General features: G+C 35.6%; 3 protein-coding genes and 1 pseudogene across 6 annotated transcripts; 2 read left to right on the top strand and 2 right to left on the bottom strand.

Moving 5' to 3' along the window:
• Positions 1-10,914: 10,914 nt before the first annotated feature.
• On the top strand, positions 10,915-13,884 carry LOC107631960 (uncharacterized). 4 transcript variants are annotated; one of them, XM_021120040.2, is made up of 5 exons: positions 10,915-11,117; positions 11,195-11,575; positions 12,032-12,292; positions 12,389-12,456; positions 12,846-13,884. In XM_021120040.2, the coding sequence occupies exons 2-4, from the start codon at positions 11,251-11,253 to the stop codon at positions 12,415-12,417; spliced, it is 615 nt and encodes a 204-aa protein (XP_020975699.1). In that variant the 5' UTR covers positions 10,915-11,117; positions 11,195-11,250; the 3' UTR covers positions 12,418-12,456; positions 12,846-13,884. The 4 variants fall into 4 exon arrangements, with proteins under 4 accessions (XP_020975699.1, XP_020975696.1, XP_020975698.1 ...); XM_021120037.2 differs by having other exon boundaries at positions 10,922-11,575; XM_021120039.2 differs by having other exon boundaries at positions 10,922-11,575; positions 12,813-13,884.
• A 7,848-nt stretch (positions 13,885-21,732) lies between these two features.
• On the bottom strand, positions 21,733-27,572 carry LOC107631962 (vacuolar-sorting protein BRO1-like). Its single transcript, XM_088508586.1, has 5 exons — positions 26,098-27,572; positions 24,963-25,358; positions 24,708-24,758; positions 22,370-23,883; positions 21,733-22,293 (listed from the first exon to the last, which is right to left on the bottom strand). The coding sequence occupies exons 4-5, from the start codon at positions 23,036-23,038 to the stop codon at positions 21,877-21,879; spliced, it is 1,086 nt and encodes a 361-aa protein (XP_088364712.1). The 5' UTR covers positions 23,039-23,883; positions 24,708-24,758; positions 24,963-25,358; positions 26,098-27,572; the 3' UTR covers positions 21,733-21,876.
• A 3,378-nt stretch (positions 27,573-30,950) lies between these two features.
• LOC107633998 (vacuolar protein sorting-associated protein 41 homolog) lies at positions 30,951-39,789 on the bottom strand. Its single transcript, XM_088506571.1, has 17 exons — positions 39,260-39,789; positions 38,793-39,062; positions 38,499-38,678; positions 38,162-38,321; positions 36,218-36,339; positions 36,015-36,147; positions 35,834-35,924; positions 35,131-35,233; positions 34,766-34,869; positions 34,580-34,673; positions 34,308-34,463; positions 33,852-33,914; positions 33,671-33,736; positions 32,585-32,785; positions 31,647-31,804; positions 31,332-31,542; positions 30,951-31,246 (listed from the first exon to the last, which is right to left on the bottom strand). Exons 1-17 carry the CDS (start codon positions 39,539-39,541, stop codon positions 31,091-31,093), a joined length of 2,550 nt encoding a protein of 849 aa, XP_088362697.1. The 5' UTR covers positions 39,542-39,789; the 3' UTR covers positions 30,951-31,090.
• A 3,901-nt stretch (positions 39,790-43,690) lies between these two features.
• LOC148572740 (uncharacterized) lies at positions 43,691-44,577 on the top strand (annotated as a pseudogene).
• The last annotated feature ends 10,627 nt before the right edge of the window (positions 44,578-55,204 follow it).

The raw sequence follows: 55,204 nt of genomic DNA, 5'->3' as shown, positions 1-55,204 counted from the left end.
TGTTACTTTTACGAACTTTGGGTGTATTTTCTGTATTGATTTGGTTGTATTTTTTACGTTCCATTGGGTGTAAGTTTAGTATTTCATTTCTTGTTTCGCAATTCTTGCAGTGCATGGCACTTTCGGATCACCCAAACGGGGAATTCGTATCACCGAAAACGAAAAAGGAATTCAGGGTGGAAGCCTACCCGAGTTTCATTCCCTTCATAGATAGAAAAAAATTAACTTCCCATCCATATGTAAGTTTTCGTTTTCTAAATTTGTTAGTACGGTTATTTACTTATATGCCAAATAAAATAACGCACTGTTGAAATGTGGGAATCCTTCAGATTTTTGCTCCTGTTTGCCACATGGGACATTGGTGGTTATGGCTAATAAATACAACAAAGCGGAAATGTCATATACTTGACCTGCTATACAAAAGAGCTCCAAGCGATGAGAGAAAGCAGGTTAATAAATTCACTGTAAGTTGCCTCTGTCTTCTTTACTTTAATATTTAGGTCTATTTCGTTAGTTGTGTTGGGTGTATATTGTCCATTCAGTTGGGTGTATCTTGTTCATTTATTCGGGTGTATTACTGATTTGTTTTGCTATTTAAGGGATATGTATTTTCAAGATTGATAACATATGCCGGCGGGGAACCTCTGCAGAAAGGGGAGAACGAGAAGAAAATTAAATCATCATATGTTAAAATATCAGGCCAAAAAACAAGGTATAAATTTGTGAGTCTGAACATTAAACTTTCGTAAATGAGATTTGTAATTTATTTTCTTCGTTTTCAGCTATGACTGCGCTATCTATGTTATGAAGTGGATGGAGTTAATTGAGCCGGAAAACTTCAAAAAGGGGAAGTATGAATGGGATAATTTGCCACAGGTAACTGTCTTTAGAACTATATAACTCTGTATTACTTTACTGAATTAATATTGCTGTTTAAACAGAATATCCTTTTTAATTGTAGGAGGAGGTGGACCACTATAGAGTGGAGTATGCTTCCCGGATACTATTCAGTGAGATGAATACAGAAAGAGATCGGGCAATTAGGGAGAGTAGTGCTATAAGGCTGTCGAAGCCATCCTCTGTATTATTGAGTCCGTTTTGTCAGATTGATTCTGCTGATATAGAAACTGCGTAATCCAACTGCTGGGTAGTTTGTAAATTGAACAAATGATGTAAATATTTGCCATTTATCAACAACTTCTATTCCATGTATATTTTTTCCCATAGTTAAACTATCTGTGTTGGTAAACTGTCTGTGATGTATTCAAAAGCTGTATTACAGGTGGTAAAATATGAAGGAAAAAACCAAGGCATATATAAACACAAATTATAAACTGTTACACCCAACGCAGGGCTAATAATACACCCAACATTGCATAAAATATACACCCAAACTGTCTGTGCTGTATTCAAAATGTATGAATTACATTTACTAAAATATGAAGAAAAACATCAAATCAAATATTCACCCATAACCTGCGAATTTTTAGAGCTTTTGTTCTATATGAATCTATATATGTGTCTATATGTAAATTGTCAATGAACAAAAATACACCCAAAAGAACGGTGCTTTTACACCCATATTCTATAAAACTATACACCCAAAGAGTTATCCCCTGCTGCTGGTACCCTGAACTGATAATTCATAACGTGTCCTTGATATTGGCTAGAATTTGAATGTGCCGCTGATGCGGCATCAAACAGGTTTATCTGAATATAACACTCACACATTAGCTAACCTATTAACGAGAAAAATAAACTCAATCGCCACAAATTTAAAGAACATTACTTTTACCTCGCTTAAAACTTTCGTCTTCTTCTTCTTTGTGCCATTTGCGATCTGTTTCTCCAGCTTTGAACCTAGCCTGTTTTTTGGACGTCCTCTTGTTTGAATCCTTGGCGGGCTTTAAAGCTCGTTAACGGATTCCAAGTTGGCGTCTTCGTGGGATAAAGAAGATGTCCCCTTCCTTTTGGCTTTTAATGCTTCCATCTCGGCCATGACGTTATCGTACGCACGGTGCAGAATTGCAGTCAGCTCCTCCGATTCGGAGGCAAATTCGCAAATATTTTGCGAACGAAAAACCAATTGGTCGAACCTCTTGCTTCTTGGCTCCATTAGTGGCTCGTCGTGGCTGCTCTTGATGTGTGTGTGACGCCTCTTTACCTTCTTGCTCCATCGTTCCAGTATGTATCTAGGTGACACTTGGCTTGCTTGTTCGAAGCTTAACACGCTTAGTGCGTGACGGCACAGTATCCCTCTCGACTCGAATAATAAGCATTCGCATTTTACCTCGGCTGCAACTGAGTCGTAAGTAACCACGAACTTGTTGAATATTGAGCTAGAAACTTGTTCTCCGACTTCGTATACTGAATAGCCTAGAGCAGAATTCTTTAATCTGGTGATGCAATTCGCCTTTCCTCTGAATTGCGCTTGGACTTCCCTAAACTTTGCGTGAGTGTACGCATCTTGAAACTGAGCTTCAATGAAGGATTTGGTTGCACACGGTATGACCGTATGAAAATCTGCAGCATCTAATTCTCTCTCTGCTTGCTCCCTGCTTCCGAGGCAATTATCGTATTGTTTGACGAACTGAATAAGCGAGCTGTTCCGGGTGATATACTTGTTAAAAAATGAATGCATGCTCTCGCTCCTTTGTGTGCTTCTCATCCCTGCCCAGAAGTGGTGATCCAGATAGATAGGAACCCATATGTGACGGTCTTCGTACAGATCTGCATAATACACCCAAACACAGACTCTAAATACACCCGAAGGAACATGCAATTTACACCTCTGCTGCAGATTTTAAAAATACATTACCTGAAAGCCACTTGTTGTCCGCAAGACCAAAATTCAGCAGAAAATCGTTCCAATTCCTATCGAATGAGTCTTTGCTGTGAGAGTTCCAAACAACTTGGCTCATTTCTTGTTCGATATCGGCATGTCCCTTGTACCCGTTTAATTTGCTTGGAATCTTCTTCATGATGTGCCAAATACACCAACGGTGAATTGTCGTTGGCATACAGGCCTCTAAAGCCCTTTTCATTGATGCGCACTGATCGGTGAGAAACCCTTTCGGAGCATTTCCTCCCATGCAACGAAGCCAGCATTGAAATAACCATTTGAATGATTCAATTTCTTCGTTCTTCATCAAAGAGCATCCGAGAAGTGTTGACTGACCGTGGTGATTCACCCCGACAAAAGAACCACAGACCAAATTATACCTGAAACAAATTACCATGGTCCAGAATGCAAAATCATTAGTTACACCTTAACAAATGCTTCGCATACACCCAATGAAACAACCAATATACACCTCTGATGCGGATTCGTAAAAATAAAATAATTTAGCATCATAAACAGGGGCAGTTTGTTTACCTGTTTGTATTGTAGGTGGTGTCGAATGAAATGACGTCTCCGAAATACTCAAAGGCGGCTCTGCTTCTTGCATCGGCCCAAAAAGCGAGCTTAATCGATTGATCCTCTTCGAGTTGGAGCTCAAAAAAGAAATTCGGATTCTTCTCTTTCATTCTTAACAAATATTTTCCGAATTCCTTTGCATCTTCTTGTTCGGAAACATTCCGCACTTCCCTCGTAATGTAATTCTTCACGTCCTTTTCGATAGAATTTAACTCGCGATGACCCCCGGCAGCCGCAACAAATGATTGGTAGGTTTTGCTTGGTCTGATACCGGCCTCCTCGTTATTCTCTATTGTACGACGAATGGACATGCTTAGTTCCCTGTGCTGTTTGAGCATCTCTGCTTTGCTTGGACAGCAGGGGTGTGAATGATCGAGCACAACCTTTGAAATAATCCAAGCACCGACATCCTTCAATGTGTGTATATAAATTCTTGCAGGACAGTTTAGACTGGCTGTAGGATTGGTCTTCTCGGTCGGAGATATTTTAGATTTCTATTTTTTCTCTCTGCTACATGTAATCAGTTGATTTTTAATCTCGTTTCCCTTCCTATTTGTGCACCGAACTCTTGTAGAGAAACCTGCAGCCTTGGCGTAGTTCCTGTAAAATTTTCCAGCATCTTCAAGGGTGGTAAAGGTCATTCCAACCTTCGGAACAAGCTCGTCATCAACAACCGAGAGAGGCTGCACAATACACCGTGTCAGAAACTGTAAATACACCCATAGATATGATTCAAATACACCCAATCATGCCTAATATGATACACCCGAGCCGCAACAACTCAACTACACAATGACCTTTAAAGCCATAAGCTGTAAATACACAGGCTGCAGAATACACCATGTCAAAAACTAAAAACACACCCAATCATGTCTGATATAATACATCTGAACAACAACAACTCAATTAAAATAACAAAAAACCAGTAAAGTGTAAATACACCCACACTTCTAGCAAAAATACACCCAAAAAAAGACCTGATCTACACCCGAACGTCTGCTATAAATTCCAGGTAATTAATCACAACTAATACATTGAATCGGCAGATTCATGTTAACGTGTTAGTTTCACCGTCAATGTTCAGCAATTTTTCAACTACACAATGCTATACAAATTACTGAAAGAAAATTCATTATGTAAATCAAACCTCAGAAACTTCGTTAGATTCAAATTCATAATCCACTTCGCTTGGATTCAGCTGAGAATCTGAGGTGGAATGATCCATTATCTTCAAAACGAGTTCAAACTTTGATTTCAGAAAACAACAAATCAAAATAGAAAATGAAGATCGAGTTGCAGAGAGAGAAAAAAGTAACGTAAACGAAGAACATACCAGTGAGAAAGCGAGAGGAAAAGAACGATGGAGAAGAACGAGGGAAGACGCGCGAGAAGAAGATCAACCAAATCTCAAAATAACGAAAACGAAGAAGGAAACAAATATTTTAAATTTAGTAGTTAGATATACACGGGATCTTATATAGCGCGTGTAATCAACGTACGTAGAGTAGCGCGTATTTTGATTTTATTGTTTAATGAGCTTGTAAAGCATACAAGCCCTAATGGCTTGTATGCAGAGCTTTTCCGTAATATATATATATATATATATATATATATTTAAAGTTATGAGAAGACTTGAACTCGAGATTTTTAGACAAAAATAAAAAAATTATGTCATTTAAATTTTTAGATCAGAAAAAATAATTTAATATTATATATTTATATCATATATTTAATATAATTTTTTTTTGTCACTATCTATATTTAATATATTTATTTTTAGAGAGGCTGTTAGCTGAAAATATGGGAATTAAAATAATTATATACTCTTAACATGATTTTTATGTGCCCAATAAGGAATAAAATAGTCGACTCATTTTTTTTATTTTGAAACTATTACAGAATATTCAGATTTACGGTAAAAAAAATTAAAATTTATTTTATTTAATATTTATTAATTATTATTAATATTAATAAATATTAAATAAAGTAAATTATAGCTGATCAGAGCTGATGTTATCATTACACAAGTCACTTTATTATGTATCATGACAATTTGCATAAAAAAAAAATTTCATTTTAAAGTTATTATTTAAAATATTAAATAACAAAAAATTGTTACGTAGACGTCAAAAATTAATTATTAAACTAGTCATTATATATTCTTAGACATACTAATTTACATATTTTTTTAATTAAATAATCAACCATTAAATAATCAAATCTGTAAAAGACGAGTAAATTAAACTTATTTACAATTAACATAATAAACTTTTTATAATATATTAAATATATATTTTTATAAGCAATGTCTAATTGGTAGTTAAAATATTAAAACTTATGATTGGATGATAGGATACTACAAATTAATTTGGTCTCTTAGATTAAAAGTTTGTTTGGGCGCCATTTAAAAAAAAATTTTAAATGATATTTTTTATAAATTTTTTTATAAAAATAAAAATAATTTTATATTTGAACATTATATGTAAAAAAAATTTTTATCTATCAATTATATTTTAGATAAAATAAGATAAAAATATTTTTTATTTATTTATATGTGAAAAATATTTTTTTAAAAAAAAACTTAAAAAAAAAATGTAAATTGTAACTTCTAAAAAAAAATATATTTTTTATTTTTTTAGTATTTTTATTTTTATTATTAAAAATTTGCTAAACATACTAAAAAATAAAAAAATATATTTTATATTAAAAAATATTTTTTTTATTAATTTAATGGCGTCAAAAAACGTAATATTAAAATAAAATACTACTATATAATCAAGTTATTTTATTAATCAAATTTAATTAAGTTAGTCTAATAACTTATTATCATAATAAATATCAATCGAAAAAAATACGCATTAAATATATTAATTAAACTTAGGATAAACTATCAAAAAATATATTTAAATTATTTATCGTAAATAAAAATGTCTCTAAATTTTATTATTAATAAAAATATTTTTACATTATTTAAAAATTTGACAATAATATATATTTGTGAACTAAAACCTTCTATGTTAATAAAAAAATGGTAATGTGACAACAGAACCTCTTATGTGATAAATTAGATTTTAACATTGACATGTGAACTATATCACATTTTTTCATTAAGGGAGCAGGTTTTTGTGAAGAACAAAATTCTTTTTTAAATTATATGCGCCAAAATGTTTTCTTGACTAAGAAAATCCATTCTTATCCGATAATGAATTATGAATTTGCATTACGTCTCACGAGGCCGGTGCCTTTAAAAGAAATATCATCACGTTTATGGCATACTTTTTGTGAACAGTACAATATTTGAAACAGAAAGAACAATTGTCAATGCAATTACTTAGTAGTATTTGGAATTAAATTAGACATAAATTTGTTTATTAATGTTAGGTTAGTTACACGCCATCCACCCTCTAATATGAATTAACTTTATATATAGTTTATTCTCTATATATATTCTTCCTTCACTTAAAAGGTTTTATGTAATATATAATTATATATTTATTTAACATTTAAGAACACCTGTTTTGAGACAAATAATTGAAATATATATTGTCACAATTGACAGCTTAAGATCATCGTGATCCTAAGTCATCAAATTTAAGATTAATTTATCAAATTGATCTTATCATGTTACTATTTGAAGTAAGACAAGATGTTCACAAACGAGAAACTTAGCCACGCAGCCTTCCGTTTATGCCTATACTTTTTCTTCGGGATAAAAAACCCAAATAAACCAAGTTGAAAAGTTTATTACCCAAATCAGCCAAAATAAAAATTATTTCAGTAATCCACCAATGGCCATTTATATATAATTCGAATCAATATGATTCGAACTACAAATACATGTAATTCGAAACAACTTCGAATGAATATGCATGTAATTCGAATCAAGTAGATTCAAATTAGAGAAGGGTAAATCGAATTGACTCGATTCAAATTATTCAATGTTGGTGACACTAGGTAGTTCGAATTAAGTTGATTCGAATTACTAGTAGTTGGATATATATCAATTTTTTTTTTCACATTCTTACTTGGATGGTTGGATATATATCTTATAGTTGATACAAAAGATATTTACTGTATAATTTTATTTTTCTAAAAATATTATATATATATATATATATATATATATATATATATATATATTTTGATGATTACACAATTTTAGAAATATTTAAAAAGTATTATTAAAATTAAAATTATATTTTTTATTATTTGACAATAAAATTAAAAATAAAAAATTAGGGATTAAAATTAAAAATTAAAATATTTATGAGCTATCAATTCGAATTCCATACAATACTCTTCTGCCCATTCTTAATAGCACATGAATATTTTTTAATAAATTTATTTAAATTATACCACAAAAAAATATTTTATTCTATGCAAAAAAAATATTTTATTCTATGCAAAATAATTTATTGTTTCGAATTACATGTATTTGTAGTTCGAATCATATTGATTCGAATTATATATAAATGGTCATTGGTGAATTACTGAAATAATTTTTGTTTTGGCTGATTTGGTAATAAACTTTTCGGTTTGGTTTATTTGGGTTTTTTACCCTTTTCTTCGCATAAGTTTCAATAAACTTAATTTAAAAATGTATAAGCTAAAGTATATTTTTTGTTTTTGAAATTTAATAAGAGTTTAAAAAAATTTAAAGTTTTATTTTATTTTAATTTAATCTAAAAAAAATTTATTTGTATTAAATCTATTTTTGACGACTAATTTTTTAAAAACGATAAGACTAATCTAATAATAATTTTATAAGAACGATCTTGAACACAAAGTCACAAACTATAATTTTATATATTATTGTTAGATTAATTTTAAATTTTTTAAAAATTTAATCGTCAGAAATTTAAAATAAAATAAAATTTAAAAATATTTTTAAAATTTTTATCACACTTCAGAATTAAAATATATACTTTCCTAATATATATATATATATATATAAGTTGTTAAAGAAATGTTTGTATCGATAAAAAAATATTAAAACAAGTTGGAAACAATATTTAAATCTTGCTGGACCCAAATTCAATTTCCATTATGTTCATTTTGTTATGTTTGCAAATCATATACGTATATATGTTGAATGAATAATGTTGTGCATGGGAGTATACACATCTTTAGATTAAAAAAGTGGTAGTTCTTTTTTATTTTATTTTTTTTACATATAGTATCCTTTCAATAGAATTTAGATTCATAACAAATTAGTTTTTGAACGGTCAAATTGAGAAATATGATGAAAAAAAAAAATTGTTCAATCAACTTGAGAAAGTCGTATTATAAAATTGGAGGAAAGAAAAAATTGAAAAATTAAAAAAAAAAAAAAAACACAAGACAAGGAAAGTAGTGTGAGACCCCTAGTAGTGATTAGAACAACAGCCCAAACCATGGTTGATCCTTTTGGGTCCATCACTACCCTAACCATGGTTAATAATCCACCATATGCTTTAGGGTTTACTTTTATCCACACATTTACCAAATTATTTTGCTTAGGGCTTCTATAGTTGTACTTGTACTTGTATCTCTCCTTTCAAAAGGGTTGGTTTATTTATGGAAATGGATACTCTCAAGTTTTTTCAATACTTGAAGAAATGTAGTGTGATCATTATTAATTTTATAAGTGGGATCAAAATTAAATATGAGAGAAAAAACAATGAAAGATAAAAAATCACAATTGATACCATCCAATTTTTTCTTCGCTGAAGAGGATCCACTCCCATTTACTTACTGGTACATAAAAGAGAAAGAGAGAGAAATGATTGAATTCTATCGTGTTATTATTAAAAATTTTTTTATTATTGATTCATATTTTAAAAAAATAAAAATAATTTTATATTTAAATATTTTAAACAAAAATTTTTTTATCTATTAATTATATTTAGATACAATAATATAAAATTATTTTTTATTTATTTATTATATAAAAAATAAATTTTTTAAAAAAAATTTAAAAAATATAAATTATAACTTTTCAAAAAATTTATATTTTTTATTTTTTCAACACTTTTATTTTTACTATTAAAAATTTGTTAAATATGTTAAAATAAAAAATTAAAAATATTTTTTTTATTAAAAAAATATTTTTTTATCAAATTTAATAATAACACCCAAACAAACACTCAGAATAATACTTTATTTAAAAATAAAATAGAATGTTAACTTCGATTCAAAATAAGACATGCTTTAATTGATAAAATACTTCTTCAAGCACTATATATAAAACAAACTTTCAAGAGCAAAGAGGTTATCAACTTTGTCACAAAATCTCTCTATTAGAGACAAAATTCGGCTAATTTTTTTTTTATATTGTGTTGTTATGGGTGTTTTTTATTAATATTATGATATTTTGGTGTAATGCACTCATATGGGATAAAAGAAATTGTGAGTAACGATTTTAAATAAGACAAAAAATAAAAAAAAGTTAATAAAAATCGTAGGTTACGATTTCAGATAAGACAAAAAAAAAATTTTGAGTCACGATTTTAATTTTTTAATTAAAAAAAATGTGATTTATGAAATCATGAATAACGATTTCTTTTGTTATGCAAATCGTGAGTAACGATTTATATTATACTTGTGAAATACACCCATTTTAACTCATATCAATGTATTACACCATTTCATCCATTATATAAAAAATAATTAACGACAAAATTCCAGTTTTTAGTCAATTCCACTCTTACTATGATCTCTAAAACTCATGTATTATTATCTGTTTCAAGTTTAATTTATTCATTATATAAATAAAATTCTGAGTGGCATTGCATGTAGTTAGATCTTAATTATTTTATTAACATGTTATTTTCCCCTCCTTTTGGTGGGAAGAAATAGTGTAATGTGGTGGTGGCAACACATTATAAACTTCAGGTTTTTTGTTTGATTCTTAAAAGAATTAACTTCAATTCAAAGAAAAAGTTAAATATATGCTTAAAAAGGAATAATTAGATTTATTAAAAAAAATAGAAAAAAATATTTTGAGTTTGAACATTTTTTACTCTTAAAATCGCAACTTGCAAATGCAATCTTAATAAATAGAAAATATTTTTAGTGAAGTATAAGAATTGTCTTTGAAAAATATATCGTTAACAAAAGAGAAAATTATCTTTAAAATAAAAAAAAAATTACTCATACATCCAAAAGCTAAAGGCTTACTTTACTTAACAAGTGCAGTTCTAAAAATTGGCATTCTAGTTATGGATATCATATATATTCTTTCATGAACATTTTAAATTTTTATTCTTTCATCACAGGTAAATTTACACTACTATATATAATCTTTTATAAATAATTTTAATATATTCTTATAATATTTAAAATCAATATTTTAGTAGAGAATAAAAAATTAATTAATATCTAATGCAAAGTATAAAAAAATAAAAAATATTAATTACCTATAATTTTTCTAATAGTTTTTTGTACTATTGACTCGACATTTTTAACTTTTATAATTTTTTATATTTTATTTATTTTAGCACTATAGTTGAGTAAGGGGGGGGGGGGGGTCAGGGGTCCTTACTTTTTCATAATCCTGTTTCTGGTCAAGGATATTCTAAATTTCTAATGCTTCTAGATAGAGTGAGAGAAAGAGAAAGAGAAAGAGAGACAAGTTTTCTTTTTCTTTTGTTTGTATCATCACAAAACCAAGAAGATGCATATAATTTTGCTGTGCTGAAGAATCAATCTTTTATTATTTGTAAGTCCTTCAACGGATATTATTATTATTATTATTATTATTAAGGGATCTTTATTTATGGCCTTCTTCTTCAATAGGTTTCCTTAGAATATTATTAATTTGTAAAAGAAGGATTTTTTATGACTAATGATTGATGGGTAAGAAGAAACCACAAAAGATTAAGGAACTTTCATCAATAGAAATAGCTGAAGCAGCATCATCATCAAAAGAAGCAATAATAGAGCAACAAGAAGAACAACAAAAACAGGTACCAAGGAAAAGAGGAAGACCAAAGAAGATTATTGTGAAAATGGAAGAGAAAAAAGCACAAGCAAGCATGGATATTATTATTAGCTCATCATCAATGGAACAAGAACAAGGCAAAGAGAACAAAGAAGAAGAAGCACAAGTTCCTAAAGGAGGGATGGTGGTTGCTTCTAGAAGCAGAGTTAGGAGGAAAAGCAAACCAACAAAAAGCAGTTAGTTTATGTATTATACATTATTATAATTTATAATTTATGATACTTAGTTCTTTTCTTTAATTCAGAAAAAAAAAAGATTGGTTCTATGGATGGTTATGTTTAGTTTTTTTGAGGAATGATTGATATCAAAAAGTGATATTGTTATTGGGAATTAAACAAAGAAGTTTCAATTATCAAAACCAAACTCCTCTTCAAGTTCTTTTATCTATATACATATTATAATATAATCCTCTATTTTTACTTAGCTTGCCTTGTATAATTTTCTATTATAATTATTTGTGCTAGAACCTTGTCGAACATTATTTTATATCTGTTAAGCAGAATTTTTATTAATTATTACTTTTTATATATTGTAATAAATACCTTTTAATAAGGGAAGAAATTCATAAAAGAAGGTGGGAGCTACTATGTGACCAACCTCTATTTGTGAGCTTGACTCTTATGCAAATGCAGTGAGAGAGAATGAAAATGACTCTCCATACAAAAGTTATGTAAGAGGAGTGGAGGTTGATTTGAGCCATAGTTCGATCATGAGAACACTCCAGATAAGGCCAAGATCCTTTCCCAAAGCTAGCTATGAAGAAAGGACTAATGGTGACCCAAGGTATGAGGATATAGTGAGTGATTTTTGTGTTTTGGGGATGAATTGGATAAGAGATTCACATGGAGGTCCAAACCAACTGAGAAGGGGTGACTTCATACCCGAAGCAAAAGGTTAGTTTGAAATAGTGAGAAGGTCAATATTTCCTACTTCGAACACCTATGAGGTTACAATGAATAGAGCAATAATAGTCTTGTTGATCGAAACAGGTTGTGTGGTATTTTTCGAGAAGATATAAGTTTGAGATGAAGATCTCAATCGGAAAAAACCAAATCGAGTAAGAGTCTCTATACACTCTAAGCATTCTCACATCTCAGCAATTTCCTGTAGGGTTCCTTCCAGTTTCTTTTTTAATTCATTTTCTTTTCTGTAAATCTTAACATTTTAAATACCTTTATTGTCCTAGTTTTCTTCATTTTCTTTCCTTTGTCTATTTAATTACTTTGCAATTTACTTTGTTCGATTAATCTTTCAATTTAAGTCATCGTCTTTACTTTCTCTTTAATTTCAAAGCAAATCTTCTTTTTTCATAATTTGTTTAATTTTGATTTGTGAATTTCAATCTTTGAATTACATTAATTAATTTTACAAATTTATTTTATTTTTCTATTGTTAAAACTTGTCTAATCGAAGACGCTTTGGTGCACTTCTAAAAACTGGTACTAGAATAGAGGAGTTGGTTTCGCTCACAGATCATTAGAATCGAACCACCATCGATTTGTCAAAAATCGACAAAACAAGTCTATTGCATAATGAAGGGAGGAGAAGTCAAGGTTCCGGAGATCATTGCCAATAGCATTCAGAAAATAGCAGTGGAGAATAACTCTGGAACATGGCTAAGCCATCCAAGCACCATCCTACACTAGTGTGAAAAGGTTGGGTAATCTTTGAAGACGAAGACAAGGATGGAAAATGTCACAACTACTCAGAGACAAAGAAGGCCACAGAGAAGAAGGGAAGCAAGGCAAGAAACAGAGCAAGCACCCAACCCCTTTGGCTTGAGCCAATTTTAAAGTGTCTTTGAAGGAATTTCAAGGCAATACATTCAGGTTCAAGAGCAATAAAAAGACTTTCAATAACAAATGATGGAGCAACAGAGAGAACAATATGCACAACTTCAAGAATCCATCAACAACATGGCTCAACAAGATAAAATCCTCAATGAAATCTACATCGTCAAGGTGTGCAAGATAGAGTCTTCCTAGAGCATAGGGACAGGGTCGAATATGATGTTAACACCCAAGCCAAGCTTGATTTTTTATGTGCTGGATTTCCAACTCTAGTAGACGCATCAAGCCCTTTAGAGAAGTTTTTGGTGAACTAGAAAAATTTGAGATGGGAAAGGTGAAGTACAATGACGAGAAATTGAGGAAAGCTATGCAAGAAAGAGGATTCTGAAAGCAAGAGCAGGAACCAAGGAGAAGCAAACCAAGTAGAGTCAAAGAAGAAAAAAAGAAAGCAAGGAGAGACCAGCAAGATGAACAAAGATTGAAAAGGTGGTGGAGTTCCTTTCTTATAAGGAAATGCATGTATGAAATAGAACATGCTTCCAATTCTCTTTATGTTCATTCATGTTATTGTGTGCTGTTTTTATTATTGTCTTGTTTGCTAGCTTTGATGATGCGTCACCTTATCTTACTTAAATTGTGTGCTTGTAATTTGAATTCAATAAAAGGGATGTTATTAAAGAAAAGAAAGTTAAGTCTATCCTATGAAAAATGAATAAGTCCTATGAAAAGTGGTGGTGTATATGCTTGATTAAGATGTGGTTCATGAACAAAAATTAGAGATAGAATGCTCCCTTAGTTGTAAGCTTAAATCGGACTTTGTGAGACCTTAGAAATAAAAGGATCCTTGACAATGAAAAGTAAGAAAGAAAAATGCCAAAACAGAGAAGGAAAGAAATCTAATAATAAGACTAGGCATCAATAACTCAAGCTTTAGATATGTGTCTGTAGTGTTTATGTTCAAAAGATGTGCTTGGACAATTAAATTTTAGGATTGTTTAGTCACCCGATAATTTGAGTTAACAAATTTGGGATTATCGATTGAAAGTCCATATAATCAAGAGCCACTTGTAGTAAAACATTTAGTAATCCAAAGAGGTTTTTGAACACCAATGTTTAGAGAAAATATTCAAGTTATATGCCTGTGGTGTGCGTGTGTTAAGGAAAGCGGCTTGAACAAGTATATTCTTAAGGGTGTCTCAACACCTAACACCTTGAACCAACTGATTCGAGAGTGTTAATTAAAAGCTTATTTTAAAGAGTCGCCTTAAGACAAAACACTTAATCTTAAATAAAGTAAGAAACCTCTTTGAGATGAATAAAAATAAATAAAAATAAGTCAAGAATCACATGATTAATGAAGTTTTATAAAGGTCAATCAAGTTAAGTCCAAGCGAGTATTCTATCCTGAGAACTTAAAAGTTAAGGTTCACTCAGGGAATAACCATCAATAAAATCATTATGCATGATAAACCTCATTAACTAGGATAGAGGTGTTTCTTCAAATAAAGACTTGCTCTTATTTTATTATCTCAACTCTTATGTTATTTTCTTTTCTTGACAAACAAAATTTAAATTTGGTGTTTTGATGCATTTGCATCTTAGCTAGTTTAGTTAATTTATAACTTAGTTTTATACATCTTCTAGTCAATAAACAAATAATTGCATGAATTATCTCATTATAATTTTTCTTTTTTTGCAGGACTCCATGGTGTGCCGTGTGGGTTGAAGCTTTGAAGCTTTGGTATGTCAGCGTACCATGGCTAAAAACAGCTCCAAATATGGACATGAGAGTTCAAGTTCTGATGAAGATGCAGATATCATTAAGTGCACGTTAGATTATATTCAAAATGATTTTCAAGTTTTGTTGAACTGCGCTACAGAATTCTGGTAGGCCATCACCCGTTAATGCAGATATGCATATAACATCATCTTTATTTTCAGCTTCTATCTTGATTTTTTGGGATCACTAGCCTTATCAAGCTGACATAATAAGAATTCACATATACACAAATTTTCAACTTCTAGTTCATGCTGTAAGAGAAACTTAGGGTGCTTGGTAAAGTTCATTACTGAAAGGAACAAAATTCGCCTTGGTCCTCTTAACCAACAGGGTGATTGAAGAAGCTCTACTTCATCGATAGTTTTTTTTTTCCCTCTTATTAGAGGATACCTTGTCCTATCTTTTTCTATATTTTCTCTCTTCATCTCCATAAAAGGATTTGATCCAAAAATAAAAAAGGAAAGAACAACTTATTCTCAGCACACAAAAACCAAATCTATTCTCCAAGACTTTATGTTTATTTGTTTATGGGGATGACTGCACTAAACAAAAGATAATTAATGAGATAATAATGTAGATGTCAATACCAGTAGCTAGCTCTATTATTTTTCCATTCTCTGATAATGAAGTTCCCTCTCAGCCGTTTTACCAATCATGAAATTCCTCTCACATGGTATAGTGCCGACTCTGAAATCAGTAACAAGTGAATCTCACATTTAATAATGTTATAAGTAAACCACCAAGGCTACCAGTGGCACAGATTCTAGCTCTTTCTTAAGTGCACCAATCTTTCAAAATATTATTCAAAACTGAGATTCCAAAGAGAAAGCAGAAATAACAGTGAAGAAATGCATAACCTATGTAACAAAAGATTACTGATCAGATATACAATGTGCTTACATAACTTCACGGATAGAATGAAACAAGCACACAGCACATTGATTGAATGAAATATAGCTGATTTTAACTTTGGTGTGGACGAAGAAAAAAATAAACTAAGTACAGCTCCTACCATAAATAAAAAGTGGTCTTCATGTAGTTGAAAACAAATGGAATCAAAGAGACACAGCTACTAGTTTAAAGAGAGAGAACTCACCACATTTTTTCACTTCAAAAATTGATACAAAAGTTGGATTTGGTGCTCTTGGGAGTGAGATTTCCTATAATTGATATTAGGTTTGTGTACAGTTTGTAATAGGCAGTCAATATCAAAAACAAATATCATAGCATATCAACAATAGTGTTTTATTTTTTCTTATATATATTTATTTTGATCCTTATATATAATAGGGCAATTAACTCAATATCGGTTTATGTATAGAAAAATAGTCTATAAATAATAATAATAAGTACCTTCTAATAAAATTCTAATTTATAATAATTTTGATGGCAATATCAAAAAAATTATTGTATAGTTAATGTTTAGTATTTTATTGTGTATGATATGGTAGATAAAAATAAAAAATAAATATAAAATGCTAGTCATGTATGTTTTATTGCTATTTTTTATTTGCTATTCCTACTAGAATTTTCTCTTTTTGTAGTGAGATCTAGAACTTGTTGTACTATCCCAAAAAAATAATAATAATAAACTATATAAAAATAAAATTATATATGAAAAAAATAGAATTAAAACTAATATTTCATACCATATATAATATTAAATACAAATTAATAATAAAAATAGAGTGGTAAATATAAAAAAATAAATCCTATGATAGTAGCACAATGGTCTCCTTTGTAAATAGTTTTATTTTGATGTAAACTTTTATTTTGATGCAAAAAATAGTATAAATTTTTTAAATGGTTTTATTTTGATATAGCAATCAAATCAATGTTCCTTTATTTTTTATTTTTTATATTAAGTTATAAAAAAATGTAATACTTGAGAAAATAAAATATCTTAATTCTTTAATTTAGAATTTATTTAATTTAGGATCAAGTTAAACATATAATTGTCGTAAAAATTATACACTATACACTACCCGCGTATGTAAAACGAATTCTTAATTATAATTTAAATAAGATAATTAAGTTTAAAATATAGAAAAGTACATGGAACCAAAAGGTTATTAGCCAAAAACTAAATAAAATCACATTAATTTATATTAATAATTAATTAATTTTAAATTTTTTAAATTCAAAATTTAAAAAATTTAAAAGATTAAGTAAATCTAATTAAAACCTATAAAAACGTTCATCTTCTCTCTCACATTAACCTAGGCCCTCTCCGCCTCCCCACTGCGACCCACTGCTCTTCTATCAGCGAGTCGCCGGAACCAACTCGGTTCCCGCCAGCCTCAGCACTCCCCATCACCGCCGCCACAACTTGTTTGTAACCGAAGAAGAATCTCTTCATCGCTGTCTCTATTCCCTGCATCGCTTGCAACACCTCCACCACACTCTCCTTCTTTTCTGCATAAATCCTCATCGCGGCCTCCACTATTTCCGGCCCTCCCTTCGGATCAACCTCCACCTCCAATATCTTCGGCACCATCCTCTTTATCTCCCTACACATCTTCGTCACCTCCACTAGCTCCTTCGACTAGAAGCAGGGACTGCATATCGCTTCACCTGTTCAAGGCCAAGGTACCCCTCCTATCCAACAGCAGCCGGTTTATAATTTCAATCAACAACTTAGCCCAATTAACCACCGTCCTACCCTGCAACTAGTTCAACAAAGTTTGGCTCAGCAACCTTTCGCACACATGCCCATGTCTTTTATCACCGACATTGCGCTTTGGGATATTAGATGCCGTTTTGATGATTAAAGAGATTGCAAACTATACACTTGATCTTAGTCAAAATGAATCCTTGAACAATTACAGAAATATAAAAAAATATTCATTTAATATGAAAAAAAACATCCTAATACTTAACAAAAGAAATATCTAGTTATATTTTAGCAAAAATAATTAAATATCTATAAAATTTAAAAAAAATTATGAAATTCTTAAAGAAATAGAGACATTCACATTTGTAATACAAAAAAAATTCGAAAAATATATAAAAGACATCCATTTAGTATGAAAAAGAAATATTCTGATACTTAGCAGAAGAAACATCCATATACATTAACTCGTAGAGATTTTGGATTCACCCAAACATATTTGATTGGTTTTTGGCTAATACCCTTTTGGTTCCTAGCATTGCTCTTAAAATATAATTTCATTGTTTTCTCTCCTTGATGTAGTATAATAATTTCATTTCAGATATAAATTAATGTATTTTGTTATATCTAAAAAACTATCTACTAGCTAACATACACCAAGATATGAATACATTTTATGAAAAAAAAATAACATAGAAAATTATTAGAACAAAAATATAAAGATCATTAATACTTTGTCTTTGTTACATATTATTCTGTACCTAATTAAATACTATAAAATAGTTATCATCATCATCTTCTAATGTAGTCCTCAATGAGTTAAAGAGTTGCATGTTTGGACATACCATATAATAATATTATATTATAGTAATAGTTTCAAACCTTCAATTTTTTAAAGCAGTATTCTTTTAGAAATTGCTATAATCATTTGCGGTTTCTTTTAGATAAGTTTGTTTCAATAAAATGTAAATTCCTATATCCATAAGAATTATTCAATTTAAAATATTCTAAAACAAGAAGTAAAACAAACACAAAGTTCATACATGATTTATTAAGTAGATAAATTTCCGTTAGATATGTTTATGCACAATTGAATCTAACTCATCAATTAGTTTTTTTTTGGTGACTAACTCATCAATTAGTTTAGTTGTATAGGTTAGTATTCTCCAATTATGTTCTAACTATTTTTTCACTAAAAAATAAGAATGATTCTAAATGAAACAATATTATTTGCTTGTTTAGAATTATTAGGCATTGATCCAAGTTGGAAAGACTGAATAAGTTCAATTTACCAATATGCAACAATAACTAGCAAAGTAACAATAGCTACGAGATCAGATCAGAGGCATACAAATCACTACAAATTGGTGATGAATAAGAAGGAATATATTCATACATCAACAAACAAAATCACGAGGATAATATTTCACAAAATGAGTTCTAGCATCAACCAACAAAGTTCCAACATCCAATTAAAAAAAAAATAAACAAGTTAATTCCTAAAGCTTTTCTCTACGGTAATGTTCTACATGCTTAAGTCTCCAATGCCAAATTTGGTGCCTCTAAGGTTGCGGCATTGGCCACAAGATTTCCATCCCTAGTCTTGACAGGGCTAACCTCAGAGAGAAGGTCCAAGCATGAGGGTGCTTCACATACCCCTTGAAGCAGGGAGTGAGCCTTACAATACCCTAAAAGAAATTGTTGAGTGACATCACTCCGATCATAATTAGCTAAAGGCCCATATGTCGACATATAATAAGCTGAAGCCTGCATCATCTCAATCAATCAATTGTATTAAGAAAAGATAAACTGAAAAGGTAGATGATTATACATACAGGATATCTAGGTAATGAAGATTGGGGAGGAGGCAACTTCCTTTTCACGTGGACAAACTCATCGAGAATCTCATAGCGTTTCCTATAGGCGAATTTTTTCTGACAAGTCAATCGTGCCAGATGCCGGCATAGACTCAACCGGCAGTTCATCAATCCAATGTAAAGCATCCTTTAAGGCGTCCTTGGCAAGGCGATGGCCATGGATGGTGGTGAGGTCGAATGGAGAGAACAATGTGGGTGCAAAGGGCTGCCAGGTTGAAGAGAACAGAGGCCTTCTCCAAATGGATGTTATGCTGAGAAGAGTCCTGTTGAGGGTTGATGGCATTATAAAATTTAAAATTTGAATAAGATAAAAAAAAACCACCAATAAAGAATTTACAGATGTCAATGCTTTTAAATTATATGCACCAAAAGGAATGCATGAACTAAGCTTCTAAATTATTGACATCTGATTTAGAAACGCAAGGCTTGGTTGTTCTCACATCAGTGTATCTAGTTTTAGAAACGTGCAATGATTTCAACAGAACTTTGAATCATTCAAATGCATCTGATACATTAGAACTTAATGGAATAAGTGTTGATCCTGTGGCAGGTCCCGACGAAAGTGGTAAAGTAATACCTCAAAGTAGCATTAATGTGTGTCAGAACAAGCTTCTTTGTGAGGATACACTGTGCTCAAAGCAAGCCGTTGATGAAGGCGGCAGAACAAAAAACATGTGAGTTCAGCTTTTGGCATCTGATTAAACTATTTACTAGTTTTTGGCCATCTGAAACCATTTTTACTGCCACTTTTTTGGGTTGAAAACACATTTTTATTATTTAAAGTGGATCTCTTCTAGAAAATCCAAATATTTTTAGTCCATTAGTAAAGCTTAAGCACTAAAGAAGATTTTCCAACTTATTCTAAAAGCTGAGATTTTTGGGTTTTACATTGCTTATCCAAATTTTCACTATAGTAGTCTTAAACCATTAAAGTTCCCTGCTGTTTTCCCGTTCGCCATTAAGAACCATTGTTCACAATAGCTTTTGACATGCGGAATTTGTAATTTCTACATTAGATCAATTACTTGTGTTTCCAAGCTACCTCTTAAGTAAGGACAAAGTGAAACACAAAAATGGAGGCAAACACCAGACAGCAATGAACACTAAGATCAGAAATGGAGGTAGACCTCCTTACAAATGAAAAACGAAAAAAAAAAAAGTGATTAGTTGTTTTCCCATTAGCTGAGAAAAGACTATTTATGGCCTTCTTCTTTAATATGTTTTCTTAGAATATTATTAATTTGTAATATATATATATATATGAGAAAAGACGGATTTTTTATGATTAATGATTGATGGGTAAGAAGAAACCACAAAAGATTAAGCAGCTTTCATCAGTAGAAATAGCTGAAGCAGCATCATCATCAAAAGAAGCAATAACAGAGCAACAAGAAGAACAACTGAACAACAAAAACAGCTACCTAGGAAAAGAGGAAGACCAAAGAAGATTATTGTGAAAATGGAAGGTGGTGGTGGTGGTGGTGATGTGGAAGAGAAAAAAGCACAAGCAAGCATGGATATTATTATTAGCTCATCATCAATGGAACAAGAACAAGGTAAAGAGAACAAAGAAGAAGAAGCAGAAGTTCCTAAAGGAGGGGTGGTGGTTCCTTCTAGAAGCTGAGCTGAGCTAGGAGGAAAAGCAAACCAAGAAAGAGCAGTTAGTTTATGTATTATACAGGTATATTATTTATAATTTATGATACTTAGTTCTTTTCTTTATTTCAAAAAAAAAAAAAAAAAGATTGGTTCAATGGATAGTTATGTTTAGTTTTTTTTAGGGATGATATCAAAAAGTGATATTATTATTGGAAATTAAACAAGAAGTTTCAGTTATCAAGACCAAACTCCTCTTCAAATATATATATATATTGAAGATTAATCTTTATCTATCTTGGAGGGTTCATAAGTATTCTAATCCTTGTTTGAATCATATATTATGTTATAGCCTATGAGTTCATAAATCTTATTAGCTGTAACTTTAATTGAAAACATGAACTTGAATGCTATATTTGAAGTTAACATCAAATTTATTGGGGCGGTGATGTTCCTCAAATGCTTTAATTTGAACTATCAATTACTTTGTGCATATATAATGATATATTGTGGTATATATTTTCTTAAATCTTTCAAACATGTCTTTTTCTTTATATTTATATCTGATTACTACCATGTCTTGGCCTCATTAGTTTGATGTTTGCATACATATTAATAATTGATTATGGGGATTCAATTTGATTGCTACTAGTGTCAATTCTTGGAATCATCTTCAAAATATTTAAATATTACTTATATATATATATATATAGACACAAACAGAGACACACACACTTTATGATTGTTTTAGTTTCTTGTCTTTGAGGGATGATTGATTACAAAATAATATATATGAGAACTTGAGGAAAGTAGAGAGAAATTATCAATTGAAATTAAAGAAGAGAGAGGATATGAATATATATTTTTGGTTAGGTAGGGTTGGCTCTACAATATAAAACATGATAATATTGATAAATGTACAGACGAGGTTGAGGTCAATGTACGTTTGTTTTCGATCTTCGTATAGCACCTTGCGTACCCTGCAGCAAATCCCTCTAACTAATATCTCAGGGACACATTCTGCATCATGATCAAGAGCACAAGATGTGACCGATCTGAATTTACGAGGTCGCTCGGATTTGGGTAGGATGGATGATTGCCTCTGACTAGCCTCCGCCTCGAAGAAGGTCGCCTTCTGGTAAAGATGAGTTACCCAGGTTTGGTCAAAAGAGTCGACATGTTTCCGTGCAGCCGAATCAGTAGGTATCAGTTCATATGCTCTACGATAAAGCTCAGAAACCTAAACATCATCATCATCAATTCATCATCATTAGAATGAAGAATAAATGTAAAATCAATCAAGAGTGAAGACTCACCGATCTAAACAATAGGGCACATCGGTGTTGTTGGAGAGCGTAACTGGCGTCGTTGTTGTTGAGTTCTTCCCGTAATTCCAGCTCGGAAGCCTGAGCGGAGAAGAGGAGGTGCAGAAACTCCGCGAAGACGAGAGTCAAATCGAGGGTGGCGACCACGTCCTTGGCAAAAACCTGCCAGAGTTGGCGGAAGAAATTGGCGGCAACTTTGAAGGCTTCCATTGCAAGGTGACGGCCAAGGGCGGTGGTACGGTCGCAAGAGGCAGCAATCTGGCTGTAGATGGCTCCGAGGTTGAAGACAACAGCGGCCTTCTCCAATTGGATGGCGCTGCGCTGCGAGGAGACCCCATCCTGATGATCAGGGTTGAAGGCGTCGTACCAGACAAAGAGAATGGGGTCGGCGTCGGAGGAGAGAGAGGTGAAGAGTCTCGCAACCATGGAAAGGCATTTAAAGTAGTGGAGGAGGCAGTCAAGTTGCATGGGAAGGGAAAGGTCCGCTCTAGGCTCCACCATGTCCCGGCGGCATTTGTTTAGGGTTTCGAGAACGCTTTCAACCTTTTGTGCATCGCCCTCCGAGTATTTTGAGGCTACCAACTTACGTAACGGCTGGTATAGCTCCACCGGATCAGTCTTCTTCAGTGGGATTGACAGCACCCGATCATCGTTGTTCATGGCGGCGTCGAATTGTGATACGATTAGGAATCCCTGAATTGGAATTGGGTTTGGATTTGCAAATTCCCCACTCCTCCTCTCCCCTTTTAACCTATTCGGGGATTTTTTATTTTTTATTTTTTAAATTATAAAAATTAAAATTTGAATAAGATAAAAAAAACCTCCAATTTATTCTCTCTTTTAACTTTGCCGCATAAAAAAGTGCCTTGTGTTGAGCGTCTCTTTCGACGACTTACTCTTTCTCTTCTTTTTTTTTTTTTTGTCATGGACAAGGCCTGAAATAGGCCCTACTCAAAACAACCCGCCCAATAAAATTTAAAATAGTACAGCGTATTCTCTCTCCCTCCCAATACTTGGGTTTATCCAAAAAAAACTAAAACCCTATACATGCTGCGAGTAACCATCCGAATACCAGGGATAATAAACATCTTATGTTATAAAAAGCTAATTTTGGATTCACTAAGGTTTGAACCCTTGACCTTCCGGATCTGGAATTCTTATACCATGTCCTAAAACCACTCATCCCAAAAGCGTAACTTGACAGGATAATGTAACACTAATAATAATATCTCTAATACTTTCTAAACCTTCATTGTACACATTGTACGCTTAGGTCATTGGCTCCCTATACTTTCTCACATGCTGCAACTGCCTATCACAATCTTTTTTATCTTAATGGCCATATTGTTAGCGCCTGATGCCTTGTCGACAGAATAGGCTCCCACCAAAAATGCTAAACTTAGAACTAATTTAACTATATCGGAACCTTCGTCGCTGATACTGTCAATCGAAACTTCAACCAAAATTGTTGTTTTTACTCCTAGTCCTTGGATATTGGTATTCAACTTCAGAAAATAAATAAATAAATGATCAAATTCAGAAAATAAATAAATAAATAAATAAATAAAAAGATCAAATTCAGAAAATAAATAAATGAATGCCCGAATCATGTGTATTCAACTAATGTTTGTAGCAACAAAGACACCTAAAACATATATAAGATAGTGAGAACAGATAAAAAAATGATATGCTATACTAAAGCAGATTCAGAACAGTTAAAACAAATAATATAGAAAATTCAAGAATAACCAAAAAATCTACTATATACATCAAAGAATTAATTTGTTGAAAAGAGAAAGATAATTTCGTATAATAAGTTTATTGGTATGAATATGAACTTAAGAGTATAGCAAATTTAATACAAACAAAGATAAACATAAAAAAATCTACTGCAGTCATCCATATGTCATCCATATAATGGGAAAGTATTAATATATTACAAATAATATCTTGTGCAATTGAGTTTTATAAATCAGCCATCAAAAGGCTAAAATCCTAAGACTAAAACTAACTGTATCTGGATGAAACACTTTTAATCTTCTAGTTCAATAAAAAGAAACACAATAATAATATTTGTGAAGTCATAGATTCCACAAATGAAGAAACCCGTGTGAACCCTGCTACATGATAATATGACAATTGCTCAATTGAGTGAACTATCATGCAGAAAATTAGGAAAAGAAATGTCATCCCAAGATTTCACACCAGAAAAGAAATGTATAGGGATTCAAATGTTTTTGTTTCAAAAAAAGGCTTTGTAAAGTAAATGTTAAATTGCAATTATTGTACACCATTAAATAAAACTGAATATAAATGAGAATCATTTTACCTTGATGGTTTTATTATTCCACTAACATCTTTAATAATCTGAATTTCTCTCCTGTTATAGTGTGCAAGGTGAAAAATACCAAAATACTCTATCAGTCAAGTGAATTGATCAATCATAGCATTAGTTCTACTAATGGTACTATTCTCAAATTCAACTATCATATAGAATAATATAGTGAAATAATTATAAATACCAGAAGATAATAATATTTATATTCACTATTCAGCAATAGCTAGTGTGGGAACATTCAAATACCAAGTTAGAAGCGCTCTAACCAGTGGCAGAGTGGCAGCTCCTCCCCAGCCACGACCTCAAATGACACCACCACTCCCTTCATCTTATTGAAGTAGTGCTTGTATCTTCTAAGTTCTATCCAACTACTTATCAAATCATTGGTAGAAAATTAATTAAGTAGCTAAGCCAGCATTATATTGGTGATAATTATGGCAGAGGTATCACCAACTCACCAACTAATTTTGCAGATAATTATATGAATTTCGAAAAAAAAAAAATTCACTCTCATATTCTTCTTACAGCTACTTTTGCTAACACAGATTATGAAACAAAAGTAAAGGATGGGAGCAAGAAATTAAATACTATCTCATAAGCGTTGGATTTGAACCCAAGCTAGCTCAGAAAACCACCTTTTACCTGAAAAGCAAAGAAATTATTAAAACATGATTAACTAAAAGTCCTCTTGAATTTGAAATCCCATAATATCAAGTTTTTCTCTCATCAAAAAGGCAGTTTCAAAACTAAATCAAATCAGAAAATAAAAAAAATAAAGCTCAACATAAACTTAATTAACTATCACCAATGACAGAAAAAAGTGATTGATCAATAAAAAGGCTTTTGCGATGATTAATTAAGTCAATATGAAAACAGAATGGAGAGAATTAATTGAATAGACCAAAGGTTTCTATAGGCAGTAACTAAGTGTGAACTTCATCATTCTAGAGACATTGGACGCTGGATATGATTTCAACATATGACATTTTTATAAATAAATTTGTTTGAATGTTTTCATAAATCAATTAAACATGATCATGTCAATTCAGATCCAACAACAGTTTTACATACTTAGCTACTTGATTAAAATTAAAATAATTTTGAAAAAAAATAAAAAAGGAAAATAAAAAGAAAATAAAGAAGAAGTAAAATCTAGTCAGCAGAGGAAGTTGTTCCAAATATGAAATTTAGTGGGAATCATTAAGAGAAGCTGCTGGCTCAACATAAATATATAGAAATAAATTAACCTGAACAAACAATTGAGCAAGAAAAAAAAGTTTCAATTGCAACCAAATATAAGCAAAAAAATGGAAAGAGAAGCTTGAATGCCAAAAATTAAATATTACTACTTTGATAACCAAAAAAAACCTTGAATTGCAACCTCATCTGTTAATTTCCAAGTTCTTGATCATGTTAATGCTTTGAAATCAGCATGTCATTGGATTCATGTTGCTTCCACACCCTGCACCACAAACCAATCCTTTCAAAAAAAAATCTATGACTTAAGATAAAAAAATTTGAAATTTTAAACGAAGCTGGAAGATAAACAACAATCAAAGATTCCAATGTGGTATTGATTTTTCAATGGTATATTCCATTGTGGTATTCATTTTCCAATGTGATAAATAACAACCATTGAACCTATCATGAAAACACCACAAACTTCAACACTCTTTTATCATGGATACAGGTGGTTGAGCATATCATGTGTGATCTAACAATGAAATATCTAAAGGTAGTTGCGGATTGTCCAAATATAGATGTGTTAGAAAATATGTAACTCAGTACAACAAATGCACAACAAATAAAAACAACAGAGTAAGCACTAACGTTAGAAATAACTAAAGTTCCAAAAAAGAAGGAAAAAAGGATTACCTGTAAGTAATTTTACCAGCGAGTAAAATTAAGACATTGACAAAACTCCATGATCAAAACTCAAAAAGGAGATACCGAACCATGTTTCACAAACAGTAGCCGATATGATTTTGTTGTCGAATACTGCAGCTCCCAGTATTAGAAAGCGAGAGCAAGAATGATGAGAAGAAAAAATTGGAAAACATGATCGGTGAGGATAATGAAAATGAACATATACAAATGATTTTTTTTTTCAAATTAATTTTCAATTCAAAATTTAAATTTTGAAACAATAAAATTTGTAAATTAAACAAAATAATAATCATTTACATAATTTATCTAATTAATTAATTAAAATAAAAAAAATAACAACCATGCAGATCTGCTCTGAACGCCAATAGATCTCACGGCTCTGTTCTGGTCGTCGCTGCTGTGCTCTCGGCTTTCACAGTCTCACTACATGTGCTCTCTATGGCCGCCACTCAGTACTTTCCAGCTATATGCTTTCTTCCACCGCTTCCTCCTCCGTATCCATCACCACACATCGATGATTACCACGAACTCCACCGCACCCACTGGGACTACCACGCCATACCATCGTCCACCACCATAGCAATCGGCACCTCATCCACCGCCGTAACCCTACCACCACTGCTGGTGTTGCCTCCACCGCGACGACTCCTCTGAAGGTTGGAGCCATCAGGTACAATGACATCCTCTGCGTTGGTGAGTACATGAACTTTATAACCTCCATCTCCAACTTAGATTAGGAACAGGAAGAAGAAACGAACGGAAGAAGGGAAGAAAAAAAAGAGGAGGAACTAACATGAAGAAGAAGAATAGAAGAAGAAGCGGAGGAACAAAGAAAAATGGAAACAGAGAATGGAGAACGTAGATGATGGGAAATTGGGAATGAATCCCTTCCTTAATTGATTTTGAATTCAAAATTTAAGGACGGGGAGTGTGTACATGTAAACTAGGCACAATGTTTAGAAGAGTAGTGGATAACAATGGTTTCATCATGGGGGTTTATATAGATAAAGATCATACATAAAAAATTTGAAAAATTCTTGAGCATGCCACGCAGAAATTTCACTCCTGAATAAACCTTCTTTTAAAAGATTGTTATAGGATAGGATAGGATAGAATAGGATTAATAAAATAGAAAATAAAAAATTAAGTTTAAATTAAAATTAAAAATAATAAAATTTTAAAGAAATTTAATATAAAATTATAAATAATATGATCATTAATTTTATTTTAAGTTTTTATAAGAAAAAAATGGTGAGTTTAACATTTACTTTTTTTTACTACATTTATAAAAAAAAATTGTGAGTTCAACACTCACTTTTTTCATTACATATGTAACTTTAATTTTTACATATATATTATATAATATATTAGAGGTATGGGTAGAATAGAATACGAATTTAGGAGTAACGTATACCCTAAACCTATATCCTATCCTATTCGATAGGGTAGATAACCCTACTCTTTTGGATTAGATATTCACAAGTAGAATATATATTGTCAGTCTTAAAGAGGTACTAATTTAGAAACCTTCTAGTTTTTGAGAGAATAAGTCATCTTCTGAAGTGGATAAGCAGTTGAGCAAGTATCAATGCCATGATGTTGTCCCGAACTCTCTTTTTTTTTTTAAAAAAAAAACCTTCCCTTAGTTTAAATTAAAAACTTAGCTACTTAAATTAGAACATATTCTCTGAACCAAAAATGAAAAAAATAAAATAAAATAAAATAAAATACGATTAAATGTTTTATAGTAAATCTCCTAAAAAATAGGTGTCCTATGAGTGGAGTCTTTTGACTCTTTTCTTTAGAAAATATTAACGTATTCAAAATTTCAATTATTTTTTTGGTGTTAGAATTTTCAATTATTTGAACTTATTATAGGCGTGATGTAAAAACTTTGTCGTCATATAATTGTTTCAATTCCAAAATTTCCAACAAAATTCTAATTTTTTGTCTCATTCTTATTGGCCGGAATATTCTGTGTACCCAATCAAAGTAAGATAGTCAACCAAATCATACATAGGTAACATAATATCTTGTATTCTATTTATTAGATTAGATTAAAGGTCTGATTAAGAGTTCAAATGGAAAAATTAACTCTTGCATCATCTTATTCACAAAATTGAGCATCGTCAGCTAAGTGGGAACCAAATTACTGAGTTGGTAGATCTATAGAAGAGTTTCAAAATTACAAGTAAGAAGACACCCTTACTAAAAGACTGTCAAGAAACTGCAGTGAAAAATGAAAACCCTGATACTACAAATAGAGCAAGAAGTTACATCCCAAACTTGGAAAGGGAAAGGATGAGTGAGAAAAGGTTTATGCACATTCGGTGGAGTCCAAAGGTACAACCCTATCCGGAAAATCATCTCTTTGTCCCGCAAGAGAGTAATCTGCAAGAATGTGAGCCGGATGCTCAATGATTACTGGCATTTCCAGATTATTATTTACCGCCGCGTGTCTAGAAGGAATCAACTCGATATTCCAAAAGGGACAAGCCATAGCCAAAAGATCGCGTCCAGAGAAGAAGAGGCACCATAGCCTTGCACCAACAAGTACCTAAGAGAAGCCAGGCGCATTGCAGCAATGGCTAGTGCACGCTCACTGAAACAGGAACAGCCTCTCATTTTGAGTTTCTGGAGATTCGGACAGCCCTGCATGCATCAGACTGTCCGACATAGCCAAGTAAGATCCATCTTACATTTTGGCTGTATTGCCCAATGTACCCGCGACCCTGGTCGGTAAAACCCCGGGTCGGAGATAAAGAGCAAATCTTCTAAAGCTTGTTTTACTTGTGTAGTTGCATGTTACACAAGTGCTTAAACCTAGTGTCAATATGATTGCTTGCTACACAAGGTCATGTATTTGGTCCTAGTTTATGGTATCTTTTGCTAGGTTTAGCAAGGTTTGCAATTTCCATGCACTAATTAAACAAATAAATCAGTAGACACAATAGATTGTGTTAATAAAGACAAGCATATAACATAGCGTGTGAAAGAGTAGTGACCACTTTTATATAAATTTTAGATAGAAATGGCCCACCGTGCAATTTGTACATCGAGGGCCATAAATATTGCACTAAAATTTTTCCTCCATCAAGGGTTTATTCTGTCCAAGTCTATTTCTATATTGTTTTTCTTGTTCTATCACTCTCGTTATATTGAGAATGACTAATAAATGAGTTAAAGTATAGACCACCATTTACAAAGACATGCTTCTTAGATTTTGAGTGTTTCAGTCGAAAAAAGAAAAAATCTCAATCCTGTGAAAATTAAAAGCAGGATGATTACCAATTGAATCATTTTACACAGTTTTCTAAGAATTTAATTTTGATTGTCTAATAGTATGAAATATTTTTCACAAATCACAATCATCTAATTTTATCTGTTTTTCAAGGATCAAGATCCTCCAAAGTAAAAAAAATAGTAAAGTGGTAAAATGAAGAGTTAATCCCTCTTAAATTAAGATAGTAGGATACACATTTCATGAAGTTACAAAATCAATGGTGATTAACCCCTAACTTTACTACTTTATCAACTTCCTCGCTTTAGAGGATTTAAATTTGTTTTTTAATGACCATTTATGTGAAAAATAGTTTTTTTTTACTGATGTAATATGGAAATAAAATCCTTTTCCAAAACACTATAGGAAGAAATAAATGGCAACAATGTTTTTGAATCTTATAAAACAACCAATTCTTACTTAGTAGTTAGAAAGATAAATCATTTCCCAATTACCCCCATAAGAATTGAAGTGAAAAGCAAACATGGAGATTACAAATTAGTCTTATAAACAATTCAAAAATTCAAATAACTCAAACATGGGAAGAGAGCTTGTGCTCGTGAATTTACTGCCCTAAATTGGGGAGGGTAGTTATTGTCATGCGTACTAAAAAAAATACAAAATAATTTATATTCGTAGCTAATTACAAAAATAACCTTGATTTATGTACGTTAGCACACAAATCAGACAAATCTAAAGTGGTCCTAACACTTGTCTTGAGCTAAAGTTTAAGATGGCAGATTAATTAAATCATTGATAGGGCTACTAAGGAAAATTCCCAGAAAAGATGGTACAGTGTGAAAGCATGTTTTAGCGAGAAAAAGGTAAATCTGACTTCTAACATGACACTTGCAAACAATTGAAAAAGCATTCTATACCAATGTGGTTTCAAATAATATAATAAAGTGGTAAAATTTGGATACAAGACATAAATACAGTCATTAACTGCAAGTGATATAGGTTACCACTAATGTGTGATAATAGTAATATATCAAAACTAAAAACATCACCTATGAATTTGGAATCTAAGAAAATGAGTGAGTGGAGAAAATCAGAAGGGGCAAAAATGGGAAAGCTCAACATATCATTCCAATCTCAATTTCAAAAACATCACTAGTGCAGGACTCTATATTGTGACATTTAAGGTATTAAGGCTAAATACACTGCCAAGGTTGCTTAACCTATGTATACGGGCTCCCTGAATTTTCTAACCTGATTGATTGCGACTTGATTTATGATGTCGTCTCTCTTTCCTATATCTTGATTGTTCAGGATCGAAACCACCTTCCTCTGCTCCATAGACAGCCCACGAAGGTGTAGCAGTCATGTAATCTGTGCTGTCAAAAGTTCTTCCAGACGCCACCTGATTTTAAATGAAGTTTCATAAATAAAATAACAACTCAAAGTCGGTTCAGCATAGCAGGAAAGCCAGGAAAACAGACACCTACCAGGTCATGAAATTTATCATAGTCTATCCATGTATACCACTTGCCATCAATCTTGAACTTCTTAATCTTTGCTAAGAGAACACAACATGAATGAGCATGTTCACAAGCAACTTCATACTCCCCTTGGCTTTTCAGAGCAAGGGCCTCCGAAAAAGCTTTCACATAGGCATGCCAAGGCACATTTTCCATCGTCAATTTTGATGTGGCAGAGCTGCAAAAGAAAATCAAGAGATAATTGTCACTGAATGGTGCTTTTGATACACGAGAAAATATCTTGAGCAAAGAGGGTGCACAAAAGAGAAGGAAGAAGCATACGAGCCACAATATGTAACTCCCTTGATTTCAACAAAGTCAGGTTCTCCGATACTAATGAGCTCGTAATAAGCATCAATATCTTCAGTGTTCCAACCTTTCACCAAGGTCAGGCGGTATACAGTTCTTTGAAGTTTTTCCTTCAGGGCTGTCAAGGAATCCTGGCACATGATTACAATATAAATAGACCAGTTGATCAACAGAACATAGAATATATCAAATGGCAACATAAAATAAAATGATAGGATAAAGGGACCATATACTAAGGATCCTCAATTTGAATCCAAACCAGAGCTCGGCAACATCAGGTGGGAAAACTACATCTCTAGAAAACTGTTAAGTTAAATTATGCATTTTGAACATTTATTGTTGCATACTTGCATGTGAATCACCAGGTGTACGGGAATTTTGGTTGGATGAATTAGAAAGGATATAATGGCACAGGAAAAAGCAAATTCTTTAGTTACGGCATTTCAGTCTTTCATATTTGTTTTCGTTGTTGAAGTTTAATATATTCGATACAGGTTGTTGTTCTCCTTGCTAATAATATTATTTACTTAAATTTTACAATTGAAAGAATATGTTTGTTTTCTAGAGAAAAACTTCAGCAAACGAGCAAGCACCCACAACCCAGGATATGATGACTTCTACCTTTTCAAACATCCAGAGAACAAACTGGGACTCTATGAATAGAAGCTTTGACCTTCACAGGTTGGTGTTAATAAAACGGGATATGAGTCATGTAGAAGTCATTAAAAAGATGAAGAAATTCTTTTGTCCAGGATGAAAAGTACAGACTTACAAAGCAGCAACTACCTTAGGTTGCAGCAGTGAAAGCAAACACGTGGATTTTACAAATCCAAAACACAAATTTTGCATTGATTTACGTTTAAGAATCCATAAAGTAAGCTTGCAAAGGTCTATATAGAAACAGAGCCTACCTGCATATCATGAAAGTCCCTCCCAGCATGTGGATTAACTTCAAATAATGAATGGAGATATAAATGCAAGAAGTATCTTGAGTCAGACTCATTATCAGCATTTTGAAGTTGCTTCACAACTTCAGGAGAGCTTATTAAGTTTTTAGCTTGGATTAACAGAGGAACAGCACGCTTGCAATCAATCATCATTAGTTGGAAAACCTGAACAGGTACAGCATGTATAATGAGACACCAATAGCTATATAGACAAGTTTTAAGGATACAATATGTTGTTAATGACATTGATTTGGTTATCAGTTAGTTGCTCATTAAGCACACAAAGTAATGGTTATATGTGTCATTTCATAATTTAGTATTAGAATAAGTAAAATTATAGGGTCAACTTAAGTTCTATGGTTATGGGGATCAGCATATAAAGTTAATCTTTTGTTTACAAACCGAAAGCTAAAAATAGCTCAGGGAATGATAAGCATATTGTATATGTATACTAAAGTGTAAAATAACCTTTGATTTAAGCAACTAATTGCAATAAGCTCCCAAATCCCAATATAAAGGATACAAGTAACATTTTGTAATCATAATATAAATAAACAAAGATCTAGGACCATCTTATGAATTACAAGGCATAAACATATTCATTAGATACTTGCTCATCAGTAACATTTATGCCCATTCTTTGTGTCATTTTCTATTGCCATTCCCAAAAACTCTAGTTTTTCTAACAAAAGTGAATACAAGTACAAACAAAACATCAATTCCCCTTAAACAAGAGGAAGGAAATACCACAAAGTTTTCTCCTTCAGATAAATATGAGACCATTCAAAATATTAATAAACAAATTTTGGATAATTGGAATGGACTCTGCTATTCATCCATTTTTTTTATACATTTAATAAATATAAGAGATGTGACAACATCAATAACCAGATCCTAATACTGTAACAAAACTTGTAGAAAGATTCTATAGGTTCATTAATGCTTAATCATGAAATACCAAAGGAGAAATGTAGAGTATATTGCTCACATCAAGTGACACTGTAAAGATTAAAGATAGATAAATATCACTTCTGCAAATTGCAAGCATACCTTCTCACGAATTGCACCATGCAGTTTATGTTTATCAATGAAGTCAAATACTTCTGGCTTCATAAGCTGAAAATTTCATCAAAGAAGGGTGTAGGAACTAAATCAGTATAAATGTACTTTAATCACTTTCAATCAATGCACTTGCTTCCTGAACACACAGAAAAGATATACGACCACCTACATCAGCATACAAAGCAACAGCTTTCTCATGTTGCCCATTAATTACATACAATTCTGCTAATGCCTGGCATAGAAAACAAATACATCATTATAAGCAAATGACTATTGAAAACATAAATATAACTAGTAAGACATCCCAGTCCCCAATTCCTGTAGGGCTTTGGTGTATTAGGGCAGAAAGGAATTCCAGGGTTTTTAATGATTTCTTTTTTAATATTGGTTTTGTTTGGGATGCGATTATTTAGTTGGTATTCCTTTGGTGCTCAGCATATGGTTTATTTATTGGTCTTCTACTGGTTGATATTCAAAGGGATTGACATGCATTGTTACATGGTTTATTTGTTAGCTATTTCTTTTCATATCTATCCGTGATTCTGTGTTTGTCGTATTCTCTCTTGTGCATTCCCTTAAACTAAAATTTCTTTTTCTTTAAAAAGATAAAATGAGAAACGCTGACCTCCTTGAGTGGTTCAGTCATGGATGAAGTTTTAAGCTGAGGTTCAATAGCTGAAATAACAGATAGTGCAGAATAAATTACAGGTGGCCAGGACTTAATAGTGGACAAGAGATCCTTATGAAAGGAAGGATTTGTAGCCAATGCATTTAGAGCAACCTGTACAACAATAAGCAGAAAAAATGTCAAAGTTAGTTGATTGCAGAATGCAGCTTACATAAAGACATTACTTGTAAGTTGTAACAGTGACTACTTTGGTTTAGGCTTTAACCAACCTCATAGGCAGAATCACGCAGTCTAGGATTTTCTGTAGGCATGTAAGGAACCAAAACAGGGAGTTGACGAAGGTGAGCAAAGTGGAAAACCCATCTGTTGAAAGCAGTCCATTGACACTCAAATACTCAATCATCAAACAAGAACTACAAGCCTGATTAACAGTTACCAGTATGTGGTTCAGTTACCTTTCCCAAGCTGAGGCTGACCCTCGAAGCAACTTGGGACACAATGAAGCTGCTTCAGAATATTTTCTTTCCACTATCAAATGATCAAGGTATCTAGATCCCACCTACAAATATAAAACTCAGCTATGATCAAATGGAAAAATGTTAATTTAGAAGGAGACATATCAAGTGAAAGCAATGATTGTTAGAGTGAGTGGAGTAAACATTGACTATTAGAATGTTACAAAAAACGATCAATATAAAAGCATAAAGCCATAAGACTTCTTTTAGTGATCTTTCTTTTCTTTTAATCTTTGACATGTGTGGTTTAACAAAAATGCATGGATAACCTTATTCCACTATTATGAGATAAGCTTATAACTTACCTCATCAAGAAGTTCACTTCTCCCATGACTTGATTCAACTACAGCCAAAGCTTTTTCATGCCACCCATGTTGAAGAAGCCAAGTAATATGATCTTCAGTATCCCTAATAATTAAAATGCATTTATTTCTCTCATCATCATCTTAATTTTTTTATTTCCAATTTATACTCCCAACTTATAAGATAGCAAAACACTTCAGAGATTTTACATAAAAAAAACTCTAAAAGACAAACAACCTTCATTTGTACGTTTAATCTTCCTAGTGAACAATGGTGTTTAGATTGATTTACTAATGTAGTGAATATAACAAAGTTAAAGAATCTGGCATATGATAGTGCAACGCCCTTTCTCAGAAGTTACATTGAGGCATGTAATCTATTTAACTAAAATAAATAACAAATAACAGCTCTATAGATTATCATACTATGATATTTTAATGAGCATATATATATAATCACGAATAAACTGAACAATGCTGATCACTTGAACCAAACCCTTGTAATATTCTTCCATGCAAAGTGGTCAGCTGGCAAGAAAGACTGTTTGCTTTATTTGTTTGCCAATCCCATAAGAATAAAGCTTTTAAAGTACGGTAGGATATATTAAAAAAACACAGCATCCTTTGTTTCTCCCTTTTATTTATTTATTGGTTATAAGCAAATGCATCAATCACCAAACGATAAGATCAAGAAGTTGACATTGACCTTGGCTTTGCAATAACTACATCCTTTGGGGACACAATATAATAAAGTGGTTCATCACCTGCAGCCCACTGACCACCAGCATTACTGCTACCTACATTTGAATGAAAAAGGTAACTATTGCCGTGCAGGAGCAGCAGGAGAATTTCATACACATAATATAAGAACACTGGATAATGTTCACCTGAGAAGGGAGCATGAGCAAGAGAATAGTCCTTTGGCTTGTAATGCTCAAAGCCGTGTACTGGTAGAGCATCTGTTGAAAGTTCATCATTGTTCCATGTTACTATTCGAACCTCTGGTCTTTGAGCATTGCCCTGTTTAAGAACAAACCAATTTATGATATAGCTTCATTTCATCATATCATATGTAAGAAACCGTGAATACCTGCCGAGAAGGAGCAGTGCTACTAAAGTCCTTTTCTCCATCTTCTCCAGGAACATACGCCAGAACAACCAGAGCATCATCAAAGGGGGCAATTCTTGAGATGAAATTGATGGTTTCAGTGACTAAGAGAAGGGGGCTTGAATCTTAGCTCCCTTTTTTGCTTGATTACACTTGCTGAACTCAGAGAGACTTTTCTGTTTTAGCTCGTCTCTGGACACGAGACTTTTTGTTTTTGCTCGTCACTTGGCACGAGACATTTTAGTTTTTGTTCCTGTGCAGTAGAAATAGAAATGGAGTAGGAGAGAAGAAAGATTACACCCAGATATATCCTAGTTCAGCTGCTAAGTGCAGTGCAGCCTACATCCAGTCTCCATCACAACAATGATGGAATTTCACTATAATCAACCTGATTACAAACTGTAAAGTACTAACCCAACTAACAAGGGGATTCCCACAGAATCATGAAACACAACATAGATGAACAAAGGAACTCTAAGACATCTATGGCTTTTTTCTTTTAATTTTGCACTCTCTGCCTTTTTCCGCTCTATGACTTTTTCATTACAAACCTCACTGTTTGCTTTTTTTCATGAGACTCAAGACATGACAAAATTAAACAGAAAAATACAAAACAGAATACATTGAAGGAGAAGAGAAAACTGTTAGCTCAGGTAGCTCTGAGAACACTGTGCCTTGCACTCTCAAATTTTCTCCTTGCTTCAAACAATGGCTGTCCACCCTTATTATAGAAGAGGGGAGCCTCCACTTATTGAAGCCAAAACCGAACCAGCTTCTTCCTCCTTAAACAAACAAAACCGGTTCGGCCACATAGAGAGAGAAGAGATAACCATGCAAAACCCAACATGCAATTACCTCCCGTCCTTTCTTGATCATCATCCTTCATCAATCCGAGCTCTCCATCCTTGGCTTGCTCTCCAAGATGGATTTCTGGCCCTTGATGCTTCATGATGATAATGACTTCATCTGCTTCAATCTCTGCCTTAACCATCACTTCGCCACTCTAGCTACTCCCTGTGGTGGTTAAACAGAATCAAAGACAAGCCATGCTTCAAGAATCTCCTCCATGCTGGCCGAATCTTTGCCTTCCATTTTGAGCATTAAGAGCTCAAGATAACCTTACCAAATCTGACCATATTTAGTGAGTATCTTAGCCACAGCTCATTTTTATTTTAGTATGTTTTCTTGCCATTATTAGCTTGATGGTCTTGATGCATGCAGCTTCTTCCTTTTCTTTGTTGATGAGCACAGCGTCCATGGTTTACTGGACAAAGACTGAAGAAAGAAACAAGAAAGAGATGAGAGAAAAAGAATCTGAAGAAAAGCAATACAAAGTGGTTAAACAAATTAATTGAGAATAGCTTGCTTTTACTTCCCTAGCTTAGAGTGGCGTGTTTGTCATAATAGCCATCAATCAACTCAGCTGAATTTTTCTCTCTCATATTCCCCATGCATTAATTAACAATGTAATAGATTTTGAAATCCATCACATGGTTAAAGGCTTGGTTCCGTTGGAAGCACTTTGCTTTCATTTTTCCTTTGTTTCGGATCAAGATTGGAACCCTTTATCACTAATAGAACTTGGGCTTGTAACATTGAAATTAAAACTGGCCCGTTTGGTTAACATTTGCTTTCCTGATGAAATTGGAACACGCATAAGACAAGTAGGAAGGCATTCTTTGGGCTTTGAAGTAATAAGCTTTATTCTTGCCCAACATCTATGATAATCATTCAGCCATAATGTAAGAGTCATTAAACAAGGCTGATATTTGGGCTGGCAACATTTAATTTTCGGCCCATTAAAAAAAACCTGCATCACAAAATTATTAATTAACATATGTTAAATGAAGATTAAATTAATAATTTTGTAATTAATTATTTTAATAATGTTTAGTCATCACAAATATTAATTTAGAGTTTCCAAACTCATCAAATAGCTAGTTTGAAATGATGCCACAATGTCCACCTGGCTCATACTAGACAAAGGAAAATTTCTGTATGTCCCATTGGCTACTTGATAGCGGTTTGTTCTTATTGAAGCAATTTTGACAGTAGTTCCCCAGCCAATAACCAAGAGGGTGTCACTCTGTACAATATGGAAGGATATTAAGCAAAATTAATTTTCATAAGAAATATCTTGCAGTATTACATTTCTTTAAAGCAAGGACCAAACATTCAATCAAGTTATAGAAGCAGATAATGCTTCTGAGAAGACGCACCAGAAACAAATAGCAAGTCTATGCTCAGATATTTTACCACTGACCTGCCAAACCAAGTGAGGAAGCAAAAGCTCAGGCCTGGGGCTATCTCTTGGCCTTTCAATAAATGTTACCCGCTGGTTATTGGCAGTATCATAAACCTTCACTCCTGTGTTGTTTGCCCAAGCAACAAGACTGGTTCGCCACTTCACTGCATGTATTGGACCTTCCCCAGAGTGCAAAACCTTTTATAATATATATATTGTGGAGAATACAATACATATGGTTATAGTTTTCAACACACTAAAAAGAGTAGCACTATCCAAATTCATGCTAGAGTTAAGAAGAATCTTGCAGACCTGGTCACGATAGCCTAACCATGTCTTCGAATTCAAATACAAATTCCCAGCTAAACCACCTGCAACAAATCTCCTAGAGGCATTCCTTGTGTAATCAGGATCCAAGGCAATCGCTTTCATCGGCCGATGATACTCGAACTTCGTTTTCTCATCGGAAAAAAGACCGCAAATAACAACTGATCCATCATCGGAACAGCTTCCAATATACTCACCCTCTAAATCAAAGCTAAGGTCGTTAACAACAGCAGAATGAGCAGGGAACTCTTTCACCTGCAATCAGATATAAAATTTCACAAATGCAATCCACTCCATTGTGAAGTTCATGAAAAAGCTTGGGAACGTTACCGAAAGATCACGTAAGAGAGGGGAAAAAACGAAATGGCTAGCTACAATTTGAATGACGATAGCTCAGAATTTCACGAGAAGAACATTTCATAAATAAATAAATTGATGCGCAAGGAACGAACCTGGTTGCCGAGGAAATCGAGGATGTAGACAATGCCGTCGTGAGTACCGAGTGCGATCATGCGTTCCGCGACGGCGATGCAAGAAGCTGCGTCGCTAGATAGCAGCGCAGGTATACTTCCTCCCATTCTCTGGTACTTGAGCCTTGGCTCCTCTTCGTCATCTTCCTCTTCTCCTTCTTCTGCTTCTTCGTCTTCTTCTTCGTCCCCCTCCTCCTCCTCTTCTTCTTCTTCTTCTCTCTCGTCATCTCCTTCGACGCCATTCTCGGACGGAATCGGAGCCATCGGAAGATAGTTACCGCCGGCGGGACCAACGGAACGGAGATCTGTTTGGAAGCTGAGAAATTCTATTCTCTCTGTTTTCTATTTTATTTTGTTTTATTGTGCAGTGTCGTTTGCGTTCCGTTATTAGAAATTTGGAATGTCGTTCACGTTGAAGATGGGGAAGAAGGTTCTTTGGATATAGTTAGTAGTACTAATTAAGAGGAGTAATGAGGTGAACGACAATAATAATCATAACAGCAAGAGGGAGTGTTTTGTGTTGAATGAGATTGGGGGAACCCCGAGAAACCTGTAACTCTGTAAGGCTGTAACTAACGGAAGTGGGTTAATTCATAAGCGGAGCATGTGTTTCTTGGCCGTTAGCGTTTTGCACTTTCTGTGACGACATCGTTTAACAAAACCAAAGTACCAAACTTAACGAATTTTTAAAGCTGCTATTTTTTTTTAAGTTTCTCAGACATCTTTTTGTACAGCAAGTCAAAAATTAATCCGTTATGATTCGAATTTTATTTAAAAATTTATCGCTAATTAATAAATTTTTGCATATATGAAATTTTAGAACTAGTTTTGAAGGTCAATATATATATATGAGTTAACTGTCTTATATTATAAAAATATATTTTAAGAATATAATTATCAAATATTATATATACTAAAAATTAATTATTAATTAGTTATGGTATATGACAATATATTGTTGAGTTTAGTAAATAAATAATAATATTTTAGTGATAATAAACACAGTATTATTTGAGTTAATAGTCCAATTAAGATTTGATGAAATTGTTTAGTATTGCAGGCCTATAATTCATAATACAGCCCAAATTAATGAAGTTAAGAAGTCTAACTAAAAAGACCAAATATTTCCAAGGCTGTTGAAAGAAATTGAATCCATAACCCAATCCTTTACCGTTCAAGCAAAAGAAAAGCAACTCTAAGCTTCTGCTAACTTCATGTTGGGTAATGCTTAGAGAAAAAAAAGAAGTTCAGTTTTCTCTTACCAAGAGCCAAAGAAAAAGAAAAGAAAGTTAATCAAGGAGGCTATATCAAATCAATATCAATAAAAGCAAGTTAAGCTTAATCAAAAGGATTAAACGTAATTTATTTCTATTTATATAAAAATCAATTGCTTGTTATTTTTTCCTTTCTTTTGTACTACTATTTCGAGTAAGTTAAAAAAAGTGGTGGTTATCTTATTCTATTGTAATTCAATGGTTGATGATGAAATTTGGAAACAAAGCACAAAATTAAAGATTTAAATTTTGTCAAATTTTTTGAGAAAGCTAATTGCTGCTGTTTTTCCTTCTACTTTCGTGCTTAATATTAATTCCTGATTTTCTATATTGATGGAAGAAAAAGAAAAAAAATTTCAGCTAGCTCAAAATTTAAGAAGTTGACCTTGTGAAGAAATTCTAACTGAGGAAACAAAGCTCATACAAAAAGAAAAATCATCTTCATTTCTATAAGAGGAGAGAGAATTCGAAAAGAAATAAGAGTGAAACCTTACAAATCAAATTTAAAGTCTTGAAAACATTGTACTTATACTAAGGGAAACATTCTACCAATATTAAGAACAATGTTTAAGAGTTCAGAATATAAGTTCAGCATATAGAGTTTGAGTTATAAATCATCATCTACTTCATGATTATATTCATCATTGAGTATTCTGTTTTAAAGTTGTATCTTTCTTTGTTCTTAATCAGTGGTAAAAGACATTCAAATGAGGTATTAAGTAAAAGTCATTGAGAAAAAATGCATAGAGAGAAATTTAGAGAGAAAATACATTATTTATTTCTTGTCTCCTTTGATTGTATTTTTATTTTGATTTTGATGTCTGGCTTGTATCTTTTGCTAAGTTGGGTAAGCACTTAGTGTGTTGAGAGTATAGGAAGTTCCCTGATCAAGTCAAGTTTAGGTAGAAGCTTGATTTGTCTTAGATAGGATTAAGTTGAATCCTAAAAAAATGGTATATGTAATATTTGATATGATAGTGAAAATTCCACCGCTGCTGTGGTGGAGACTGGATGTAGGTTGCATTACACGATGCAACTGAACCAAGATACATGGTTGTGTTATCTTCTTCTTCTTTACGTTGATTCTATTTTTTTACGATTTATGAAACAAAATGAAATTGTCTCCTGTATAATTCATCTCCCAAATAAAATAGAAGCTAACTTACATTTTTTAGTTTGAGACAAAATTAATTAAAAAAAATCATAGATTCTGTTACGATGGGTAACCGGAGATTAATGGGCCGGATGGCGTTGGTTGGCCCAAACGTATGAAGGAGGTGGCTTTCGAGTGGATCTGTTACTCGGTGTTCCCCCGTCCGACTTGTACGTGTGAAAGAATGGGGGGTGGTACCTGCAAAGACACTCCGATGCCTAAGTTAGCAAGAGTGTGAGCAGGTTAGAGAGTATTGGAACTTAGTGATACCTGAATGGTGTCAGTGTATTTATAGTGGTGAACCAATAACCACCGCTGAAGTAGTGCCACCTTTTTAGGTGGATAACCGTTCCCATATCTTAGGGAGGTTAAGATATGGCTCTATGAAGTGGTTAGAGAGTTTCTAGGGGCAGTTACTCATTCGAATGAGTGTTATCTGCCAGCTAACCCTCGTATCCGACTTCTTTGGAACAGGTCGTATTCAGTATCGACTTCTGGGATGAAGGCTGATACTGGATGGAGGGCCAACCCTTTGGGTGGAGCGTCTTTGCTTGGATCCTAGGCCCTATTTATTGGGCCAGGGTATGAACAGTGCCCCTACTCGAGCCCAATTCTTTTAAGAGTTGGGTTCGAGTATTCAACTCGGGGTCTTGGCCGACTTGCGAGAGGACCGACGTGATGATTGAGAACCGACGTGATTTTTCTTTGACCTTTCGGTTCTGACGGTTACGTCTAATCAAGCGTCGTGTCCGTTGGGTATGCGTAGGGATTTTAATGGCCTTGGTAACGGTGCACCTTTATTAAGAGTTGCCTCAATTTTACCATTATGCCCCTAACGTCTTTATAAATACTTTCCCTCTCTTTCGTTGTTTCGTTTCTGCAATCTTTCAAATTCCCCTTGCATTTGTTCGTGCTGCGTTCTTGCGTTTCGAAGGCTTTTACTTCCTCCAGTCTTGATTTCAGACTTAAAGGTTAGCTTTTTCCCCTTCTGTAACATGCGTTCTATTTGCGTGCTTTTATCTTGTAGGTAGATTTGGTTTGTAGGCTTTAGTTCCGTACCCCTTCCCTTAGAGACTGTGTGTTGATTTTCCTTTTCTTTTGTAGGTTTCTTGTCACCCTTTTTTAAGAAAAGAAATGGCTTCCGTAGATGCTCTCTCCCAGTGGGTTGATGTTACGGTCCTAGGGGAGGAGCCCTCAGTTGATACTGAATTTATCACCCACCTACGTACTCACTATAGAATTTGTACTTCTGAAGAAGATGAGCCGAAGTACGAGTTGATAGTCCCGGGTCCAGAAGACCGGGTTTGTTTCGGGAGGGCCGACGAGACGGCCCCTCATTTCTTTTTTATGTATGAGAGTATGGTTACTCGTTTGGGCGTTTTCCTCCCCTTTTCAGAGTTTGAAATGTCTGTGTTGCGTCATTGCCGGGTTGCCCCCACCCAGCTTCACCCCAACTCTTGGGGTTTTTTGAAAATTTACCAATTTATTAGCCAGGCCTTAGAGTTCCCGACTTCTCTGAGGATTTTCTTCTATCTCTTCCATATGACCAAGCCCTTCAGTGGGTTAAATAATAAGCAACAGTGGGTGTCCTTTCGTGCCATTCAAGGTCGGAGGCTTTTTACCCTTTTTGACGAATCCTTTCATGATTTCAAAAACTATTTTTTCAAAGTTCAAGCAGTAGAGGGTCACCACCCCTTTTTCCTGGATGATGATTCTTCTCCCCGGTTTCCTTTATATTGGCTAGAGGCCTCTCCCTGCGAGAAATATGGTCTGGACGACCTGGATGAGGTGGAGGCGGCCATTGTGGGGTTCCTCCGAGAAGTGTGGGGGAGGGCCCCATATTTGGATACTAAAAAGTTTCTCCAGGGGTCGCCGACCTTTGTCCAGTCACAACTAGGTAGCTTTTTGCGTTTTTCATTTATTTCCGACTTGCAATTTCTTTTACCGACTTGTCTGATTTTTAGCTGCCAATTTGTTTTTGCAGAGATGGCAAAGAAAAATGCTCAAGAGTCTTTCCAGAGGGTTCAGGAAGCCAAGGCGAAGTCTCGCGCCAGATCTGGTGGTGCTAGGGTGGCTGTCTCTCCTTCTCCTCCTCCTCGGAATGTTGGGACTTCCTCCCAACCTATTGTGATTTTTTCCTCTGCCTCCTCTCTGCCACCCCCTTCCGCCCGACCTACTCCCGAACCAGAGCTAAAGAAGCGCAAGACCTTGGAGTCCGGCGCTTCTGGTGAGGCGGACGCTCTTGCGTTCGTCCGAAAGAACATCTATCCTCATGCTCGTATGAGTATGGATGATGTTTCTGTTCGGCACTACCTCACCACTGTGGTTGAGGAGAGTCTCAAGACGGCGGGGGTTTGTGGCAAACTCTTGGATATATTTGAGAAGACTCCTATCAGCTCTTTAGGGACGACCTCGAGGGTCGAGGAGCTGGAGGGTAGGCTTCGCATATATCAGGAGCATGAGAGGGAGTTGGAGGGGAAAGTCGCCAAACTGAAGGAGGAGAGGGACATCCTCCGAGAGAAGGGGCAGAAGTTGCAAGCCCAATGCAACATGGAGGTAGATTTGAGGAAGGCAGCGCAAGCCAGCTACAATAGTTTATTTGCTGATCTTGTGTCTGTAAAGAACGACTTGCTGAATGCTCGGAAGGCCTACACCGAGTTGGAGGACTCTATTGCGAATGGTGCTGATGAGGCCTGGAGGATTTTCAAGGAACAGGTCGGAGTTATTGCTCCTGACTTGGACCTTTCTCCTTTGGACCCTGATAAGATTGTTATTGATGGTGCCATCATGGATCCTCCTGTCCCCATAGTGGAGTCTGAGTCTGATTTAAAGACTCGGGGGCAGAGGATCGTAGAGTCCCCTCCTCGCTCTAAGGACGCTCCGAGTTCCTCTACCATTCTTCCGACTTCCTCTTCGACTCCTGCTCCTGGCGTTCCCCCTGATTCTGCTGGTGGTGATCCTCTTAAAAAGTGATTTTGGCTATTGGGGCCCGGCCTGTGGGCCCCTCTTTTTACACTCTTTATATTTATTTGGTGTTTTGAACAATTTTTTGGCCTTTTAAGGCCGTAAACAAAACAATTTATGGTGCCCTTTTTTAATAAGGGTTTAATTTAGCGTTAAATAAATGCCCTTTCTGGATAAGGGTTTTGAGTTACCTTATGCGCGCATGCTTTTTCTGTTCGTGGTTCTTTTGATTCTTTTCTAGAAAAACCTTTTCTTTGGGGCTTGCCTGCTTTTCTGAATCTCCTTGATCTTCAAGGTAGCTTTGCAATTTTCCTTAGTTTTTCCTATCTCTTTTTGTTATTCCTAGTACTCAATTTCGTTTTATTGAGCCTTTCGTGACTTAGGCTACTTTTGCGATTCATTTTAATTTTACTCGGTTTCGCATTCTGACTCATGAGTCGGACTGCTCCCGAGTTTATCATGATCGACTTCTATGGCCTCTTTACGCCGACTTGTACCTCGTCGTTTTATCCTGACGACCATCTAGGTCGGTTCATGGGATTTTTACGTTTTGTCGAGCTTAAATCGGCGCGTTTCGTAGAAGGAGAATAAAAAAGGGAACTTAAAAGAGATATTTTAAAATAAAAGAGATCTTTATTAGTTGAGGAGGTACCTTATTGCTACTAAGGGCTTTTGATAATTTATTTCCCTTAGCCCCTACTATGATGCCTCGTTAAAAACCCTTCTCCAGAAAAAACCCTTTGATTCTGGGAAAAAATCATGAAGCTGGGAAAAGAGTACATCAGGGAGTAGAGTTTTCTTTTAACTGTAGTACCTTTTCATATTACAAGCATGCCATGACCTTGGTAACTCGGTGCCGCCTAAGTCGGTCACCTTATAATAGCCCTTTCCTAAGACCTCCTTGACCTTGTATGGTCCTTTCCAATTAGCAGCGAGCTTTCCCTCCCCCGATTTGTTGACTCCAATGTCGTTTCTGATCAAGACTAAGTCGTCAGGGGTGAAACTCCTTCGAATGACTTTTTTGTTGTACCTTGTAGTCATCCTTTGTTTCAACGCTGCTTCTCTTATCTGAGCTTCTTCTCGGACTTCAGGGAGCAAGTCGAGCTCTTCTTTGTGCCCCTGTATATTCCTGATCTCGTCGTGGAAAATCACTCTTGGGCTTTGCTCATTGACCTCTATTGGGATCATGGCTTCTACGCCATAGACTAGCCGGAAGGGTGTTTCTCCAGTGGCGGATTGGGGTGTTGTTCTGTAAGCCCATAGTACTTGTTGGAGCTCTTCAGTCCAAGCTCCTTTCGCATCTTGCAGCCTTTTCTTTAACCCTGCTAGTATGACTTTGTTGGCTGCTTCGGCTTGCCCATTGGCTTGTGGGTGTTCGACTGAGGTGAACTGGTGTTTGATGTTCATACTGGCTACTAGGCTTCTAAAGGTGGAGTCGGTGAACTGGGTTCCGTTATCTGTGGTAATGGAATAAGGTATCCCGTACCTTGTGATTATGTTTTTGTAGAGGAACCTCCGACTTCTTTGTGCGGTGATGGTGGCTAGTGGTTTTGCCTCTATCCACTTTGTGAAATAATCTATTCCCACTATTAGGTATTTAACTTGTCCTGGCGCCTGGGGAAAAGGACCTAACAAATCCATTCCCCATTTTGCAAAGGGTCATGGAGCAGTGATACTAATGAGTTCCTCTGGGGGAGCCACGTGGAAATTTGCATGCATCTGACATGGCTGGCACCTTTTCACAAATTCTGTGGCATCTTTCTGTAAGGTTGGCCAGTAGAATCCAGCTCGGATCACTTTCCTGGCTAATGACCTGGCTCCGAGATGGTTCCCGCAGATTCCACTATGTACCTCCTCCAACACCTCGGTGGCTTTTGAGGTCGGTACACACTTTAACAATGGTGTTGATATCCCCTTCTATAGAGAACATTTTTCACCAAGGTATAGTGTTGTGCTTCCCTTCAGATTTTCTGGGCTTCTTTTTCCTCCTTAGGGAGGATGTCAAATTTTAGGTATTCGACTAAGGGGTTCATCCATCCGAGGTTTAATCCGACCACTTCAAAGACTTCTAGTGTGTCTTCTGTTTTTACCACTGAAGGTTCCTGGAGAGTCTCTTGAATCAGGCTTCTGTTATTTCCTCCCGGCTTGGTACTTGCTAGCTTGGATAGGGCGTCTGCTCTGCTGTTTAGATCCCGAGTTATGTGTTTTACCTCGGTTTCCGCAAAGCGCCTCAGGAGCTCCGAAGCTTTTTCCAAGTACCTTTTCATATTTGGGTCCTTTGCCTGATATTCCCCACTTATTTGGGAGGTCACCACTTGGGAGTCGCTGTATACCATCACCTTCATAGCACCGACCTCTTCAGCCAGCTTCAATCATGCGATCAAGGCTTCGTATTCTGCCTGATTATTTGAAGCTGGGAATTCAAACTTGAGGGAAACCTCTATCTGGGTTCCCCTTTCATGTACCAATATTATGCCTGCGCCGCTTCCTGCTTTATTGGAGGATCCATCCACATAGAGTTCCCAGGTAGTCGGTTTGTCCTCTTGGTCCCCTGCATATTCTGCAATGAAGTCGGCGAGGCACTGGGCTTTAATCGCCGTCCGAGTCTCGTACTTTAAGTCGAACTCGGAGAGCTCTATTGCCCATTGGACCATTCTTCCTGCAACATCCGTCTTTTGGAGGATTTGCTTCATGGGTTGGTTTGTGCGGACTCTTACTGTGTGAGCTTGAAAGTAAGGCCGTAGCCTTCGAGAGGCTATTACTAAGGAGTAGGCAAACTTTCTAATTTGTGATACCTTAGCTCAGGGCCCTGTAGAACTTTACTGATGAAGTAGATTGGGTGTTGACTGACCTCGTCTTCTCTTATCAAGGCTGCTGAGACGGCCTTGTCTGCCACGGATAGGTATAGGACGAGGTCTTTTCCGACTATAGGTCGGGTCAAGATAGGAGGTTGGCTTAAGAACTTTTTGAACTCCTGGAACGCCTCCTCGCATTCGGGAGTCCACTCAAACTGGTGCCCCTTTTTCAGTAGGGAGAACAGTGGAAGGGATCTTAATGCTGATCCTGCCAAAAATCTGGAGAGAGCTGCTAGTCGGCCGTTCAGCTGTTGGACCTCTCGCAAACAAGTCGGGCTTTTCATTTCTAGGATAGCTCTACACTTGTCGGGATTGGCTTCGATCCCTCTTTGTGTTAGCATGAATCCTAGAAATTTTCCTGCCTCCACTGCGAAGGCGCACTTTGCAGGATTTAGTCTCATCCCGTGCAACCTTATGGTGTCAAAGACTTGCGAGAGGTCGGATAGAAGGTCGACTTCCTCCTTGGTTTTTACTAACATATCGTCGACATATGCTTCCATTAAGCTCCCTAAGTGGGGGGCAAACACCTTATTCATCAGCCTCTGATATGTGGCCCCTGCATTTTTCAACCCAAATGGCATGACCACGTAGCAATAGTTGGCTCTGGGCATGATGAATGATGTTTTTTCCTGGTCTGGTTCATACATCGGGATTTGGTTATATCCTGAGTAGGCGTCCCTGAACGATAGGTATTGATACCCCGAGCTAGAGTCCACTAGGGCGTCAATACTTGGTAGTGGATAAGGGTCCTTGGGACATGCCTTATTTAAGTCGGTGTAGTCGACGCACATTCTCCATTTACCATTTTGTTTTCTGACTAGCACTATATTGGCTAGCCATGTTGGATATTTGACTTCTCTGATGAAGCCAGCTTCTAGGAGCGCCTGCACTTGCTCTTCTACTACTAGGGCTCGCTCTGGGCCGAGCTTGCGTCTTCTTTGTTGCACAGGTCGGGACCCTGAGTAGACCGAGAGCTTGTGAGACATGAGCTCGGGATCTATCCCAGGCATGTCGGAGGCCTTCCAGGCGAAGAGATCTGAGTTATCTCTTAGGAGCTTAATCAACCCTTGTCTTAGGGTTTCCCCTAGGTTGGCTCCTATGTGAGTGTTTTTCCTTCCTCTTCGCCGACCTGAATCTCCTCAGTTTTTCCCCCGGGCTGTGGTCGTAGTTCTTCTTTAACCCTTGCTCCTCCGAGTTCTATTGTGTGAACTTCTTTGCCTTTTCCTCTCAGGTTTAGGCTTTCATTGTAGCACTTCCTCGCCAACTTCTGATCTCCCCTTACCGTTGCTATCCCCGACGAGGTCAGGAACTTCATGCAGAGGTGGGGTGTCGATACCACCGCTCCGAGTCGGTTAAGGGTAGCTCTGCCGATTAAAGCATTATAGGCCGATCCCACGTCGATGACTATGAAGTCTATACTCAGAGTCTTTGATTTTTCCCTCTTTCCAAAGGTGGTGTGGAGGGGCAAAAATCATAATGGCTTTATTGGCGTGTCACCTAATCCGTACAAGGTGTCGGGGTAGGCTCTTAACTCTTTCTCATCTAACCCTAATTTGTCGAAAGCGGGCTTAAAGAGGATGTCTGCTGAGCTTCCTTGGTCTACTAGTGTTCTGTGTAGATGGGCATTTGCTAGGATCATGGTAATTACCACTAGGTCATCGTGCCCAGGGATTACTCATCGCCCGTCTTCCTTTGTGAATGAAATGGTCGGAAGGTCGGGGGACCCCTCTTCGACCTGATAAACTCTCTTGAGATGTCTTTTACGAGAGGATTTTGTGAGTCCCCCTCCCGCAAACCCTCCTGAGATCATATGGATATGTCTCTCCGGAGTTTGTGGTGGTGGGTCTCTTCTATCCGTATCTTCTCGCTTTCTTTTTCCATGACTGTCCGACCTTTTTATGAGATATCTGTCAAGCCGACCTTCTCTGGCCAGCTTTTCTATCACATTTTTAAGGTCGTAACAGTCATTTGTAGAGTGCCCATATATCTTATGGTACTCACAGTAATCGCCGCGGCTCCCCCCTTTTTTATTCTTAATGGGTCTGGGGGGAGGCAGCCTTTCAGTATTGCAAATTTCTCTGTATACATCCACTACAGGAACTTTCAATGGAGTATAAGAGTGATATTTTCTTGGCCTATCAAGGCTGAGCTCTTCCTTCTTCTTCGCTTCCCTCTCCCTCTCTTTCGTTGAGGGAGGGTGCCCGAGTCGCAAACTCGGGTCTCTTAGCCTAGCGTTTTCTTCCATATTGATGTACTTTTCAGCTCTTTCCTGTACATCATTTAAAGAGGCGGGGTGTCTTTTTGATATGGACTGTGAGAAGGGACCTTCTCTAAGACCATTGACTAGCCCCATGATGACTGCTTCGGTGGGCAGGTCTTGAATCTCCAAACATGCTTTGTTGAATCTTTCCATATAGGCCCGTAAGGACTCCCCGACCTCCTGTTTTATTCCCAGGAGACTTGGTGCATGCTTTACTTTGTCCTTCTGGATGGAGAACCTCATCAAGAATTTTCTTGAGAGGTCTTCAAAACTGGTAATTGACCTCGGAGGGAGGCTGTCGAACCACTTCATCGCTGCTTTTGACAAGGTTGTCGGGAAAGCTTTGCATCGCGTAGCGTCAGAAGCGTCGGTAAGATACATCCGACTTTTAAAGTTGCTCAGATGATGCTTTGGATCGGTGGTTCCATCGTAGAGGTCCATATCGGGGCTTCTAAAGTTTCTCGGAACTTTTGCCCTCATTATGTCCTCGCTAAACGGATCTTTCTCTTCTAAGGGAGAATCTTCTCTATCGTCGTGGGAATTCCGACCTTTGAGGGAGGATTCTAACTTTAAGAGTTTTCTTTCTAACTCTTTTCGTCGCTCCATCTCCTCTTTTAGGTTCTTTTCAGCTTCCCTTTGTCGTTCCCGCTCCTGTTCTAGCTGCTCGAGGCGGCTATGGATTAATCCCATAAGCTCACTAGCGTGGGAGGGTCCTTCTTTTTCTGATTCGCGCCCCTCCGAGGAGTTCACCTTCGGATTTTTGATTCCGGAGGTGCCTTCCCTATGTTGATCATTGGCTTCCTGGTGGAGGGTCTGATCTGCCTCATTGTTTCCAGTGTTCAAATTCTCTTGTTCAGAATCTGTCTCCACATGACCCTCTTCAGGGGATCTTTCCGCCATCACTGGTTGATCTCTCGGGTCCCCGGCAACGGCGCCAATGTTACGATGGGTAACCGGAGATTAATGGGTCGGATGGCGTTGGTTGGCCCAAACGTATGAAGGAGGTGGCTTTCGAGTGGATCTGTTACTCGGTGTTCCCCCGTCCGACTTGTACGTGTGAAAGAATGGGGGGTGGTACCTGCAAAGACACTCCGATGCCTAAGTTAGCAAGAGTGTGAGCAGGTTAGAGAGTATTGGAACTTAGTAATACCTGAATGGTGTCAGTGTATTTATAGTGGTGAACCAATAACCACCGCTGAAGTAGTGCCACCTTTTTAGGTGGATAACCGTTCCCATATCTTAGGGAGGTTAAGATATGGCTCTATAAAGTGGTTAGAGAGTTTCTAGGGGCAGTTACTCATTCGAATGAGTGTTATCTGCCAGCTAACCCTCGTATCCGACTTCTTTGGAACAGGTCGTATTCAGTACCGACTTCTGGGATGAAGGCTGATACTGGATGGAGGGCCAACCCTTTGGGTGGGGCGTCTTTGCTTGGATCCTGGACCCTATTTATTGGGCCAGGGTATGAACAGATTCAAATTCCTTTTTTAGCCTACCAAAAACCTTCATATATATATATATATATATATATATATATATATCTTACAAATTATTTCCTATTATAAATAAGTTTGATTACTAATATATTATGTGTTCATTTATTTTACTATAACAAGTTTTTTATTCTTCTAGTGATTAATCGTTTAGTTTAAAAAATATGTAGATCAATATGTATATTTGTATATAGTACTTTTGTATATATATATTTAATACATTAGAAATGAAAAGAAAAATGTTTTTAATGATTTTTTAGTAATGTTCTTAAAATATCTTTTTATTTTCATGCCCTACCTAGGGTTGCAAACTTGCTACGTCTTCCCGAATGGAAAAAAAAATGAACGCAACATGTGCCTTTTCATGTATGCATACGTTTTATTATTTTTTTTTTGTCAAGTGGATTTGACAATCTCTAATCTTAGGCATTACACTCATACATTTGTGTGGGTCTTGTATTTTGTTGATATAATTGTTCATGAAATACTATAAATTGTTTAGAGATGAATACAAAACCAAGTGAAGATAATAGATAATCACCAATTTAGAGGTGAATATATGTTGGTCATATATATTTGACTAAATTAGTATTTATAATGATATGTATTTGTTACGATGGGTAACCGGAAATTAATGGACTGGATGGCGTTGGTTGGCCCAAGCGTATGAAGGAGGAGGCTTCAAGTGGACCTACAACTCGGGGACCCCGTCCTACTTGTGTGCGTGAAAGAACTGGGGGGGAGGGGGGGTGATACCTGCAAAGACACTCCAATGCCTAAGTCAGCAAGGGTGTGAGCAGGTCTAGAGAGTATTGGGACTTAGAGATACCTGAGGGGTGTCAGTGTATTTATAGTGGTGAACCAATAACCACCGTTGGAGTAGTGCCACTTTTTTAGGGTGTTAACTGTCCCTTTATCTTAGGGAAGTTGAGATATGGCTCGTGGAAGTGGTTAGAGAGATTCTAGGGGCAGTTACTCATTTGAATGAGTGCTTATCTGCCAGCTAACCCTCGTTCCCGACTTCTTTAGAGCAAGTCGTGGCGAGTACCGACTTCGTAGTGGCTGATTTGGTGAAAGGTGAGGTCAACCCTCTGGGTTGGGCCTTTTTATTTGGATCCTGGGCCTTAGCGTTGGGCTAGGGTATGAACAGTGCCCCTACTCGAGCCCAATTTTCCTTTAGGATTTGGGTTCGAGTATTCTACTCGGGGTCGTAGCCGACTTGTTGGAGGACCGACGTGATGGACCGAAACCGACGTGACTTTTCGTGACCTTTTGGTTCTGACAGTTACGTCTAATCAAGCGTCGTGTCCGTTAGGAATTAATGGCCTTGGTAACGGTGCGTCTTTAATGACTACCCCGTTTTTACCATTGTGCCCCTAACGTACTTATAAATATTTTCCCTCTCTTTCATTGTTTCGTTTCTGCGATTTTTCAAATCTCCTCCTTATTCGTTTGTGCTGCATCCTTGTGTTTCGAAGGCTTTTGCTTCCTCCGACCCTCATTTTCGGATAAAGGTTGGTTCTTTCTGTAACATGCCTTTCTATTTACATGCCTTTATTTTGTAGATAGGTTGGTTTGTAGACTGTAGTTCTGTATTCCCTCCCTTTAGAGACCGTATTTTTTTATTTTCCTTTTCTTTTTCCCTTGTAGGTTTTTGTCACCTTTTTAGGAAAAAGAAATGGCTTCCATAGATGTTCTTTCTCAGTGGGTTGATGTCACGGTCCTAGGGGAGGAACCCTCGGTCGATACTGAGTTTATTACCCATCTTCGTACTCACCACATAATTTGTACTTCTGAGGAAGATGAGCCGAAGTATGAATTGGTAGTCCCGGGTCCAGAAGACCGGGTTTGCTTCGGGAGGGCCAATGAGGCAGCCCTCATTTTTTCTTTATGTATGAGTGTATGATCACCCGTTTGGGTGTTTTTCTTCCTTTTTCGAATTTTGAGATGTCTGTTTTGCACCACTGTCGAGTTGCCCCTACCCAACTTCACCCCAATTCTTGGGGTTTTTTGAAAATTTATCAATTTATCAGCCAGGCTTTGGAGTTCCCGACTTCTTTGAAGATTTTTTTCTATCTCTTTCATATGACCAAACCCTTTAGTGGGATAAACAACAAGCAACAGTGGGTATCTTTCCGAGCCATACAGGGTCGGAGAGTTTTCACCCTTTTTGACGAATCCTTCCATGACTTTAAAAATTATTTTTTCAAAGTTCAAGCTGTAGAGGGTCACCACCCCTTTTTTCTGGACGAGAGTTCTTCCCCCCGTTTTCCCTTGTACTGGTTGGAGGCCTCCCCCTGTGAGAAGTATGGTCTGGATGACCTAGACGAAGTGGAGGCGGCCATTGTGGGGTTCCTCCGAGAAGTGTGGGGGAGGGCCTCATATCTGGACACTAAGAAATTTCTCCAGGGGTCTCCGACTTTTATCCAAGCGCAGCTAGGTAGCTTTTGTTTTTCTAGTTTATTTCCGACTTGCGTTTTCTTGTGCCGACTTGTTTGACTTTTGTTACTTTTTGTAGAGATGGCGAAGAAGAACGCTCAGGAATCTTACCAGAGAGTCCAAGAGGCTAAAGCAAGGTCTCGCGCCAGGACTAGTGGCGCCAAGGCGGTTATCTCTCCTCCTCCTCCTCCTCGAAACGTTGGGACTCCTTCTCAGCCCATTGTGATTTCTTCTTCAGCTTTCTCTCAGTCGCCCCCCTCCGCTCGACCTTCTCCTGAGCTAGAGAAGAAGAAGCGCAAGACCTTAGAGTCTGGCTCTTCTGGTGAGGTTAAGGCGGATGCTCTTGCATTCGTCCGAAAGAACATCTACCCCCATGCTCATATAAGTATGGATGATGTTTCTGTTCGGCACTACCTTACCACTCTGGTCGAGGAGAGTCTCAAGGCAGCGGGGGTTTGCAGCAAACTCTTGGATATTTTTTAGAAGACTCCTCTCAGCTCTTTAGGGATGACCTCGAGGGTCGAGGAGCTGGAAGGAAGGCTTCTTTTATATCAAGAGCACGAGGGGGAGTTGAAGGAGGAGGTCGCCAGGCTGAAGGAGGAGAGAGATAACCTTCGGGAGAGGGAGAGGAAGTTGCAAGCCCAATGCAACATGGAGGTGGACTTGAGGAAAACAGCACAGGTCAGCTACCAAAGTTTATTTGATGATCTTGTATCTGTGAGGAATGATCTGCTGAATTCTCGGAAGGCCTATACCGAGTTGGAGGACTCTATTGCTGACGGCGCCGAGGAGGCTTGGAGGATCTTTAAGGAGCAGGTCGGAGTTATTGCTCCTGACTTAGACCTTTCTCCTTTAGATCCTGACAAAGTCGTCATTAATGGTGCCATTGTGGACCCTCCTGCCCCCGTGATTGTTTCTGAGTCAGAATTGAAGACTCTGGGGCAGAGGATCATAGAGTCCCCTCCTCGCCCTAAGGACGCTCCGAGTTCTTCTACCGTTCCTCCGACTTCCTCTTCATCTCCTATGGATGCCTCTCTTCCCGGTCCTGGCGGCGCTCTTCCTGACTCCGGTGGTGGTGACCTGTCTATTCCTCTTGCAAAAAAGTAATTTGTTGGCTATTTGGGGCCCGGCCTGTGGGTCCCCTCTTTTTTAAACTCTTTATTTATTTTTGGTAGTGTTTGAACATTTTTTTTTGGCCTTTTAAGGCCGTGAACAAAACATTTTATAATACCCTTTTTAATAAGGGTTCAAGTTAGAAATAAATACCCTTTTTTGGATAAGGGTTTAAGTTACCTTATGCGTGCATGCTTTTCTGATTGCGATTTTTTCGAATTCTCCTTGATCTTTTCTGAAAAACCTTTTCTTTGGCTTATCTTCCTTTCTGAACCTTTTTGTTTTAAGGATCTTTAGGACAGCCTTTTAATCTTTTCTTAGGTTTTTTCCTATCTCTTTTGTTATTCCTAGTACTCAATTTTGTTTCATTGAGCTT

This window comes from Arachis ipaensis, chromosome B3 (assembly GCF_059453495.1).
Source record: "Arachis ipaensis isolate K30076 ecotype BB chromosome B3, ASM5945349v1, whole genome shotgun sequence".
Taxonomy (NCBI): Eukaryota; Viridiplantae; Streptophyta; class Magnoliopsida; order Fabales; family Fabaceae; genus Arachis; species Arachis ipaensis.
The sequence above is the reverse complement of the archived record's forward strand: the minus strand, read 5'-3'. Positions and strand labels throughout refer to the sequence as shown.

Excerpts from the sequence above, each read along its gene's own strand:
- LOC107631960 (XM_021120040.2), top strand. The coding sequence starts at position 11,251 with ATGGGTAAGAAGAAACCACAAAAGATTAAGGAACTTTCATCAATAGAA. Across the intron at positions 11,576-12,031 it reads AAGCAAACCAACAAAAAGCA|TGAGAGAGAATGAAAATGAC; the intron begins GTTAGTTTATGT and ends ATGCAAATGCAG. Across the intron at positions 12,293-12,388 it reads CTTCATACCCGAAGCAAAAG|GTTGTGTGGTATTTTTCGAG; the intron begins GTTAGTTTGAAA and ends TGATCGAAACAG.
- LOC107631962 (XM_088508586.1), bottom strand. The coding sequence starts at position 23,038 with ATGAACAACGATGATCGGGTGCTGTCAATCCCACTGAAGAAGACTGAT. Across the intron at positions 22,294-22,369 it reads GTGCCCTATTGTTTAGATCG|GTTTCTGAGCTTTATCGTAG; the intron begins GTGAGTCTTCAC and ends GATGATGTTTAG.
- LOC107633998 (XM_088506571.1), bottom strand. The coding sequence starts at position 39,541 with ATGGCTCCGATTCCGTCCGAGAATGGCGTCGAAGGAGATGACGAGAGA. Across the intron at positions 36,340-38,161 it reads TCAAACTAGCTATTTGATGA|TCACTGAAACCATCAATTTC; the intron begins GTTTGGAAACTC and ends CCCTTCTCTTAG. Across the intron at positions 35,925-36,014 it reads TGCTCATGCTCCCTTCTCAG|GTAGCAGTAATGCTGGTGGT; the intron begins GTGAACATTATC and ends ATTCAAATGTAG.